General features: G+C 45.3%; 1 protein-coding gene across 1 annotated transcript; it reads left to right on the top strand.

Annotated features, from left to right (window-relative positions):
* The first annotated feature begins 21,970 nt into the window (after positions 1–21,970).
* LBH (LBH regulator of WNT signaling pathway) lies at positions 21,971–48,671 on the top strand. Its single transcript, XM_049904978.1, has 3 exons — positions 21,971–22,212; positions 24,722–24,824; positions 46,158–48,671. The coding sequence occupies exons 1-3, from the start codon at positions 22,187–22,189 to the stop codon at positions 46,344–46,346; spliced, it is 318 nt and encodes a 105-aa protein (XP_049760935.1). The 5' UTR covers positions 21,971–22,186; the 3' UTR covers positions 46,347–48,671.
* The last annotated feature ends 23,250 nt before the right edge of the window (positions 48,672–71,921 follow it).

The following is a 71,921-nucleotide window of genomic DNA, read 5'->3' on the forward strand; positions in this document are numbered from 1 at the left end:
TTTCATTTTTTTGCAGATGGATATCCAGCTATGCCAGCACGATTTGTTAAAAAGACTGTCTTTTCCCCATATAACTGTTTTGGCACTTTTGTCAAATATCAACTGCTCATATGTGGATGGATTTATGTCTGGATTCTCATTTCTGTTCAGCTGGTCTATGTGTCTGTTGTTATACCAGTACCAGGCTGTTTTGACTACTGTGGCAGTATAATAGGTTCTAAAATCAGGTAGAGTGAGGCCTCCTACTTTGTTCTTCTTTTTCAGTAATGCTTACTTATCCGGGGCCTCTTTCTCTTCCATATGAAGTTGGTGATTTGTTTCTCCATCTCATTAAAAAATGTCATTGGATTTTGAATCATAATTGCTTTAAATCTGTAGATTACTTTTGGTAGAACAGACATTTTTATAATGTTAAGCCTTCCTATCCATGAGCAAGGTATGTTTTTCCACTTATGTTGGTCGCTTTTGGTTTCTTGCAGAAGTGTTTTGTAATTTTCTTTGTATAAGTCTTTTACATCTCTGGTAAGATTTATTCCTAAGTATTTTGTCTTCTTGGGGCTACTGTAAATGGTATTGATTTGGTGTAGAGGAATCCAACTGATTTTTGTATGTTTATCTTGTATCCCGATACTCTGCTGAACTCTTCTATTAGTTTCAGTAGTTTTCTGGAGGATTCCTTAGGGTTTTCTGGGTATAAGATCATGTCATCTGCAAATAGAGATAACTTTACTTCTTCCTTGCTCTTTGTTTCTTTCTCTAGCCTAATTGCTCTGGCTAGGACCTCCAGCACAATGTTGAATAAGAGCAGTGATAAAGGGCATCCTTGTCTGGTTCCTGATCTCAAGGGGAATGCTTCCAGGCTCTCTCCATTTGGGATGATGAAGGCTATTGGCTTTGTATAAATGCCCTTTATTATGCTGAGGAATTTTCCTTCTATTCCTATTTTGCTGAGAGTTTTTATCATGAATGAGTGTTGAACTTTGTCAAATGCCTTTCCTGCATCAATTGATAAAATCATGTGATTCTTGTCTTTTGTTTTATTTATATGATAAACAAAAACCATACCAAACCCATTGCCGTCGCGTCAATTCTGACTCATAGCGACCCTATAGGACAGAGTAGAACTGCCCCATACGGCTTCCAAGGAGCACGTGGTGGATTCGAACTGGTGACCTTTTGGTTAGCAGCCGTAGCTCTTAACCAGTATGCTACCAGGGGTGGGGATTTATATGATGGATTACATTAATTGCTTTTCTAACGTTGAATCATCCCTGCATACCTGGTATGAATCCCACTTAGTCATGGTGAATTATTTTTTTGATATGTTGTTGAATTTTATTGACTAGAATTTTGTTGAGGATTTTTGCATTTAAGTTCATGAGGGAGATAGGTCTGTTTTTTGTGTGTGTGTGTGGTATCTTTACCTGGTTCTGGTATCAGGGATATGCTGGCTTCATACAATGAGTTTGGGAGTATTCCATCCTTTTCTATGCTCTGAAATACCTTCAGTAGTAATGGTATTAACTCTTCTCTGAAAGTTTGGTAGAACTCTGTAGTGAAGCCATACTGGCCAGGGCTTTTTTTTTGTTGGGAGTTTTTTGATTACCTTTTCAATCTCTCCTTTTGTTATGGGTCTATTTAGTTGTTCTACCTCTGTTTGTGTTAGTTTAGGTAGGTAGTATGTTTCTAGGAATTCATCCATTTCTTCTAGGTTTTCAAATTTGTTAGAGTACAATTTTCCACAGTAAGCTGATATGATTCTTTTAATTGCATTTGGGTCTGTTGTAATATCACTCATCTCATTTCTTAAGGCCCACGACTTTTTCATAGCAAATACTTTTTTTCACCAACATAAATGGCGACTATACACGTGGACTTTTCCAAATGGAATACATAGGAATCAAATCGACTACATCTGTGGAAAGAGATGATGGAAAAGCTCAATATCATCAGTCAGAACAAGGCCAAGGGCTGACAGAGAAACAGACCATCAACTGGTCGTATGCAAGTTCAAGTTGAAACTGAAGAAAATTAGAACAAGTCCACGAGAGCCAAAGTACGACATTGAGTATATCCCACCTAAATTTAGAGACCATCTCAAGAATAGATTTGACGTGTTGAACACTAATAACTGAAGACTAGACAAGTTGTGGAATGACATCAGGGACATCATACAAGAGGAAAGCAAGGGGTCATTAAAAAGACAGGAAAGAAAGAAAAGACCAAAATGGTTGTCAAAAGAGACTCTAAAACTTGCTGTTGAATGTCGAGTAGCTAAATCTAAAGGAAGAAATGAAGTCAAAGAGCTGAAGAGATGATTTCAAAGGTTAGCTCGAGAAGACAAAGTATTGTTAGGACATGTGCAGAGGCCTGGAAATAGAAAACCAAAATGGAAGAACACACATGGCATTTTTCAAGCTGAAAGAACTGAAGAAAAAAATCAAGCCTCAAGTTGCAATATTGAAGAATTCTATGGGTAAAATATTAAATGATACAGGAAGCATCAAAAGAAGATGGAAGGAATACACAGAGTCATTGTACCAAAAAGAATTGGTCGACGTTCAACCATTTCAGGAGGTAGTATATGATCAGGAATTGATGGTACTGAAGGAAGATGTCCAAGCTGCACTGAAGGCATTGACAAAAAACAAGACCCCGGGAACTGACGAAATACCAATTGAGATGCTTCAACAAATGGATGTAATGTTGGAAGTGCTCACTCATGTATGCCAAGAAATTTGGAAGACAGCTATCTGGCCAACCAGCTGGAAGAGATCCATATATATGCCTATTCCCAAGAAAGGTGATCCAACCAAATGTGGAAATTATAGAACAATATCATTAATATCACAAACAAGTGAAATTTTCCTGAATATCATTCAAAAGTGGGTGTAGCAGTATATTGACAGGGAACAGCCAGAAATTCAAGCCAGATTCAGAAGAGGACGTGGAACGAGGGATATCATTGCTGATGTCACATGGATCCTGGCTGAAAGCAGAGAATACCAGAAAGATGCTTACCTATGTTTTATTGAGTATGCAAAGGCGTTCAACTATGTGGATCATCGCAAATAATGGATAACATTGCAAAGAATAGGAATTCCAGAGCACTTAATTATGCTCATGAGGAACCTGTACATAGATCAAGGGGCAGTCATTCAAACAGAAAAAGGGGATACTGCATGGTTTAAAGTCAGGAAGGGTTTGTGTCAGGGTTGTGTCCTTTCACTGTACCTATTCAATCTATATGCTGAGCAAATAATCTGAGAAGCTGGACTATATGAAGGAGAACGGGGCATCAGGATTGGAGGAAGACTCATTAACAACCTGTGTTATGCAGATGACACAACCTTGCTTGCTGAAAGTGAAGAGGACTTGAAGCACTTACTAATAAAGATCAAAGACAACAGCCTTGAGTATGGATTACACCTCAAGATAAAGAAAACAAAAATCCTCACAACTGGACCAATAAGCAACATCATTATAAATGGGGAAAAGACTGAAGCTGTCAAGAATTTCATTTTACTTAGATCCACAATCAACATTCACGGAAGAAGCAGTCAGGAAATCAAAAGATGCATTGCATTGGCCAAATCTGATGCAAAAGACCTCTTTAAAGTGTTGAAAAGCAAAGATGTCACCTTGAAGACTAAGGTGCACCTGACCCAACCCATGGTGTTTTCCATTGCCTCATATGCATGTGAAAACTGGACAATGAATAAGGAATACTGAAGAACTGAAGACTGAATCATGGTGTTGGAAAAGAATATTGAATATACTGTGGACTGCCAAAAGAACGAACAAATCTGTCTTGGAATAAGTACTACTGGAATGCTCCTTAGAAGCAAGGATGGTGAGACTACGTCTCACATAACTTTGGACATGTTGTCAGGAAAGATCACTCCCTGGAGAAGAACATCATTCTTGGTAGAGGGTCAGTGAAAAAGAGGAAGACCCTTTGTAATGGTTAAGATTGTGTGTCAGCTTGTCTGGGCCGTGATTCTCAGTGTTTTGGTAGTTGTATAATGTTGCGATGACTTCCCTGTTGAGATCTGATACACAATCACCTCCATGATGGAATGTGCTGAGTAGTACCGGCGGGGGTGGCAGCTCACTGTCCCCTCAGCCTTTATCTCTCCACAGTTTGCCACTTACTTCCTTCCTGTTCACCTTGCCACCATTTTTTGGCTTGTTCTGGATCCAGCAGATGCCTCTTGTTGTTTGACCTCCAGCTCTTGGGACTTGAGCTAGCAGCTTTCCCTCTGATCTTGGGATCTGTAGATCTTCACAGCCTCTGAGCAAGAGTCCTGCTCCCCAAACTGCCAATCTTGTGTTCACCAGCTGCTGCAGCTGCATGAGTCAAGAGAAACCTTGCAATCTTGTCTGCCAATCTTGTGATCTGTGGACCTTCACAGTCTGTGAGCAGAAGTCCCCCTCTCCTACATGCTGATCGTGGGTTCACCAGCTTCTGTGGCTGCGTGAGTTGGGAGAGACCTCTATCCTGATCCACAGACTTGGGACTGGTTTTGCTTCTTTAGAGATCCCAGCCTAAGACACCCTCAATGAGATGTATTGACACAGTGGCTTCAACAATGGGCTTAAGCATAACAATAACGGTGACAATGGCGCAGGACCTGGAAGTGTTTCATTCTGTTTTACATAGGGTCGCTATGAGTTGGAATCAACTCGATGGCACCCAACAACAACAACATTTAAGTCAAAGTAAGAAGGGTTAGAGAGGGGAGAAGAAATAGGATAGAGGAAAAATGAGGGGTCTTATGAAGGACTTAGGAATGATAAGCACATGCTACATAAAGGAAAATGAAAAAATAGAAGAAGATTGAAAAGCATGAAGATGTCAATCCTTCCCAGGTTAATCTATACATTCAATAGAATTTTAATCAAGTCCAACAGGGTTGTTTACAGGTGTGCATGTGTGTGCATGTGTGCAAGATTAGTTATAAAAATATTTAGTAACTAAGACAATACAGTTTGTGCACAAGGATAGGCAAATAGGCCAATGGAGCAGAATGAGAGCCCAGCAACTAGCCAACACATGTTTGGAAACAATAAAAGGCAGAGATGGTGTTACAAATCAGTGTGGAAAGGGCGGTCTACTTGATAAAGGAATGCTAGGAACAACTTTTATCCACATGGAAAATGCAAAATTAGATTTCTAGCTTAGGTCAAACCTAGCCAGCTTAAAGAACTAAAAACAAAAGCAAAACTTTAAAACACAAGGTGAAAATATAGAAAAATTGTTCATGACCTTCTTAGACAAAACAGAATATAGAAACTATAAACATTTTAATTTTGATGACATTAAGACTCAAAACTTTTACAGAACAAAAGATGCCATAAATAAAGTCAAAAGCCAGTCACAGACCAACAGAACATATTTTCAATGAGTATAACATCTGAAGAACTCTCTAAAATCAACGAGAAAAAGACAACACATGGGGCGAGATGGGCAAAGAATTTGAGCTATCAATTCATAGAACAGGAACCACAAACGGTCACTAAAAACACAGATAGATTCTCACTCTCACTATTAATCAGAGAAATGCAAATCAAAACAACAAAGAGATACCATTCACACCCACTAGAATAGCAAAAATGTAGAAGTCAGTCAATGCCAAGTGTTGGCACAGAGCAGTTAATCATGAATTCTCATTCACTGCTAGTGGGGTTGTAAATTGATACAAGCATTTTGGAGACCAATTTGGCAATAACTAGTGAAGCTGAAGGCGGCCATGTCTAGAAATTCCACTCTTAAGCATTTAGTCTTGTATATGTGCACAAGGAGACATGTATTAAGATGTTCACTGCAGCACTGGAAATAACCTAAATGTCCATCAACAAGAGAATGGATAACTACATTGTATTAGAGTCATACAATGGAATACAATACAGCATGTGTCAGTGTAGATAAAAATCTCACAAACATAATGCTGAGTAAGAAAAGTACATTGCAGAAGATTATAATACTATCTATACATATATTTATATAAGTTTTAAAGCCTACATAACAATAAGTACCTTATAATATTTATGGACACATAAAAGTGTAAAAAAAAAAAAAAACCACGCATGAGAATGATTAGCGCTGAATTCAGAATATGCTTTCATCTAGGAAAGAAGGGAAGGTCATGGAATGGTGAAGAGTACAAAGGGGAACTCGATGTATCTCTGATGTTTATTTTCTTTGAAGTAAAAAGACCTGAAGAAAATAAGGCAATACAGGTAGTTCCCAATTTATAATATGGTTCCATTATGTCGACTCTGTCCTAAGGTGATTCTGATGTAAGTTGAATTACTTCATTTTTTTTTTTTTTTTTTAGTTTTCATTATTATTGCATTTTATTATCACTGGCTTTATAAACTCGATCTTTGTTTGCCTTTGGGGGTTGGAAAAATTACATATAAACTTACAGATATATTTTAATACATACATACATATTACTAATGATAAGATGTACAAAAAAAAAACAGTCATAAGTGTGGTTCCTTATAACTCAAATACGTTGTAAGTCAGGGACTACGTGTATGTTAATATTTGCTAAAGCTGATATGAGCATCATTAATGCTGTCCACCAAATATTTCTGGCTCTCCACCTTCCAGGCCCATGATAGGATTGCATTTCCCTACCCATTTTGTGATATGGCCTAGAAACTTGTTTTGGCCAATGAAATGTGATTGGAAGTGGCTTGTGTTACTGGCCTATTAGCCAGTGCACAGAAGTCTTGGCCAACATGGAAGCCCAGAAACAAAGCTTCTCTCCTCCCCATCACTGAGCAAGGGTGATATAGAACAGATGCCCCCAGGCACCCTGTGAAGGACAGGTGGATGAGGGAGAAACCAATAATCTTTGTTGCTTTCGGCCACTGAGATTTGGGAGTTTTTTGTTACCACAGCACAGCCAAGTCTACCTCGACTAATACAGTCAGAAATGGGTCCACAGGGATTTGCTGTATTTGTCTCAGATTGTTTCTATGTGTTGAAATATTATGAATAAATTTTTAAAACAGTTTTTAAATTGGACTGAGTTCATCCTATTTCTCAATTCATGGCTCATTTTCTTCGTTGGTCTCTGCAAGGCATTTCTCTCATTTTATTAGCTTTTTTTTTTTTTTTTTTTTCCTGCATGTGTGTCTCAGACTTGGGATGGAAGCAATGCTGAACTATAGGAACTACATAAGGGGAATGAATGATGGGACCACATGCCCAGCATGAGTCCAGATTTTCTCCAAAGTTGTCTGCCAGCCTACAGCACCTCCCATCAACTTGGGGCACAAGAACCTCAGTTAGAAATCTCAGCTTTTCTCCAGAACAAACATTTTGATGAACACAACAGCCCCAATTGTTACTAACTCTCCCTATGGCTTTTAGAAAGATCTTTTCACCGTTTGCTCCCAATTTTCTGATGTGTCTTAAAGCAGTAGCCATTGCCCCAGGGAGTCCCTTCCCTAATGCTTTAGCCAGCACCTGCCTTCCATCTCTACCAACCAGTAATTGTTTCCCCATCTGCGGCTCACCTCTAGGAATTCCGTGAAGAAAATTTTACCACACCTCTGGTTCCTTCTCAGGGCTGCCCGAAAGACCCTCAGGGAGTGAAAACCCCAGAAAGAGGTGAGGGGGGAGGCAGAATGTTGGAAAAAGGGAGGGAACCTCCTGCTCTTGGCCCATTCTGTTCCCAGCCAAGTAGTGAAACACAAGCAGTGCCTGGAAGTCACTGTGAAACGTGAAACTTGATGCCTTTGAGAAGTTCTGTGGAAAGAATGACATCATGGCCAACTACTCCCCTCCCCCCTTTTTCCAGTGGGAGTGAGAAATAAATAGACTGACATTTTCCAGTCAGGGATGGATTCTGGGGAGCTAGTTTACCTTGGTGCAGTGCTCAGGTGGGGCTGTGAGAAACCTTACCTGTGCTTACACAGTAAACAAGGTGCCCCAATCTCCCCAGAGCCTTGCCCATCACAAGGGTAACTGAAAGAGGCAGGTAAGCGTGGTGAACCACAGGCTGCTCAGAGCCACCACAGAGCCTGACTGTTAGGTAAACATTGCCTCAACTTGATTGACTGACTCGTCGAAGGATGGTCTGTTGGTGCCAAGAGAAATGCCACCAAACCTACCAGATTCAAAGGTAAAATTCATGTCATTTTAATTCGCTAATTCTCAAACTCCAATGTGCATATGGCCATCTGGGGATCTCATTAAAAGGCAGGTTCTTATTCAGCAGGTTTTGGGTGGAAACCAAGAATCTGCATTTCTAACAAGCTCTTAGGTGATGCTGATGCTGCTGATCTGCAAACCACTCTCTGAGTAGCAAAGTAACGTTCAGATAACTGCATGCATTTTAAACAGTCAAAATAGTTATCATTTAAGGAGCATTGACTCTATTACAAGTGCTATGCCAGGTCTAATTTCTTTCTCACACAAACTGAAAGATAGGTGTTACCCATCACTCCACCCCTCCCCCTTGGCAGGCAAGGAAATCGTGGCTAAGAGAGGTTAATTCATGCTATAGACACGTCATTTCAAAATGACTTCATTGCTGCCTTCTGTCCCCTTCCCAGTGATCAGAAATAACCCAAAGACAAAGGATGATAAACAACCCCTGGTAGAGACAGGATTTATCTGCTTGTGGCAACCGGTCCTCTTTACACCTGTGAATGAGGTCTTCCTTTTGAACGGAAACAGGGCCAAGCATAGGAATTCAGGAATTCAGGAATCCAGGACTCAATGCTGGGCCTAGTATGCCTGGTCTCAGCAGAGGTAGTTGCTTAGAAAAGTAGGCGGGTCTGGTTTTCAAATCCCTTTGGTCCTATGTATTTACCCCTAGGACTTGCAGTTTGAGAAAATTCCTAATACCAAGAGGAGATGCTTTGATGCGTCAGCTTGGAAAGAATGCCTCTTAAGAGCCATTCAGGACTACAGGAGGAAAACTGCCCCAGCTTGTGCAAACACCAAAGTGAAGACAATTTTAACCTGACTGACCCACATGGAAATATTTAAATACCTCGAAGGACTATGACATGCCCTTGCAAAACCCAGGCGGCTTTCCAGAGGCAAGCTCGCACCATGACTGGAAAGCAAAGAGCAAGGCAGGTGGCTGGCTGATCCCAGTCACGTGCTACACAGAGGGAACAGCGGGGAGCAAAGTGAGTCTCAAGCCCCAGACTGCCACAAGACCTGAACCTCAGGGGCCCATTGACATTCTAAACTCATTCACAGGGGTCCCAACATATAAGGATACCAAGACCCAGCCATGATTTGTATCACAGAGCTGGGGAGGCCGGGTTCAGGCCCTCCTAGGCCTCCATAACAACTTCATCCCTGAAGTTGTTAGACTAAGTAAAATACTCAGAGCATCAAGTCCCAGGACAAATTGAAGGCCCCCAAAGAAGTCATATTTAATTCTTGTTTATGTATTACATCATTCCAGAAATATTTGAAGTAGTTTACAAAAATCACATTAAATAGAGCAAAGTTTAAAACAAAATAAGAAGGGAGAAAATCTGGGAGAAAGGGGGGAAAAATGTGAAAGAGGACAAAGCCTGGGTACAGCAATACCTTATTGCATTCTGGAAGATTCTTCACATTTGGCTTAAACCAAACAACACCCACTGCCGTCTAGTCGATTCTGACTCATAGCGACCCCGTAGGGTTTCCAAGGCTGTAAATCTCTGCAGAAGCAGACTGCCACATCTTTCTCCTGCAGAGCAGCTGGTGGTTTCAAACTGCCAGACTTTCAGTTAACAGCTGATTGCTCTAACCAATAAGCCACCAGGGCTCCTTTACATTTGGCCTTAAGGTACCTGCAAATCAAGCTCTGAGTTCCTAACCTGCAAAGCATAAGTGCAATAAAATCAGTTACAGCATTCACTGTACCCATGATGCAAAAAACAAAGCAGCTGCTTCAGAGAAGCAGCTGTCTTCCTGATACTGAGGCTCCCCATGGGGTCTCATAAGGGAGACTCGGGAGACACACTGGAATGTCATGAACAGAGCATACAAAAACAGCCCTACAGGAAACTCCATAGGGAGTTTCACGGGGATGTTTCCTATAACACTCCCCACGCAGGCTAATGGCCGTGCCAATGCCCAGCCCAGTGAGAGCAGCTGTGGAGGACTCTAGAAGGACCTCAGCTGAGCTGGCTGAATCCCAGGATAAAAATTAGAGGAAATAAGTGCTTTGGAAACCTGATGGACCGATCTCTAGGTCCCCCTGAGCTTTGCCTCTCTGGGAACCTGAATTCTGTCTTCTCCCCAGGTCTTCTGCTGGCCTCACTCCCCAGCCATGATGGCTCTGGGGAGTGAGACCCTAGCACTCCCAGCAAACTTGCAGTTGTTAAAGGGCAAGGCAGGGAACACAGCATATAGCCTGGAAGCAATGATCTTCCTATCGCTTGGAGAAACCACAGGCCAAGAAGCCAGAAGGACCAAGTGCTGGCTGTTGGATCTTAGGAAAGGCCACCCCTCTCTGTGGGCCATAGGTCTGTTGCCTGCCAAATGGAGACTAGAACTAACCTACCCCTTCCCTGAGACTACCTGCAACTCTGGTGCTCTGCAATGCCTGGAAAACTGAAGAGAGGTACTGAAGCAGAGTTGCAAGCTTTGGGGTCTGTGGTAGACATGGAAATGTGCCCCTGGATCTCCCTGCAAGGAAGGGCCTGTTGCCCAGCTGTTGGGGTGCCGTCAGCTGTCAGCTCCTAGAAGTCAGCTTCAGGGCAGAGTTCCCTGACCCAAGATCCTGCCCTCACTAGGACAGCCCATGCAGGGTGACTAACAAGACAGGGGTTTAGGGACCCAGTCATTTTGTCCCAATGCAAGACAATATTTGCACCAAAGCTCTCCATGGAGTGAATGGAGACTTGTTGGGCCTGCATCTCAATTAGATTTCTTTCTCTGTCGAAGCCTGCTTCTCACTCCTTCCTTTCACGGGTGTTGACCTTAAACCCCCACCTTAGCATTTGCTTCTAAAGAACATAACCTGCAACAGGGTCCAAGCACCCATGATACAGAGTCTTGCCGGGCCCATGAACAGAAGCATCAGCCACCATGAACACAAGAGCTAGAGGAACAACCAGCAAGGGTGATTAACAGCAACAGGAGCCACAGCTGCAACTCAACAGAAAGACATTGCATGGAAGTGTGGACTCTCCACCTGCCTAAACCAGACATGACCCTCTTCTCCCCACATCAGCCTCCTCCAGACATTGCTTTTCCAGCTGATGATGCCAGCTTAATGGTCACTGAAGCTCAAGAACTCCAAGCCTTTTCCAGCCCCCTCTCCCTCTGTCCATATATCCAAACAGTTACTAAGTTCTGAAGCCTCTCTCTGCATTGCCTCCTACCATCACCATCACCTCCCATGAGCACTACTACCTCCCTCTTGGAGCACTGCGGCAGCCTCTGCTGACATCCCATTCTCAAGCTTGTTGCCCCCTCCTTACTATCAGCTGATTGTCCCCAGCACACAGCTCCCATCACTGGTTTGGCCCTAGCTGCTCCTCATCAGCAGAGTCATTGCTCCACTGACTGAGCAAAATGACATATTGGAGTCAAACCAGGCACTCACATTTGTTTCCCCTGAAGTCACTGGGAGGTATTGCTGCTTGTGAAAAATACCCAAACGCAAACAAAAGATGGTAAAACAATGTGAGCTGGAAGAGAAGGTTCTGTTTCTGTTTGGATTGAGGTCAGCCTTATTTCCCCAGCTTAGGCTCAGAAAACAGAGCGCTTGTTCAATTGCCCGCTTATTCAAGCTGGCGCGTAAGGGAATGGGCTCGTGTGGACATGCGGAGCTTCCAGAGACAAAAGGAGAGCTGGATGATTTGCTGGTGCTGGGTACCAGGGTATTTCTCAATGTTGCTGATCAACAAACAGCTTTAAGATGCCGAAGTCAATGTCTGTGTCCCTGTGCATAGAAGGTCAGGCTGTGAAGGTGGGGGACTGGAGACCTGCCATCAAGGACTAGTATGGCCTTCCCACCCGCCATGCTAACGCAACAGCTCCCAGGCCTGTGTGCTTCTAGCCAAAGCGTCAGCCAGCATGAGACACAGCTGCGAATACTCCAAAAAATGTACCACAAAGAAGGAGGGATGGGATATCAACCCAAGTATTTAGTATCATTCTTGTCTGAAAGAACTGGCCTGGCCTCTCCTTCTTAGAAACTAGTAAAGGGTTGCTGCCTTTGCTGTTTCCCCATAAATGAGCAACAAAGGTAAATAATCGATGTGGGCTTCACTTTCCCTTCTCTCTACTGTTCATCTTCAAGCAGGCCCAACAGAGGATAATTTAATACCGTACTTTTCTGCCAAGGAAGCCACATGCTTGTCACTACTGCATCCTGACTCCACAGTAAGCCCAGGCAGGGGGTATCAGGCACATTGTCCAGATGAGCAAACTGAGGCCAGACAAATGAAGAGGCAGCTTTATTCTCTTATTCAGAATGACAGGTGACCTCATATCTGGTGTCTAGCTCATTAGCCTTTCCTTTTTTTACTAGAGAAATAAACACGCATTTTGGAAGATCGGGGTCCTGGAGCTGACGAGAATGAGATGAGAACGACCTGGGCAGCACGTGTGAAACCGCTTTCTCTAGGTGCGGCCAGAGACCAGGGTTCAGGGCTTTCAGTGTGTACTCTCTAAAAACCAGACCACCGTCGTCGAGTCTATCTGACTCACTGTGACCCCGTGTGTGTCAGGATAACACTGTGCTCCACAGGGTTTCAGTGGCTGAGGTTTTTGGAAGTAGATTAGCAGGACTTTGTTTTGAGGTGCTTCTGGGGGGACTTGAGCCACCCACCTTTAAGTTAGTAGTTGAGTGTGTTAATTGTGTGTACCTCCAGGGACTCCGTACAGTCTCCAAACATCCCTAAAATAAAAAAGAACAGGTGCCTAGGAACAGAAAATGCCTCTCACCCCCCAGAAGACTCAATCACATAGAACGCTCTTGCATTTTTCAATAATCATCAGGGGCCTTAAAGAAGGTTAAAAACTGCCCGGGGAGAACCCCCTTCCACGGTTCAGGTTACTGCTTCCTAAGAGGAGGCCTGGGTGAAGAGGAACAAGAAAGCCAGCCATTTCCTCAGAGGGCAGTTGGACAGCGCAAGGCCGCGCCGCAGAAGTCACTATGGCAAATGCCCACTTAGCAACCCAGGCTCCACAAGTCAGTACGGCAAGTGTGGGCAGCCAGCCGCCTGCTGTCCTCAGGGGCTGGTGAGTAGCAGTGTCGCTCTGTCCGCCAGAGACCACAATGTGCCTTGTCATCCATCAGCTCAGTAGACTTTGAAACCCTCGGCCACAATCACGGCTACCCTGGGGGCTTCATTAAACACGTCAAAAGGCACTTGGCCTGGCCCGCTGCCATGACTTGTTACCAGCTTTGGCTCAGCTCGCACATGACTGCTGCAGTGAGGTCAGCACACCCTGGCAGGTGCACACCTGGGCTGTTCGGCCTGGCCTGCCCTGGCAGGGGCTCCGAGCACCCAGGGCCCACTTGGAAGTGTCCTTTTTGGTCTGAAGCTCCGTGCCTTCTTAGTAAGACTTGTTGCCATAGAGTCGATTCTGACTTATGAGACTCCACATGTTACAGAGTAGAACTGTGCTCCATAAGGTTTTCTTGGCTTAATCTTTAGAGAAGCAGATTGCCAGGCCTTTCTTTTGCAGTTCTGCTGCGTAGGTTTGATCTGCCAGCCTTCAGGCTAGTAGTCAAGGACAAACCACTTGCACCACCCAAGGATGCTTAGTAAGAAAAAAATAAACCAAGCCTACTGTCGTTGGGTCGATTCTGACTCATAGTGACCCCATAGGGTTTCCAAGGCTGTAAATCTCTATGGAAGCAGACTGCCACATCTTTCTCCCACACGGATTGCTTAGTAAGAAGGGAGGATGAAAATGGTCTGCTGAAACTGTTTTTTTTTTTTCCTCCTCCTATTGCATTTTTATTGACCATTGTGGTTAATCTACTAGAATGCTGTCATCAGATTAGGGCAATAGAATCCCTTCAGAAGGGCTGTGACCAACTAGGAAAGTCCTGTTGCACCTGTGCCCACTGGTCTCACCCATCCTGGCCCTTCTGGGTGGTTCGTTTCTTTCTCTGCCTCATCATGGTGTGCTTCTTCTCAGGCTTTCTACCATCAGCCATCATCAAGCCTCCTTGACTGGAGTCATCTTCCCTCTGACCCACTTACCCTGCCCGAAATGCCACCATTAGGCAGAGTCCTTTGAGGCATTGCAGGCATGTCATTCTCACAATAGTGTGAATTTATTTGTCAGATCAAATTATCTTGCCAGGCTGTTGCCTGAGATCAGGGAGCTGAAGGATGTAAGTTTCAATGGGAAAAGAAAAGGGCGGTGTTGGAGTGGGGAGGCTGGAATGAAAAGAGCATGGGGCTGAGATCAGTGGGTGCCTGGGGAAGGCTGAAGAGAGGCGTGAAAGGAGAGGGAATGGAAAGGGGAAGTATCAGAAGATAATTCACGTAAACAAAATCTGACCTACTTAACACTTCTGCTTAGGCCCAACCTGACTGGAAGAGAAATGTTGATATTAGCTCAGATAAAGTAGAGTGAGAGAAACCGTACTGATCTGGCTAATAGAAGTGACTTTTTTTTTTTTTTTTTTCTTCCCCATTATAAATGCCGTACACGGTCCCTTCTGCAGAGCACAAGCCCTTTACTAGCAAATAACCATTTCACTTCACACGCAGATTGGGGGTGATGAGGGGCTCAGTGGCCCCTCCCAAGATCTAGATACTTTCTCTGCACACCCCTAGTTCCCAGCATGCCCCTAGCGCTTTCTCGCCCCTTAGTCTTTGCTTATGCTGTTCTTGTTGGCAGGACTGCCTTTCTCTGGCTTCTACCCATCCTTGGAGACCAATTCAATTACTACCTCTAGGTTTTCCTGATAGCATTCATTCATTCCTTCAACAAGTGTTTCTTGAGTGCCTACTGTGTGCCAGGCACTCTCCCAGGTGTTGGAGTGCCCACAGTAAACAAAGCAGGCATAATCCGTGTCCTCACAGAGTTTATATTCTGGCAGTCAGCACTCCTCTCCCTGACCCCTTCCCCAAGACAAAATCAATCCCACCCATGGCACATGTCTCTGTTACAGCAGTTACTGTATGTACTTCAGGGAACTGCGGTCTTGGTCCTCTCAGTCTCCCCAGTGACTGACACCACGCCAAGCACTAGAGGCAGCCGCTTGTTTCTTTATAAGAGGAACTCAAGGGTAGTAAATCTGGAAGGAAGAGAGAGGACTTACCTGAACACCAAACTTGCACAGCATGCATGGTCTTTTTACCTAGGTTGGTGAGTAGTTGGGGGATCATTAATGCAATCTAGGGAATTTGTCTTAAAACTGTGTTGGCCCGGCAGGCACGCTGCCTTCACTTAGAGTGTGTGTTTATGTGGGATGGTTTGGGGAGAAATGGAAATGGGGAAGGACCGAAGTTCTCCTAATGTGATTCCTTAGAATCACCACCAACTGTTTGGCACACACACACACACACACACACAAAACCAGTGCTGTAGAGTCGATTCCGACTCATAGCAACCCTACAGGACAGAGTAGAACTGCCCCACAGAGTTTCCAAAGAGCACCTGGTGGATTCAAACTGCTGACCCTTTGGTTAGCAGCTGTAGCATTTAACCATTACACCACCAGGGTTTCCTGGCACATAATAGGTGCTAAATGCTTGTTGGTAGAATTGTTGAAAGAGCAGCAAGGTGGGCCCTGCTATCTGATCCCAAGGCTGGGCACCATATAGGTGTGAAGTACACCAGGAACTCCAGCAAGCTAGTGTTAGCTCAGGTTACAGAGCTGGCAGAGGCTGTCAGAGGGAGCTGCTCCCTGGCGCATAGCTCACAGTGGGTGTGAAACCAGCAGGGATGCAGTTGGCCCTGGAGAAAGCTAATTGGCATCCTGTATACTTGAAAAGAAAACTGAAAGTGCTTTTCTTCACAAGTAACTATTTTAAGTGTTTTCCTCTTTTTCATAACCCCATAGGTACCATGGAACGTCTCTGGTTTAGACTTATGGGTGACACAGGGAGAGGGGGGCAGGATGAAGGGAGTTTGGATTGTCCTGTGCTCTGTGCTCTTTGTCTAATTCAAGGAAGGCATCAGCCCACCCCAGGGAGCACTCTGCTATACGATACACTTCCTGGTGATAGTAACTTCTCCTTTCTGGCTGTTAAAGTGCATTCCTGTGTGTATGTGGAAAGAGAGCGAAAGCACGCTAGAGCCAGAGCTAGGGCGGGAGAGTATTTCCTTAATTGGACATAAGAGCCTTGAACCGGTTCCAGTTTTAGCGTTTTCTTTTAGGGCCTGGATCCTAAAGATTCCATAGAGTTTTCTTGTTCAGAAAAATCCCTTTGGTTCAAAGGCCCCTGGATAGATATAAAGCAAAAACCAGGGCTAAATCTCTTTGATATTTAGGAATGAAGAGTTCACAGGCTTCCAGATCCCAGGGTTCTGGATAGAAAGAGAAAGGACGCTCCTCTTGAGATGGCACATGGTAAGAGGGTCTGCAGAGTCCTGAAGATGAGGATGTAAAGCATTTTTCTCTTTAAGCATCTACAGAAGCAATTTCTCCCAGCCTTACGAGTGCCCTGGGAGCTAAAAAAAAAAAGGCTCCTATTGCCTGCTTCTATTGAGAAATCTAAGAACCAGAGAGGTCAATCAAGTTGCCTAAGACTTAGAGCAAAGCTAAGTTGAAAACTAAAGGATTTTGTCTGGTGGGTTTGGATTGCGTTTTGTCGTTTACTGATAGTTCCAGTGTGGCTGGAGTGAGAAGGCCTGCTTGCTCTCGCAGGGCCCATTCATTCATTGTGTGTTCAGTACCAAGCTGGGCACTTGATGGGAGGCTCAGAAGACTAGGGGAACTCTAGGGTGAGAGAGGAGGTGCTCGGAACACTGGGACCACAGCAACGCTCATCAGGCAGAGCTTTGCCACTTGCCTGACCTCTGCCTGAAAGAAACTCCAGTCAAGGAGCTCAGTGAGGCAAATGAGGCAGTCTGTGGTTGAAACATGGGGGCAGTGATGGTTCAGTGGTAGAATTCTCACCTTCCACATAAGGAGACTGGGTTTGATTGCCAGCCAATGCATCTCATGCGCAGCCATCATCCATCTGTCATTGGAGGTTTTCATGTCACTGTGATGCTGATCAGGCTTCAGCTGAGGTTCCAGATGAAGATGGACTAGGAGGAAAGGCCTGGTGATCTGCTTCTGAAAATCACCCAGTGAAAATCCTATGGATCACAATGGTCTGATCCCCAACCAATCATGAGGGTGGCCTGGGTTTCATTTGGTTGTGTGACGGCAGCTAACAACAACAACAAAAATCTTCAAAACTTGGTACTTGACACGCAATGAATGAATGGGTCCTGACAGTGTAAGCGTGCCTTCCCACTCTGGCTGCTACAGAACCCAACTCATCAGATCATGGGGATGGTGCAGGAGCGGTCAGGGTTTTGTTCCCTCGTGCAGGGGGTTGCCATGAGTCACCAATTTGATGGCAGGCAGTAAAGGGTTTAGTAAAAACAATGAGGTTGAAAATGAATACAGAACTGAAGGCCCTGCTAGCAGCTAGGCTTAACCCCCTCTCTCCCCAACACACCTTAAAAACAAGCCCTGTGTCTGCTCAGTGCTTTCCAAGTTACAATGTTTTCATCACATTATCTCATTTCATCTTCACATCAGCCCACACACATTCTTGCCTTTCAAATTTCTTATGTACTCAAATGAGTTTTACTGAAAAATTGGCTAGAAACTCCCCTTCTCCCACTCACTTTTTTTTTTTTTTTTTTAAACCCCAAGCCTTTGACTAATATCCTTTAAGAAGCTCTCAGATCGGATTGCCAGGGTGGGGAATTTGTTTCTTCTGCCTACCCTGCCCACTGGATAGACACCAGGATTCCTGGTCTTTACTGCAGGAACCAACACTTTTGTATTCAGTTTATAGTTTAGCCATTAAAACAAACAGACAAAACCACAGAGGTTACGGTAAATGTACTATTGTGGGGAAAACATAGACTTCGGAGCCAGTAAGCCCCAGAGTCAGATTTTGGTTCAGCAATTTAAGAACCATGTGGCCATGGCCAAGTTGCTTAACTTCTCAGAGCCTCTATTTCTTCGTTTGTAAAATGGGGGCAATAATACCTATGTCTTTAGGTTGTTGTGAGAAATAAATAGATACAAGTATACTTCAACAAATGTTGCCCTTTCCCTTGCCTATCTTTCTTCCCTAAGGTCAAACAGCTACTTCACTGAGGTTCCTTATTGCTAACCAAGAAGTCCTCCACTACTAACTTAAAGGTTCGCAATTTGAGCCCACCCAGAGACACCTCAGAAGAAAGGCCTGGTGATTTGTTTCTGAAAGGTCACAACCACAAAAACCCTATGGAGCACAGTTCTGCTCTGTGCACATGGAATCGCCATGAATTCAAATCGCCTCAAGGGCAACTTTTTTTTAAAATACTAACCAAAGTACCAGCTTCATGGCAACCCAGGCAAATTAAATGTAATACTTTTTTTTTTTTTAACAAGCAAAAGGAGAGGTAGAATGTTGGGAATATGTTGCTAAATGAATTTAGATGTAGACTTTTTTTACTAGATGAATAATTAGACACATATCCCTTGTACCGTGGCATGCTTGTGACCATGGTTAACTCTAACAGGACCTTAAGTTCATTATCTCTTTTTAAAAAGTTATTTTAGGTGGGAGAGAGAAGGAGCTTGAAAATTGGACATACCTAATGTTGGAAAGGAAGACAGTGGTTTTGGGAATGTTGGAAAGGAAGACAACTCTAATTACACTATTAAATTCCAGGATTTTTATCAAAGCAGGATCATAAATCAGCCCCTTAATTCCTGGGGACAAAGGTGAGAGAAGGGGGGGAGTGCAGAAGGCTCTGACTGGGTGTTTACTGCTCTGCACATAGTAGGTGGTCAATAAAAGCTGGTGATAGATTGAGGCTGTTTAGAGAGTCCAGGTCTAGTTTGACCTTTGCTGCTAACTTCTTGGCAAATGTGGTGCAAGACATCGTGTTGGAGGGAAAAGAACATTTGACTAGGCACTGAAGGCCTGTGTTCAAGTTCCATCTACACCACTTAACAGTCTGGCAGCCCTGGATGTGACACTTAATCTCTTAAGAGTCTTCTCACCTGTGAAATGAGGAGACTGAACTAGGTGATTTAGAAGGTCCTTTTCAGCTCTTGAGGTTCTGGGACTCTAAGTAACTTCATTCGCTTATGTTTACATTTCATTTACAGGGATAGAAACCTGTCTTACAGGGCATTGGTAAGAAACGGTCAGTCTGCATGTTGAAATGCCCTGCATCTCTAGAGAAAGGAAGAAAACGCAGTGGCCCAAAGCAGTGTAGCAGAGTGGAACATTCTGCTACAGAGCGGACTGGTGAGTCTGTCTCCAAGCTCTCGAGTTCCAGCCACTTAGTAGCTTTGTGATATATGTCAAGTTCCCTGATGTGTTTCAGTCTCAGTTTGCATATCTTTAAACTGGGGACTGTAAGTTGTGAAAATGCTTTGAAAATCTGCAATACACTATATAAACAAAGTATTATTGAGAAATGGCATGCAAATAATTTACTTGTTACAGTTTTATCTAAGTTTTGTACCATGTTTCCTAGTATTTTCAAATGAATGGTTGTATCACCTTAGTCCCAGAGGAGAGATTCACTTTCCACTCCAATTTACGGACAGAGGTGATGTTAAGTCACAACGGGCATTACTAAAAAGCCTACCAAAGCTACCGCCCAGTCAGCCTCGCAGCTTTTGAGGGCCTCAAACCTGGGTCTCCCAAGTGGAAGGTGAGACTTCTATCACTGAACCACCACTACTCTCCACCATAGACATCAAGTAGTTACCCCAATGTTCCACAGTCTAGGGATTTTTTTTTCCAGAGACCAGACACCAGCTGGTGGAAGCTTTAATTCTCCAAAAGATAGCATCTTGCCGCTTCGGGTGTGTATGTCAGGAGTAGGGAGGCTATGGAGTTAGTTTTCTGAGAGTTTTGAAAGTTCCAATATTCCAAGGCAATAATAACAAACGTGTAAAGTGTTGGAATGCAGAACCTGAGATGGCCTTTCATCCTCCCACCTGCCAGGGATTGCTACTCTGGGGAGAAATGGCCTTGCTCACCCAGGGCCTTCTTAGCTCGAAGTTCAAAGTAAGATCCCAGCCTGTAAACCGGATCTCCCAGCCTCAGCTTCCTCTTTGGCTACATGCATGGCAACATGCCATACCCAGTTGGTGACTGAAAAGTCTCCCCATTCTATGCAGAGGGCACAAACAGCCCCCACTGTTAGCTGTGACCCCACACCCAGGGCATCTCCCATCAGCTCCTACGAATAAAGCATTGCCCTCTGCCAGGCCACCACCACCACCAGAGGAGCAGAATGGAGTTGGGGCTATGCAGCAGAAATCAACTTCTGGTTTATCTTGTGGGGGCTGGGGAGACGATCTGGAATTTGTCTATAGAAGGAGCTTAGGGGTGCTGATCTGTTTGGAATGGGCAGCTAGGGGGCTTGTCTTGGAGCTGCATTTCATAAGGTGCACACTGTTTTTTAAGATGTATATGTGCATGGTTAAAAATAGCAAAGTTGTTTCAAATTTAATTATTCTTACAAATTCTTATAGATCATTTTTATTTGGGTTGATTTGGGGATGAAAGTTATGAGTTTTAAGGGTCAGCCCCCTCATGGCCCTGCCACTGTTAACCCTCACCATTAATCTCATCAACTTTTTATGATTTCCACTTTTTAAGCACACATATCCATTGATTCAATACATCCATTGCCTTTCTTCCAAAGAACTGACTGACTTTAGAGCAGGTTAATTTTGTTTAGTTTTTGATAGTCCCCTCCTTCCCCCATCCACTACACACACACGTCAGAGTTATAAAGTCATTTTACAGGAGAAATTGAAGGAGAGGCGTGAAGCGACGCGCTCCAGCCACAGAGGGGCAGCGCTGGGTACCGAGTCAGGCTTCCTTCCAGGCTCTGGCGGCTCGCAGCCTAATTGCCCGGACAGACTTACGGAGCTAAAATTCCTGGGCAGTGTGGGGGTTCAGCTGAATTGCCAGCTCTTTGTTTCTTCTGTCATAGGTCGACTCCTTGGGACGGATCTGAGAACCAAGGCTGGTGGCGTGTGCTCGCGCGCTGCCGACCCGCACCCCCTCACGCCTCTGCCAGCCCTGTGTGCACGTATGTGTCCAGTGAAAAAACCCTAGTACGACACTACATCCTTTCTCCCACAAATAAAGCCCTCCAAGGATGATCTCATGGCTGCAGACTAGCCCCTCGCAAGCCAACTCGACTCCCGCGGGCGCTCGGTTCTCCAGCTCCGCGTCTCCCCCTTCTCACCGCTTATTTTTCAGCCGTGCTCTCGCTTCTGCGCAGCTTGCTCTAGGTGATGGTTCCAGGGAGAGGCCTAGTTTGGGGAAGGAGTGCTGAAGAGGAGTCCCGAGGTTTGGGCTGAGTAGCGGGGTACCGAGGAGAACGCTGACGCCAGGGAGCCAGGTCACGTCCTAGCGGGTCCCAGCTTCCTCCCCACGCCCACCTCCTCAGCCCGGGAGTCCCCGGGGGCGTGCGCAGGGAGGGGGTGTGCAGACGCGGGCGTGTCTGTGAGCTGGAAGCGGCTTTGACATTGAACACTAGCTCCGGTGTGTGCGTGTGTGTGCGTGCGTGTGTACACGCGCGTATCTGCGTGTGTGAGAGTCGTGGGGAGGGGGCCGGGCTAGAAGCTGCAGCAAACCACAGCCCTTCTGGGTGCAGCGCAGAGCGCGCTCCCGAACCGCCACCCGCACGGGCTGTGAGCTCTGAAGCCATTCATGATTTTGGTGACGTTATTCCAGAAGTGGGCGAGGGAAGGCGGGGCTTCCAGGGGCCAAGCCCCGCCTCCACCACTATAAATACTGCTTCGCCGGCTCTTTGTGGGGCCGGGAGCTCGGTGGAGAGTTGTGTTCTGTGTCTGCTCTGCAGACGCCGCTGGCTGTGGGGTTGTCGCGTGAAGGCGGACTGGCGAACGTCCAGTGCCCGCACTCGGCCGCCTGCCTACCTCCCTGTCTGCCGTGCGTCTTTCTGCGCCCGTGTCATCCTTGCTTGGGACGCGGTGACCGTTTTTAAATCACAAAGGCGTGGGTCAGCCTCCCCTAGGACTTCATGTCTGTATATTTCCCCATTCACTGGTGAGTATCCTGCGCCCTTGGTGGATGTCCGTCTCGCGGCCGTGGGTGCCTGTCCCGGCGGGCGCCTACTCGAGCCGGCTCAGGGTGCGAGCGAAGCCGGCGGCGCCGACGCCCAACGCTAACCCGCAGCCCGAGCTGGTGCAGGAGTCAATGTCAAGGTTGCAACGGTGGGGGTGGGGGAAGTGGTGCTAAGAACATCCAGACAAAGGAAGTGAACTTGGAGCCCTCACCCGAGTGACGGCCGGAGGATGTGAATGTGGGGTGGGAGGGTGGATGGAGAACCAGAGGTCACGCCGGAAGCCCCGCCGTTAAGTCCCCTAATGCGGAGGGCTGCCAGAGGCGCGCGCCCTGCCTGCTTTGGGGGCCCTTGCTCTCCCCCGGCCCCTCCCCTTTTTCTTTTTGTTTGCAAGCAAGTCTCGACGTCCAGGCCGGTGGAGCTGGTGCAGCAGCGCCGTTTGCAGAGCTTCAGGGGGTGGGGAAAGAAGCGATCTCACACATAAAGCCACTAGCGGCAGGGTACACGCTGCCCTCTTTCGACCCCTTCCCTCTCCATAGTCCTAAAAAAAAAAAAAAAATCGAGTCGTCTTTGCAGGGGGCCTAAAGAGAAGTCGCCCTCGCAGTGCCGGGCTGGAAGGAGCCTGGGCCGGGCGGGGGGCGGCGGAGGCTTGTATCCCGCCTGGGGATCCGGACCGAGAGCGATGCGCCGCGGGCGCGGCTCTAGACGCGGAGCAAGGCCCCCGCGCCGGGGAAAAGAAGGAGCGGCCCGGGGCGAGCGCTGGCAGCCCCGGAGCGCGCTTCCAGGTGAGGGGGTGGACAACCCAGCCCCGGCGGGAGAGGCAGGCGCCGAGCGAGAGGCAAGCATCCGCGCGATCTTGCTCAGGCCCGCAACCGGGAAGTTCACTGTTTCTCACCTCAGCTCTTCGGGTCCGCACCACAGCCCGAAGCGAGGAGACAGCGCCCTTACACCAGGCGAGGAGCCTGGCGAGCGCCCCGTGGTGGCTCCTCTGGCCCATTTCTTTGGGAGCCGAAGGTAGATTTTGCATGACTCGGGAAGAAACTCCCGTTCCCGCCACCCCTGTGGTGTGTGAGAGGCCAGATGACCTGTGGGTGAGGTTTTGAAGACTGCTGGAGGTGTCTATGCCCCTGGCCACTCAAAGTCGGCCAAGGGTAGACAGATGCCCATCAGTGTATTATCCCCTGAGAAATTGAGGGTTAGGATTATTTTATAGCTGATTAATACTTCCTAGTTGTAACTTCCCCCCCCCCCCAGGTATTAACTATTATACATAATGGTGAGGTAAGCATCATCAGCATCATAGTAACAGAGGAACAGGACACCTGTGGCTCAGAGAGGTTCTATGACTTGTTCAAGATAACACAGTCGTTAGTGGCAGAGCCTAGACTAGAACACATTGCTTGTTTCCAGTCCAGTGACATTTCTACTCTATGTAGTAACAAAATGAAGAGGAGTCTGGTGCACCTGTTTCCCTCTAAAGCCTGGTCCTCATTTTTTTTTTTTTAATTCATGTGTAAAGGTATGATGGTGGAAATACTAGGTGTTGTGTAGAGGGTCCGTGGACTTTGGTGTGTACTATTTGGTATTATGCGTACAGGACCCTGTGTGGGCTCATGGCTTGTGTAAGGATGTGGGAGGATAATGGAACGTTTGTATCCTGCTTATAGAATACAAAGCACTTTCACATGTCAGCCATTGGTGGACCAGCTTGGCCCCTCTGGAAATTTCCTTTGCAATCGGAGCCCTGGTATCCCTAAGGGTTTTAATCCAGGGGATGTTTCTCAAGCTGTGAGTTTGCAGCTGCTGTAGCTGGAGCTGGAGAATGGGGTTGGATGGCACATGTGAAGCCTGCAGAGGTGACCCTTTGGGTTTAAGTGGGACATTTTTGCAAAGAAGAGCACCAGAGAAATAGGGAAAAATGTAGGAGGACAGCGTGATTGGACTTGATTCCCTGAGGTTGACCTGTTACTGTTATTATATAATAATAATATGTGTGTTATTATTTGATAATAATATGCAGTTCGTCTTTGGACAAAATTCATGTGAGGATAATTTTTTTTTTTTTATCTTTTATCCAGGAGGGATACAGGGAGACTTGGTTGAATTGGTTTCAATTTAGACAGATGGATTCAGCTACTTACTTTTTTTTTTTTCTAGTTCTGTCATTTATAAAGAAAATCCGGAGTTGCTTCTGTGCTTCTAGAAACAGAAGCAGTGGGTTCTAATCTGATGGATAAATAGGAGAGGAGAGGAGCAGAGGTTTGCTAGAGAGATTTTCAGACAATGGCCTTTGTTGGTTGAGGTTGAAAACCCGGACCTGTGGGCTTATGAGGCACTTTTTCAGGTTATGAGCTTGTTTTTCTGTGAGTTCTGTTTTGAACACTTCTCATCCTGTCTCCAGACAGTCCCCTGATCTAACAACAACGGATGTACTGAGAGTGGGAACGTGAAATTGCGTGTCTTTGTTGACATTTGGTCTGGGTTTCTTGGCAGCCCTGACTATCTGAGATCTGCTGAAATGACTGAGGTGATGATGAACACCCCATCCATGGAGGAGATTGGACTCAACCCCCGAAAGGGTGGCCTTTCCTATCAGGTGAGTTATGTTCTGAGTCCCCTCTGGCTCTTTAGAGGAGGTAGCTTTTGCTTGGGCTGGAGGCAGCAAAAATCCCATGCCACTTGTAAGAACTTTGTGACCTCAGGAAAGTCCCCTAATGCCAGTAAGCCTCAGTTTCCTCCTCTCTAAAATGAGGACAACAATAGTGTGTACCTCATGAGGCTGTGGTGAAGATTCAACATGATGAGATAAGTGCAAGGCATTCGTAGTGCCTGGGACACAGTAAATGTTCAACAAACATTAGCCTTTGTTGTTAACTAGCCATCCTGGCTGCTGTAAACTCTTCCATTCACGGTGGCAAAGAAGGAAATGATTTATGCAGTTAGTTCAGATCAGAGCTTCCCTTCCTAGCTATGCCTTGGGCAGTAAAAACATTGCTGTGAGGGGCAGCTTATGGGGAAGTTTGGTCTGTTAGGGAAATGGATGTGTCAAATGCTGCTTTCTTCTTCAGGTTAACAGTTGACAAACTGATACAGAGTTAATGTTCAAACTGCGTAGAGTTGAAGAGATGTGCCCCCAGCAGGGATGATAGTAGGCAATTACTGGAATCTAGTTAGAGATTATCCTGTCTGATGGGTGCAAAATGCATAATAACCAAAAAAAGCTACTTGTGGATTCAGTAACAACTTTGGATTCTATCCCAGTGTTCTTGCTACCTCTCCATGCTACTTTTCCACACCCCTGCTGGCCTATAGAGCAACTTAAGCTCTCTCTGGTACAGTGAACTGCGATTGAATTTGCTAGGAGAGTTTCTAGGTTATTATTAAATCTGGGAGAGTGTAGTGTTTTAGTAGAGAGATTGTGTAGGGTGGCTGGGTCCTGTGAAGACGAATAGCAGTGTGGTGGGTCCATTCACCAGACATTAATTGAACAACTACTGTGTGCAGGCACGTTGCAGGTGTTACCTCATGACCATAGCTCTGAGGTGGAAATTCCTGCCCCATTGCACACGTTAAGGTACAGGCTCAGGCTGAGTAGGCGACTTGGGTCTCCTTAACTCCAAAGCCTTGCTCTTTTGGTGTATCACAGGTCTGTACCTTGGGGCTGCTCTGGCTAGGCATTCCTTAGAACAATTTCAGGGGCATTTATTTTGTAAAGAAAAAAACAGGTAGAAAGCCTGGTGGGTAGAGTGAGGTGCGATGGAGGGATGCTGATCAAAGAGCAGAGATGAAAGTCAGGTATGGTAACATAAACTTGGTAGGGCAGGCAGACTCACCCTCAGACTCTTGGGAGGCTCAAGAAGGCCCTTTGTTTCGTGTCAATATAGATGGGTCCATTTTGCTTGTTGGAAGTAGTATTCAGTTCGCCTGAGGGGGATCTGAGGGTAGAGGAGAATCTCTTTCCTGGGTTGGTTTTATACCCTCAACCCCCAGAGTGGGTTTGAGGAAGATGACGAAGGGCCCCACAGCTGGTGGGAGGCGTAGAAGTTTCCTGGCCCACCGGCTGCAGTGTTTTTGGATACCAGTTTCCAAGGCACTGAGTCAGACTGAATCTTTTTGTGGTCACAGGTGAGGTTTTCTTTCAGTTCTGGGTTTAGATTTCCATCACAGAACCTTTCCAAACACAGTCATTGGCATGTCTTATGTGTGTGTTTTTTGTGTCCTCCTTTTAAACCTGCCCTAGGATAAAGGCCCAGGCCCTATCTGACAGATTTCTTTTCCTCTTGAGTCCTTCAGGCCATTCTGCTAGGTCTGAGGGTTAGGGCAGGTTACAAGGCAGGAAAGGGCTGAACCTGGGTGAGGAAGGCTGACCTGAGGCGGAATGGCTAGAGGAAACTAAAACCACCTCCGGGCTCCTGAGATGTCTCGAAGCTGCCTTAAAAAAACAAACCAAACCAAACCCGTTGCCGTTGAATAGGGTCCGACTCATAGCGACCCTATAGAACAGAGTAGTCCTGCCGCATAGAGTTTCCAAGGAGCGCCTGGTGGATTTGAACTGCCGACCTTTTGCTAGCAGCCGTAGCACTTAACCACTATGCCACCAGGAGCTGCCTTAGGGAAAAAAAAAATAATAATAAAATAACAATGAAAAACCCACTGCTGCCGAGTTGATTCCAACTCATAGGAACCATATAGGACAGAGTAGAATTGCCCCATAGGGTTTCCAAGGCTGAAAATCTTTGTGGAAGCAGACTGCCACATCTTTCTCCCACAAAGCAGAGAGGGCATTTGAACCACCGGTCTTTCAGTTAGCAGCCGAGTGCTTTAACCACTGCTTCACCAGGGTTCCTGCCTGAGGGAAGAACCCTCAGATTATCCTTTGTGGTGCTAGACTGTAGTCCTTTGCAGTTCTCACATCTCAGGAAATCTATCCCTGCTACCTGGGCAGGGGTTACTTCCTAGTTCTAAAATATCTTACTGAGAACTTCGAAGGACTCTTGTCAGATGATTTAAGAAAGATTTCCTGCTTGTCTGATGAAGAGAAAGGGAGAGGTTATAATATTTAACCAAGGAACATTTATCGGGCACTTGCTGTGTGCACAGTGCTTTGCTGGGTGCTGCAAAGCAAGTCCAGGGCTGCGGTGGGAAACCAGTGTGTATATAAACAACGGAAACCCAAGGTAGTCAGCTAGAGCGATACTGAAGCCACAGTCAGTCCAGGTATGGGATAGCAGCAGTGATGACATCTGACTGTTGGAATTTGAGAAGGCTTGGAAGAGGGAGGTTAGACTGGGCTGGGCCTTGAAAGAAAATTAGGCCTTTGAGAGGGTGCCTCCCTCTCATGTCTAATTCTTACACCTTCAGATACTCTTTATCGCCTCCTGTTTATGCCAGATACAGGGCCCTGCATGGAACTGTCTGGTAGTTGTATGACTGACGTTCTCTGGACACACTCAAAGTGAGTGCCATCCAGTTAAACAGAGTCCCACCAGAGCTGTTGGGATTGTCTGGGACTGGCACTGGGCTGCAGCCCACCTGCCCTACATGCTTGGGCTCCAGCTCAGAGCTGGGGGCGGGGGATTGCCAGCTCTGTTCTTGGCATTCCTTCTGAGGATAATAATAGTAGGTGGCTTTTACTGAGACCTGCTTCTCCAAGGAACTGGAAATGGGAAGGAGACATCCATCTCAACTTGGCAGATGAAACAGAATCTCAAGCTTGTAATTTGACCTTGAAACAAGGTCATAAAATAAATAGGTATGTTGGGCTTTGTCAATTATCCCCCACCTTGCAGATCTACCAAGAATAAAGTACCCCAGATTTCTCTGCACCAGATGTGACCTCTTTCTTCTTTCAACACCTGTATCATTTTGTACTTTCAAGTGACACTACATTGGGCTTGGAGGATACCAGTCCTATTTACCTTCTACCCACTGAGATCTGTGAGGCCAGGGGATGATCTAATCTCTGCACCCATCAGTCATTGCCCTCCCCTACCCCGCACCCTCCCAATGTGCCTGCGAGCTCAGTGACCTCACAGATCAGGTCCTAAGTTGCTTTAGAATCTTCGAAGGCCTCTTCAGGCTTGTGCCTATAAAGGTTTCAGATAGATGCCTTTTTTACCTCCAGAAAGACTCAGGGAAGCATTATTGTCCTTGGGAAGTTAGTGCCATTTTGTACATATGAAAATCGGCAGAGCCAGTGCCTTGCTGTGTCTTAACGTTAGTTTAGAGAGTAAATTCAGTCAGTGAAATCCCTGTCTGTACATTCACTTGGCATGAATGACTACATCTGGCAGGGTGGGCGAGTAAACTGTTACTAGAAAGTCTGAATGTTTTGCGAGCTGGCTGTGGGAGGCCGCCAGCTTGCCAGTGAACGGGAGGGTCTCCATGAAGATGTTTGTGTCCTTGATGGCTGTGGCTCCCTCATCGCACTGCGTCTGTGGGCCTTGGGCTGTCTGGCCATTGTGACAAGAATAGCTACTGCCTACTGGCATCCTCCTTTCCCTAATTCAGTGAAGCGGGTCAGCTGCTGCCTTGTGGAGCCTGCTCCCTTGTTGGCTGAGGGACTCTAAGAAGCTGGTATTGTGGAGTGCGTTTCTGACTGCCTCTCCTTTGTGCTGTGTCCAAGTTGGCTGAGCTCTGTATGAACAGGGGTCCTGGGCCTTTGCCTGTGGGCACTTATACTGCCACAGTCAGGGGTGGAGTAACCAGTAAGCATGGTATGCGAAGGCTTACATTAAGAAAGGTACACATGGGCTTAACTGTGCTTACTTACTATAGTGCAAAATTTCACCTGGTTACATGTTGAAAACCAGGTGATATTGTACACTACAGATTAGTAAGTAAGCACAATTAAGCCTGTGGGTACTTTGCTTATTGGGTAATCCATCCCTGGCCACAACCCAAAGCACACTGGGATTCTGGGCTGGATCCCTAACTCCCCCAGCACAGCACACGGAGGATTCTACAGCATTATTGTCCTTGCTAAAGTTTAGATATATAGGTGCTTCCTTGGTTTTCCTTTAAAACTATCTCTTCTAAAGCCCCTGGACCCTGCCTGATAGCTTTATCCTCTTCTAGGTTCTTTAAGTTTCGCTCACATCACCACATGTGTTCCTGACTGGCTGCCATTTGAATTTCTTCTGCCATTATTCTGGGTCATGTACTCCTGCTGTCTAGTGTTCATCCATCAGGCAGGCAAGCCTCGGACTCTCCTTCTCAGGGAAGCTAAAGGAGGGTGCTTAGACAGCGGAAGGAGCATTTCTTCACTCCCCACAGTGCTCCTGTTCCTCATGCTTTCTCTTTGATCTGTAGAACTAAGAGCGTCCTGCATCTTCCTCCTCATTTCCCGAGACAGGAAGGCGTGATATGGTAGTGCTTTGTATTGTGGAGAGGTGGGACAGTGTTGGGTTCACCTTTTCTTGTCACAGCCCTGTCGTTTGCTTCTTGTAGTTTGAGTGCCTCTGTGTTAAGGAGCAGTTTAAAGGACTAATTCTGGCTGAGAACTCACCTCTCACTGGATGGGACCTCTTGTCTCTTCTTTCTGAGAGGTCCGACAATAGCCAACTCCTTCCTCTCCCCCTCCTCACTCTTTATCAGCAATAGCAATGCCTCCCTCGGAGAACAACTGCAGCCTAATCACTAGTCAGGCTGCAGTTCAGAGACGCTCGCTTTCTCTTCCCTCACGTCTGTGCTGAGTGTCTGGATGAAGAAGTCCTGAGCCAGCTTTGACGATGCCGTTTCCACCTGTATAAGATATGGGCATTGAAATAAGTGATGGGTTAAGCTTCCTTCCGGAAAGCCCTCAGAAAGGTTCCTGCTCAGTGTCCCTTCCCGCCCACACCAGCCCTTGCTCAGAAGGCCATTCTGGGCATAGCTTCTCAACTAAGTGGGTCTTAATGGTGTGGCAGCACCTCCTCGCTCCCCTTGTCTCGTTGACTCCCCCCAGCCGTCATACCCTACATACTCTTGAGTGTTTTGGAGGCCTTCAGAGTGGCCACACAGAGAAGTCCCGTGGTCACCAGCAGCCTTTAAAAAAGCTCCTGAGGTCCCTGGAGAGACATAAAGCTAAAATTCCAGCAGTGGGCACGAATGTTACTGGAATTGCAGCAAGTTTTCTTTCTCCTGTCCCTTCCCCCTTCATCCTCTCCCTCCTTGGTAGAAGTCACAATAAGGTGATATAAACAGGCAGTTAGGGCCACATGCTTCAGAGGAACAAGGAGCCATTTCTTTGGCAGCTTTAGGGCTGCATCTGCACATACTGCCTCTTTCTGAGTTTGGACCCACCTTGTTCAGACCAAGACTACCTTGTGTGAGGTACTCAGCATCTTCCTTCCTATGCTCAAGGCCTTAACACAAATGTCGCATTCATGGTTTTGTAAAGCCCCTGGGTAGGAGCCTGCAGAGGGCTGGGATTATTCCCAGGGGGATTTCCCGCTCCCCCACCCCCCACACACACCTGATGGTCACAGCAGTGAGTTTGTAGCTCAGCCAGGGAGAGAACAAGCTTTCTTCACTTTCCCAGCCAGTGTGTTGCGCACTAGATCCATATAGCCCAGCCTTCCCTCAAAGGGCCTGTGTTGGGCCTGATGCCTCTCAAAGTGGTTGTGGTGTGTTCCTTACTCCCCAGAGCCAGCCACTGTGTCTTAGACAGCTCTTTGTCCCTACAATGCCAGGCACAGTATCCTACAAATAAGTTGCTTAATGAGCATGGGATGATTGATTGGGCCCTCCCTTTCCTGCTTGGAGAATTATCCTTCTACCTTGGCAGTCCCATGGCATAGTTTTTTTTGTTTTTTTTTAATAATGTAATCAGCATTTTCTCTAAGTCAACTCAGTCTCCCAAACTGGATAGAGGAGAGGATTGCTCTGTTAGGGAAAGGGATGAGTTTGGGTGGAGAATGTTGTGACTGTAGCCAAGAGCTATTCCTGGGTGTCTGGGGAATATCCTGAAATGCTCTTTCAGGCCTGAGTCCGGAAATAATCCTCAGAGGATATGAAGGCAGGCTCATTCTCCTCAGAGGATATGAAAACAGGCTCATTCAGATCAGCTCAGGGTTGCCAGGACTTTTCTCCTTTCTAGGCTAACAGCTGCCGCACTGCCTCCGTCTGGCTGTCACCTCACCACCTGGCCTTCCCTTACCCCAGCCTACCTCAGGAGGGGTTCTTTATCTGTAAATCAAGTCCTGTCTCTGCTGGTATAGACCCATCCTGAGAAAAATAAAATTTGCCAAAAGTTTCTCCAAAATGTTGTCAAGCTAGCACTTTGACCTGGAGGGGAGCTCTGGGACTCACGGCCCCTCCCCGTTGGACTTAATCGCCTTGCATTGGCGGAAGCTCATTTTAGGAAAACTACACCCAAGAGGCATCAAGCGTTTAGCTGAAGCAGCATCAGCTACTCACTTCAAGGGCAGGGATTTTATTTTTTGGAGCCAATGGGAAGGTAGATTCTGGACCTCTCACACAAAGTAGAATTGACCTGAGCAAGGAGGGCGTCCACATACCTCAGCCAAGAGCGGCTGGTCTGACCTTCCCTTAACTTGACTTAGGTGAATTCTGTTCCCAGATAGAATTAATAGTACACCTTGAATTCACCTTCTGCCTTCTCTTTGAAGAGGCTAAAGCATTTGTCCACCCTAAACTTGAAAGGAATCCTTGGCTTTCCCAAATTCTTAAATGTTTTCTCCAGACACACCCTGTATAGAAGCTCTGATTTAGTATGGGGCCATTAGCCCGAGATGTTTTGGTAGCACTGAGGTCAGCTGCTGACCTTTGTGAGCAGAGTTGAGGTGCCTGCCAAGATTCACACATGCTCACATGCACACACCCTCACAACCTACAGGGCAGACTATGGAATGTTAATAGTGGTTGTTTTAGGTTAGCGTTGTAATTATAGGCAAATTTTCTTTTTCTTTTCCTCCTTTTTTAGTAATTCCGTGTTTTCATTGATATATTCTAGTATGTATTTTATTATTGTTATGCTTTTTTCCCAAATCATAAAATTAATACAAGCCCATTAGGGAAATTTTATTCTTTAAACTTTTTGTTTTCCAGTCATTATAATTTAACCATGTATAAATTACAACCATTCACATTTTAGCATGTTTTGTGTTCTTTTCACATGCACTTTTATTTTTATGTAGCCGGAATCACATGTAGTTGTGTTCTGCATTTTTACCTATTGGCATGTAAGTCATCAGCATCACATCATTATAACTTATCTTAAAAATTCTTCAAAATCATCTTTTTTAATAACTGTACAATATTATATCATAATGGTAAAGCATGATTTATTTTACTCTTCTCCAATTGTTGGAATTTTTTAATGTTGTATACAATTTTTTCTCTTACACGGATGCCATAATTTTGTATGTAAATCTTTATACATAATTTATACTATTTCCTTAACAGAGTCTTAGGAGTAGAATTTCTGAGTAAGAACGTAGAAATGTGTGCCTTTGTGTGTGTATTATCACTAAAGAGATAATACCTATTCCTCATAGAAATTTAGGCGAATACAATACAAAGAGAAGCACAAAAAGTAAAAATAAAAGCTGCCCGTGTTCTTGCTACCAAAATATTTTGGTATGTTTGCTTCCAATATTTTCTATGCATTTATATTTAAAAACATAAAATTCAGGTCATATGTGTACTGTAGTGAATCCTTTTTTCAGTTAATGTGCTATTGTGACTTGTTCTTTTCGTTTGGTTTTCTTTATAAAATAATATTTTGTTACGCACCGTTTTTTATTGCTGGATATCTCGGCTGTGGCATATTTTGCTCTTAGAAAGAACACTGCTGTGAACAGCATTTTACATAAATCTCTGCACAGGTCTGATTGTTTCCTGGGAATAAATTCCTGGAAGTAGAATTATTGGCTCCAAGAGATTCAATATCATTAAGCTTCTTGAATATATATTACGTTGAAAACAGAAAACATAAACAAGAGAGTTTTTCAAAATAAATGCTCCCAGTATTGAAAGCTCTAGCAGTAGAAACTCAGGAATATATTTTGCTTATATTCTTTGGGTAAAATCTCTAGAGATGGGGTGATGGGGAAGCTTGGTAGATAGAGTCAGAGAACTGTTTGGTTATTAATAAACCAAACCAAATCTGTTGCCGTTGAGTCAATTCCAACTCATAGCAACCCTATAGAAAACAGTAGAACTGTCCCATAGGGTTTCCAAGGGGTGGCTGGTAGATTTGAACTGCCAACCTTTCAGTTAGCAACCTGAGCTCTTATCCACTGCTCCACCAGGGCTCCAATTTATTAATACTTATTATTATTAGTTTACTAATTATGTCTTTCAAGCAGAGATGATGGTATTTCATATGTTTAAGCAACATTTAGCCTAGCTGGTGATCACATTCTTGTCTGGTGGTGGGTATATTGACATGTGCTCTGGATTGCAAGTGTATATGGTCATCGATTGCACTACTTGTCTGCTTTACTCTGTTAATAACATTGAGCACTGTGAGACTTTGAGGAAGACCAGTGAAATCACCTGGGCCTGGAGACTCATGAAGATTGTCCGACACAGGCTCAGGCCCCTGACCCGTCTTGGTTTCCCTGGGATTCCAGGTCTGGCTCATGGAATGCTCATAGTTTAGAAATATTGCTTCCCTGGAATCAAGCATGGACTGGGCTCTTAGCAGTAGATCTAAGCATTATGGAGGCCTTGGGCCCTGTGGCAAGGGGCCTTCTACCTGACAACTCTCAATCCCTAGGCTCCAGGTATTTTATAACCAGTAAATAGTGTGGGCCAGTGTTCAAGTATGGTTCACCTACCTTGTTGGTTTACAAAGTTAATTTAAGTGTTACACAGACAGACACACTTTAAAACTGTTTATTTACTCTTATGGGTGGCAAGTAATACTAGTTTTCCATTTCTGTAGTGATAGAGTTTCATTTAAAAACAAAAGCTTTCAACAAGTGAGTATTTAAAAAAATTATGTGAGCTGTAATGCATATGTGAATGTGACAGGAATGATGAAGGTAAGGTGGTCCCTGACTTCCTGAGGTTGGCAAACACTGGCTCATGCCAGTGTGTAAAGGACAAGATGGGTTCTTTTTGGGGATGTCAGTGTTGATCCAAACCAAAAAACCAAACCCACTGCCGTCGAGTCAATCCTAACTCATAGCGACCCTACAGTGTTGATAGCATGAAGGATTTTTTTTCAAAAATTGAACATATCCTCTTAGGTGGAAGCATCCTTAAAGACCAGCTAATCCTAAATTCTGGTTACTGTTTCTTTGGTTATTTGCTTCCTCTGATATGGCAATTGAAGCATCAGGATCCTTCCTGGATCTTTTTCTTGGCATCTTAGTATTGGAGATTTCCATGCCAAATTATTTAATAATGCCTCTGTATAGATAATATTTTAACAAAGTGTTAAAACTGGAGGATAGCTACCCCTGGGGTTCACAGAAACTTTCCAAGAGGTATGACAACAGGGAGTGTTTTCAGGGAATCTGTTTCCACGTCTTCAGCTTCCTTCTGTTGCTTCTCTAAAATTGAATTTCCTAACAACAGGCTTCACCCATTTTCTGTTCCTACCTTTCCTGTCAAGATTTCCCTTCTCTCACTTTATAAGAGAAGGGCCTGCCTCTCACCTTCTCATTCTATTAAGGTGTCTTTCCCTAGCCTGTAGAAACACCAGGAGCATCAAACAAATGGACCATTCAAGATGTCTCTGTTAGGAAGCCCCGTAAGTCCCAAACATCTGCCACATTAAGAGATACCAGTCCAATAAAAATTTACCTTTGTGTTTAGCAATTATTCGAATTGTATGCTAACAACCACAATAAGTCAATCCAGAATTTTTTTTTTTTAATTAACAAGGTCTTAAGGTCACAGGAAATAAAAATTAAATATCAGTGTATTTATATGTTTTATTGCAAAGAAGAATTACAAAATACTAATAAAAACTTTCAAGCATAAAAATACATTAGGTTAAAATTCTATGGAAGAAATAGAACGGAAATATGGCTAATGAATAGGAACTGCCAACATTTTGGTTAGTGCCGATCTCTTAACCATGCCACCACCAGGGCTCCATGGTTTCAAGTAGGGAAAAGAGTAATATAAGATTTGACTTAAGAACTTGTTCATGAGTTTTTTTATGGGTAATGGTTAGTATCAAATTACTGTGATATTTATAATCCATTGAATTTATTTAAAAGAGCAGTGTAAAAGTTTTTCTTTGAACTGTTAAGACTTATGTCAGAAGTTTTAGGTGTCAATTTAAAAATGTCCAAAAGGATACAAAATTTTAAAAAATTCTTTTAGGGGGTGCATAAACAAAAAGTGTGTATACCACGGACATACAGTCTCCTTAAAATCAAAACTATAACACAAAAGCATCTCAAATTGAGAAGGCACCTTTGGGATTGTTCCCATTGCCTGGTTCAGTCTCATATCAGATATGAGAATGCACTCTACACTAGCATATGACTTGGTCGCCTAGATGGTCTTTGAACCCCAACAGCAACAGAGAGCTCAGAGCCTCTCAGCACAGCAGGACTGTGGACTAGGAAATGGGACAACTGATCTCTGATCTTGGCTTTCTACCATCTCTGTCATTTAGGCAACTCACGTCACCTCTTTGGGCCTTGATTTCCCTATCTTTAAGTGAGAGAGTTGAGTCTATCATTTCTGTTATACAACCAGGTGAAATCCTCCATCCTAAACCTACATCTGTCAACCTGGAGTTAAAAAATTTCTCTCTTTCTCACAGCAGCCTTTCAGATATTTGATGGTACCTATTGTCTCCCCCTCCCCCCAAATCTTCTCCATTGTTAAAATATGCATTGTCCTTCAGCCTTGACTTATATAGTCACCTTCCTCAGGGTGTTTGTTCTCTAGGGCAGCTGTTCTCAACCATTTTGGTCTCAATCCCTTTCACACTCCTAAAAATTATTTAGGATCCCCAAAGAGCTTTTGTTTATGTGAATTATATCTATTGATATTTACTATTTCAGAAATTAAAACTGAAAAATTTTTGATTTATATTTGCTTATTTAGAAACAACAATAATAGAACTATTGTGTTCTAACATAAATAATAAGTTTTAATAAAAAAAAGTGTATTTTCCACAACCAAAAGTTTAGTGAAAAGAGAGGCATTGTTTTACATTTTTGCAAATCTCCTTATGTCTCCTTTAATAGGAGACAGCTGCATTCTCATAGCTGTTTCTGAATTCGGTCTGTTGCAATATGTTTTGGTTGTAGTAAATGAAGAGAATCTGGCCTTAGGCAGATAAGTAGGTGGAAAAGGAAGAAATATTTTTTAATTAACTTTTTACTGTGGTAAATATCTAGGAAGCAAAACATTTGCTATTTCAGTAATCTTCACATGTACAGCTCAGCGAGCTTAAATTACATTCATCATGTTGTTCAGTCATCAGCATTAACTGTCACTTAATTTTTCCACCACCCTTAACAGAAACTCAGTGTCCCCTAAGCGTTGTGAGGAAGAAATATTATAATAGCCTTTTGGATGTTTTTCATTGATATTCCACCAAAACTTGACAAGTGGTTTCTTAAAGGTTAGTGGCAGAATGGAATCTGAAACCTTATCAGTGAACTTTTTGTACTCTTACATTAAAATTCATTAGTCTTTCTTGCACTTTTACCCATGCTTGGTTTTGTAATGTCAGAGAGTCATCATTTGGGAAAATGTAGGCTCACTGGAATTATGCAGACCTCCCAAATTTTCACATATTTCATACGATATCAAAAATTACGTTTGTTAATATTTCAACCCCTCTCATCAAAAGTCTTCAAGAAGTGGGAAGTTGTCAAATTCACAGCGGCTAAGTTTTTGTTTTTTTAATAAATGTTTTCCAAAATTCTAATATTTCCTTCAAAACTCAATTTTTATCATTGTTAACAAATATCATCAGTTGCTTTCCTTGAGTGACAGGTTCACTATGTTCCTGTTTGAGAAAACGTTTGCCAAATGACAAGTCTGCATAACCATAGTTTGTTGGTCAGTTGTTCTTTCAAGTCAAAATGACGTTCCATGGAAAAAGTGGTTAGTTCAGCTTGCAACTCACTCACGCAAGTGCTTTTCCGTGCACTTGGGTATGCAGCAGGAAGTGCTGTGCTTCCTTTGCATCTCACTGCACAGAATATTAAAACCATATGCATTTAAGTATCAAGATGCAATTAAAAAAAATTGACTGCTTCATCAAGGGCGTAAGTTATTGTTTTGTTGGGTTTTTTCGTTGTATGTGGGAGTGAAGAATACAATGACTACTAGTACAGTTTGCTGCCACAGCCTTAGTTCTTGCTCAGGTGCTAGCAGTTTTATCCACCATTGCTTTTTACACCATTAGTGAAAAAGGCAAAAAAAATCTTAGTATCATTATGAAAATATTTTGACTCCATCGACAAAAAAACCATTTTTTATCCATGGAGTCAAAATATTTTTGGGCTCAAATAAGGATCTTGGGATTTGGGCTTTGAGAGCCCCTGCTCTAGCCTGAACGGAGTATGTTCTGATCTAAGGAGAGCAGGACCATTACCTGTTGGTGGCTTCGGTGAGTATACCTCTAGGAATATGACCCTATTTGCTTCGGGATTTTAGCATCAATATTGCAGTTGTGATTGACTAAAATCTCTAAGCCTCTTTTGCAGGACCTACCATCAAGCAGGGGTTCCATTTGAAAAGAAAAAAAATGTTTTTAATTTAAAGAAAAATGGGTAATTAGCTGATGACCTCACTTTGGGACAAAGTGAGTTGGAAGTGACAGATGTCATCAAAGTGGAGACATAGTGGATGGGAAGGTGGAAGTGCAGCTGTAGATTCAGGAGTCCTCACCCTTGCGGGACAGGCAAAGCCAGGGAGCTGACTGAGCTCTCCGGGCCAAGTCTGGAGAAAGCCACCCGGGGCCTAAACCTAGGATGACACCCGAGTCCAGGAGGGCACAGAGAAAATGTGGCTCAACAGGTCAGGTGAACTTGAGCAGGACCATGAAATCAGGTGAAGAGAGTATAAAGCCCAAAGCAGGTTGACCTTTCCAGTAGTATGCTGCAGAGAGACAAGGGTGACTGAAAGCCAAGCAAAGGCCATGGGGCAGGTCTGCAAGAAAGTCTTTAGGCACTTGGAAAAGTAGTTTCAGTACAGCCATGGGTTTGGAAGCCACATGGTAGAGATTAAGAAGGAAACCCCAGACAAGGATGGGAAAGCTGAGGGACCAGACCAAACATTCAAGGGTTTTGTCTGCGAAACAAAGAATTAGGGAATGATAGGTATAGGGTCACTATGAGTCATAATCGAGTCGAAGGCAGTGGGTTTCAGTGGGTTAGGAAGCGACCATGGGGTCGTGCTAGGCTTTCTGAGAGAGAAGAAGTGTGGAAATGGGACATTTGGGTCATACCAATGGAGGAGGTTAGAGAGAGGAATCTGTCATCCCCAGAGACCTGGAGGTGAGTATCTTCTTTCAAGAGGGCAGTGATGATACAGTAGATAAGATGCTGGCATTTGAAATCATCCCGGCCGGATAAGCATACTCTCTTTTCTCACAGCCTTGGAAAACTTTGAAAAAAAATTCTCTAACATTCCAAAAGCCCCATTAGTTCACTGGGCCCAGAGTTATCAGTAACAATTAATGCTAATTAATTGGAATTTGGAACTCTTGACTTGCAGGATGGGTGTGTGTTTGAAAGATGTTTATGAAAGATGGTGTATATCCAGAGGATTTCCTTTTCTCTTAAGTTTCAAGGCTGGAGGCTTAAGCATCTTTGATCCAAAGGAAGGAGGCCCAGCAGTTGTTATAAAGCCCCAAATCTCTTCTCAAGCCTCCTACAGGATTAGAGGCACCAGAGAAGGGTGGGAGAAGGTGAGGTCGATATTCCACATCCCCAGTCCAGGGGGGATTTGAGCCAGAGTCTTAAGGATGGAATATGAGGTGACCAGCATCCAAGTGGAGATGGGAAAATATTCTTCCTTCCCTGAATTCAGATAGTAGCCCCTGTGCCCCTTTAATATAACCTCTTCTATTTTTACTAGCCACATTTCACTTTGTAAAGCCAGTAAAATGCAAATAAATAAGTTAATAAAATAGCAGGAGGCAGGTATTTCACAGAGCATACTTCTTGCCTTCACATATTGTTAGGGGGAAAAAAAGCAAGGCGCACTTTTCATTTGAATGAGTTGCTCCTCACTCCTTCAGCCCTTGGCAGAGCAGGGTGCTAGTAGAGATTTGTCCATTGTTATAAACCAACCCCTCCTAGGAAAGAATAAACACACAATGCCAATCCATTGTTGTTCTCCAGGAAAAATAAGAAATCTAGACTTTGGGAAGCTGGGAGTGGGGGCTGACTTAGTTGAGCAGGCCAGGATGGCAGGCCCCTGGAGCAGGCTGAGAGGGGGGTGCACGCTGGGAAGACCTCTGGCTGCAGGGGCTTCCACTTAGAGAGACCAGGATCTGGACCACCCAACTGTTTCCCTTCCAACCGGCCTCACATGTACCCTGGGGAAACAGAGGCACTGGGAGAGAAGGGGTGAAGTCACAACCATTTTTCCGAAGAACGTGGCCCAGAATTTGTGAGCAGCAGCCCAGGAGTGCTGCTAGCTTGCTTCTGTCCCAAGCTACAGCTGTTGACGTTCCAGTCCCTCATTCTAAATGCTCCCTGGGGTCCCAGTTTTGCCTAATAAGAACCATCATTAGGAATTTAGAGTTTACAGAGCCATCCACGAATATCTGCATTTGATTCTCTCCAAAGCCTTTTAAGATGAGGATTAGCACTATTCCCAATGAGGGAGAGGGGGCTAGAGGTGGGTGGCCCTAACATCTTTGAGAGCTGCCAGGCCCTGTGCTGTGTGCTTATGGGCAGCACTGCGTGGTAATTCCAGCAATCCTGTAAAGTAGAAATCCCTCATCTTACTCAAGGGGCAACTGAGGCTAAAAAAAAAAAAAAAAATCCGTTACTGTCAAGTCAATGCCAGCTCACGGCTCAGAGAAGTTAAACTGCCTTGACCAAGGTCATAAAGCCAACAAGAGGTAGGGGCAAGGTAAAAGCCTAATCTTGCAGATTCCTGGTCTGCCTGTGGGAGGGCCAATTCCTGTAGCAGTTTTGGGTGTGATTCTTTTACCCCTCTGGAACTAGAGAGGGGAGAAGCTTGCTGTGTGCTTTTGTACACTGGGAGCAGATCCCAGTCCGGGCCTCAGGGAGCCAGTCTGGCATTTATCTCTGGCCCTTTGCTCTCCCTCCCCTTCCTCTGATCCACCCCAGCAAAGAGGGGCAGGATGTCCAAGCTCCTGAGGCTCAGCTTGCAGAACTGGTAATTAGCCCTTTGTGTCCACTTAACCACCTTTCATCTCCTCCACCTGCTGGTGTCCACTTTCCCTATTAGCATCTCTCAGCTCTCAGCCAAGCCCTCTGCTCCCTGCGGCCAGCTCGGGTTGTTTGTCAGGGATGATGGCCAGGGATGCTCGCACACGGGGCTGGGCGGCTCCAGCCAGAGTCACTCACATTTTCCATCCAAGGTGCCAAACTCTGTCTCCTCTCCCCACCCCAGGGGCAGCCAGGTTTAGGTCACCTTGCTTAGAGGCAGGCAGTAGATAGCTAGATCTCCAAATTTGGGGCCTTTGGGGCCCTAGTATTGCCTTTCAGTTCCTCTCCGTGAGTGAAGTGAGAGCTGGCTGACAATCAGCTTTTACGCTAGAGCAAAAAGTCTGCTGACTGATTCCTCATCTCCGGATGCTCAACCTCAACCCCAGAATTCTCTGCTCTGAGGCCTCCTGTGTTGGACGGTCAACCGAACATCCTGCATTCACCTGGACAGTCCTGCTTTCATTGTCCTTATGTGGACCATCTATACCTGTGATGTCCAGTGACACCACACGTAGTTATGTAAAGTTATGGTAAATTCATATTTATTTATATTATCTATATTTTTATTAACAAAAATTAAATGAAATGTAAAAGTTTAGCCACATTTCAACTGCTCAATAGCTACATGTGGCTAGTGGCTGCTGCATTGGACAGCGTGAATGAAGAACATTTCCATCATTGCAGAAAGTTCTATTGAACAGTGCTGATCTGTATAGCCAATAATTTCAGGGTTTCGGCAGCAACCTACATCTTACAGATGTTTCTGTCACCTAGAAGGTCCTAAAGGTTTTCTTAACCTTTCAAGGGAATCCATTGGAGGTCCCGAAACATTGGAACCTGTTGGGATTAGAGGCTACTTGGCAAAGGATGCCTCTGAGGAAGTGTCCCCTGTAAAACTCACCGTTACCAAGTTCGAATGTCTACTATCCCTAAACAGTGGGACCTGGGCTGTTCTTAATTGTGTGATCTCTGACTTCATTTTGTTTGTGAAGGAGGGAACTTGGTGTCCTTTTCAGAGGCAGCCACAGTTTCACCCAGGCCATCAGCCCTGACACCTGGGTCTGAGAGCTGGCTGTGGAGTACAGTGTTGGCAGCAAGAGGGAAGGTGCAGGGCTGAGAGAATCCCAGCTAGAAAAGGATGCTTCTAGATATGCCCGTCCCTGGGGCTGAGGGTGGGAAATGCCTCTCAGAGCTTCCCCATCTTCTTTTCCGGTCCTCTCTTACTTGGAGAGGAACCTTTATTGCAGAGGGAAGGGAAAGGGTTATTGACTTGCCTCAGTCCAGAGAGAAGGGGCACTTTGGGGTAAGAAGTTTAACCAGAAGCAGTTTCTTTTTGGAACAGGGGCAGCTCTTTATTCCCTGCCGGTTCCTGCAGGCAAACAGCACTGCAGGCTGGCCTGCCACTTCAGCTCTACCTGTCATGTGCTTGGCGAGTCCAACCTGAGGCCTTTTTTCCACTGCCTTCTCCACCCTGTCAATTGCAGTTTGCAACCTCTCATTTTTCTGCTGCCTAGATGATTAAACAGCACTGAGTACTGAGTTAGATGATTAAAAAGCATGACTTAGTGGAAAAATCTTGACCTCCCTAGGGTCAGCCTCTTAAGCAGCTGTTGGAGATAAGATTGTGTTGGCAAAATACTCAACACTTAGCAAAGCTTTCTGTCTGTAAGGAAATGAGACGCTGTTTGGTTCTGGGTGCTTTTTTGTTTTTTGGAGGGAGCTGCAGTTTTCAGAAGCATAAATTGGTATAATCTGATAATAAGATAAAATCTCTGATGGAAGGGTTAGGTGAATTATTATAGTGATTTTTAAAAATACAATTAATAGGCTTTGTAGTTTTTGTTTTCGTTTTTTTAATGGTACCTGCTTTGAGCAACTCAGGGAGCAAAGTTCTCTGGCAACTAAGCAGTATCAATGCTCAGACTTCCCCAAGGACTTGAAAGACTTAATTGCGCAGCTCCTGATATAAAAGGCCTTGTTTGCAGTTTTTTTTTTGCAGTTTTTTTAATTACTGTGTTGGTATTATTGCCTCTTCCTTGGAGATTGGATACTTACTGTAGCCCTGTTGAAATTGCTCCAAAGAAGACTTTACAATTTGAATTTAGCATATGTCATCAAAGCACTTTACCATCTTTGTGTTTGCCAAGAGTTGTACCCATCTAGTGAGACAAGAAAGTTTTACTTCACTTCTCAAAAGGAGAACCTAAGGCATGGGGGCGCTGAGGGGACTTGATTGGGGATATATAAATGATATAAAGGACATAATCAGAATCTGGGCTCTGTGGCTTCGCCCAGTATGTTACCAATGGAACACCTCATTTGAATTCCTTCAGGGCTGTGTTTGAATCCTAGTTCAGCCAATTCCTAGCTGTGTGGCCTTGAGCAAGTCACTTGCCCTTTCTGTGCTTCAGTTTCCTCATCTTTAAAATAGGGGTAATACTGCTAGATACTTCATAGGATTATTGGGAAGATTAATGGAGATTCTGCTCAGGAAATGTGCCTGGCATATCATCATTATGTTAATTTTCCCCCTAATTTTAGTTATAGAACTATTTCCAACTTGAAGCAAAATCAGGTGCTCTCTACCCACTCCCTCTTCTGCTGGCTTTGCCCGCCTTCTGTCCCCTTTGCTCTTCCTTGGCTTGGGTGATCATAATTAGAGCCCGGTGGCCACCTCTCCCAGCTGAGGAGACATGGCCATGTCTTAGGGGATGCCTAGCCCTGGGATTGACTTATGAGGTCAGGAGGTAGAGGATTAGGGCTCAGGGTCTGAGCTTGGCCAGGTATCCATCCCTCTTGATATTTCACAGCAGTCTCAGGTCCTAAAGGTTTAGAACAACTGTCCAGACTGGGAAGTCCATTTTATGGACCTGGCTGTCCAGACGATCATCCCAGAGCCTGACCTGGGGCCTCCAGCACCTGAATGGGCAGTCAAGGCCGAGTCCTGCTTGCTTTCCCTGATCAGTTTTTCCATCTGTGAAGTGGGGGTGTTGGCATAGTGACACCGTAGTTAATTTTCCAAAAGGCACAGGTGCTGGAAACAGTAGGTCCAAGTTCAAATCCTGGAGTCACAGTGTCTTACTGCTCCTTGGAAGTTGGAAGCCTAAACAAGGTGTCTGAAAGGTCTTTGTACACAGTAGCATACCCTCCATTCTTTGGGGTTCCCCTGGCTCCCTCCCAAAGCTCATGCTAGTCATACATTTGTGCCCTCACCACCAGGGAGGGGCTCCAAGCTCCACATGAGGAACAGTGAGGAAGGGCCAAAAGGAGTTACCTGACTCCCTCCACCTTAGCACACACAGGCCTATGTGCGCAGGAGAGTCAGAGGGCAACATTTCAGGGTTGGCGGGTCATGAAGAGTGCCTTGAGTTCGGGTCAGCTGCCCATAGCCCCTTTGACTCACTCTAGTACAGCTCCTCCCTGTTTTGTTTTTCTCCTGGCTGCCATTACGATACCTTTTATGGGACTTACTAAGTCTTTAATTATGCCTAGTTGTGCAGATGGCTTAAGACTTAATCCCCAGCAATAGATCTTTATTGGATAAGTGGGTAATAATCACTTGTCTGGAGGGATTGGGAAGGCTTCATTGAGGTTCATGATACGCAGAAGCACCACATGGTCGTGACGTGATCAGAGCATGACTTGGCTGGGGCAATACTGGTTGAGGTTGGGAAGGCCGGAGTTCATAGGAGAGCTTTCTTCTACCTCCTGGGCACAGGATACCTAGCTGCCGCCATGTGCCTGACTGGACCCAGGCCAGGAACAGGCAGCCCCCAGTATCTCTGCAAATGTAAATCTCTGTCCGGTGTAGTTTTTGCTTTCCTTTTTTTTTTTTTTTTCTTTTGCTATTATCAAGGCCCATTGGGCCTTGATTCCTCATCTATCAAGCGGAGAGGTTGGAAGAGGTAGCCTTGAAGGCAGATGGCCCAAGGTGCTGTGTGAGCTCCTCTCACAGCTCTCCAGCATGTTACCTAGTGCTGTGAATGGCAAGGGACCAACAGCCACTGGATTAAGTACTTAAGCTAGTGAAGAATTGGGTCAGCTGTAGTCACAGGATGGTGTGTGCAAAGGGAATCCACAGACTTGACCCTTGATTTTATGGCCTGGCCGAGGCTTCTGCCAGCTCTGGGCAAGGCATACAGTAGGCATAGAAAATGAAGCCTGTTAATGGGACTCTGGAAAGAGAAGTAGACTTGGATACAGATTCATCAAGGTAGTCAGGGGTTGTTCACATATAATAAAGGAGCCTTGGATTTAGTTTCCAGCTTGCCAGAGACTGGGGCCATGCCCTCAATCCCAGTTTGGCTTTTAGAGTTGCTTTGGGATCAGGACTACTTGAGGGGCAGGGTGGTATTGGGGCATGGGCTTAGGAATCACACAGACCTGGGTTTGAATCTCATTCCACCCTCACTCATTTATAGGTTGTATGATCTTGGACAGAGCCCTGGTGGCATAGTGGTTAAGAGCTACACCTCATAACCAAAAGGTCAGCAGTTCGAATCCACCAGCTGCTCCTTGGAAACCCTATCGGGCAGTTATACTTTGTCCTACAGGGTCGCTATGAGTTGGAATTGACTTGATGGCAGTGGATATGGTCTTACAACCTAATTCTCCAACCTTGCAATTCTTTAAGATGATGTTGGCAGTACCTATTTTTCAGCATGGCTGCCTTGGTTCAAAATTATATTTGTAGAGCACCTGGTGCCCTGCTCACACTAGGTGCCAGTGATTATTCTGGGAGGAATTTAATACCTTGGTGCCTATTGTATACTTTGGACCATTGGAGTAAAATGCTGGCTGCAAATAAACTAAGAAACCAAACCCACTGCCATTATTGATGCTGTTGATTTCAACTCATAGCAACCTTATAAGTCAGAGCAGAACTGCCCCATCAGGTTTCCAAGGCTCTAATCTTTATGGAAGCAGACTGCCACACCTTTCTCCCGCAGAGCAGCTGGTGGGTTCAAACTGCTGACCTTTCAGTCGGCAGCAGAGTCGTTTAACCATTGTGCCACCAGGGCTCCTCCTTGCTGCAAATAGACATGACTAACTGTGGAGGACATGATTTGGAATTCTTTTATCTGAAAATAAAGCAAAAAGGATAAAAACAGAGCTATACCACTTTTTAGTCTCAGTGGCACTGGCCCTGGAACTTTCAGCTTCGGGATTAGAATCAAAGTCTGGCCCAGAATTTGCTCATGAACGTTAGACAGAAGGCCACTGCTTCATGCCCCACAGAATCCTGAGGACTGAGCACAGCTCCTGACACATGACAGGCGCTCAGTACTCCACGTTTATGTGAAACAAAAGAACTGAATTTGTCTTTCCAAATGTGTGAGTCCCTGGGTGATGCAAACAGTTAATGCACTTGACCGCTAACCAAAAGGTTGGTGGTTTGAGTCCACCCAGAGAAGCCTTGGAAGAAAGGCCTGGCGATCTACTTCTGAAAAATCAGCCATTGAAAACCCTGTGGAGCACAGTTCTACTCTGGTACACAAGGGGTCGCCATGAGTAGGAGTTGACTCCCCAGCAACTGGCTTTTTTTCTAAATGTTTACTTGACCAGGGCTCCCTGTGCTTTTATTCCAGATCTTCCCTGACCCGTCAGACTGTGAGCGCTGCTGCAAATTGAAGGACCGCCTGCCCTCCATAGTGGTGGAGCCCACAGAGGGGGAGGTGGAGAGTGGGGAGCTCCGGTGGCCCCCTGAAGAGTTTTTGGTCCAGGAGGATGAGCAAGAAAACTGTGAAGAAACAGCGAAAGAAAACAAGGAGCAGTAGAGTCACTGCAGACCGCAGACTCCCATGGGCGACACCAGACAGCATCTGGATCTGAACTGTGTTTTTTCCCACCGTGATGGAAGAAGAGCATGAGCCACAGTGGTTCTGAAAATGTCAACTGATGGCTTCCGTTTGGCACCTGCAAATCACTGAGTTGGTTTTTTTTTTTTTTTTTTCTTCTCTTTTCTTTTCTTCTTTTGAAATTTGCCAAGCAGTGGAGCCCTCTGTGACACTTTGCAAGGCCTTCTGAGAAAGGAAGCTGCTTCGAGAAGGGGGTGGGGTGTGGGGAAGCGGGTTCTGTTTTGAAGATCACTATCTGAGCTCAAGCAGACAAGATGCAATGGCGGGATTCCAGTGGGCCTGGGACGGGGTGGGTGTGTGCAAAGTGAGCAAGGAACACTGCGGTAAGAAAGCAAACATGAGAAAATACATGTTTTAAGAACACGTTGAGCAGAGATGTGCAGCCAGGAAATACTCCAGGAGCATTCACTGTGGTTGCTGGGGCACCAGAAAATGAAGTCTTCATCTCTCTCCAGTCTCACCCCCCGGCACCCTTTGCTTTGACTTCAGATGTGTCTGTCTGTCTGTCTCTCTGTCTGTTACGGGAGGAGGGAAGGAGAGCAGGAGTAGCTGGCTACTTGCAGACCAGCTAGAGGTGATGGGGGTAGGGGGAAGGAGCACCCTGTTCCTACTTCATCCTTTTTTCTGTACCCAACTGTGGTCAAGGCCACTGCCCTGAGGTAGCTTATTGCTTCCCAGCCCTCTTGGGAGCGGCATGAGCAGATCCTGCCCTCATTGGAGGCCCCAATGTGGACACTTGGGTACAAAGCCCTCTCCTTCGATTGCTCCCTGCAAATTGTTGTTTTCAGAGTCTGGAGACATCCAGTGGACAGGGAGGCTCTCCCAGGCTTGCCCTTCCCTCTCCTTACCGGCCGCCGCCTCAGCCCTGCTCCTCTTTCCACTAGCCTGACCAGTCTGAGTGGGAGCTGGAGTGGGGGGCAGGGAAGTATCTTTCGGTGTCTTGTTGGCGGGGGAGGGGGGAGGTTTAATGCTGGTTGCTGGAGCTGGCAGAGCCTCGCAGGTATTGGAAAGTGTGACAAGATCTTACAGGAGCCTTCGGATTAAGTGTGAGATGAACAGGTGTCAGTAGATACTTGACTTCCCCCCAGGTAGTTCCTGGATGCAGATGGGAGGGAGGCGTGGTGAGGGGCACTCTGGTTACCCATACTGAATTGTGGTCCTCATTCTTCCCCACCTCCTACCTGTCCCCAACATGGGTGCCACAGTTAGGAACCACCGTCTCAGAAGCAGCAGGTTGCAGGACAGACCCTCAGACCATCTTGATCTCAGAGCAGGACTGCATAGCCAAGAGAGAGACTGCAGAAGCAAACGAGGCCTTCACCATGCCCCATCAAGCTTCAGTCAGGCCAGGCTGAACCTCAGTTGAAACTTGTGTGTATAGTTGCATTTAAGACCTCAAGGCTAGTGTGGCTTTGGAGAATGTTGAGGCAGGGAGGACTAGGGTGTGCTTTGGCCTGTCACAGTATTTGGCTCTGGGAGCCGACCCCCACTTCCTCTTACCTCCCTGCCTCCTCCTTCTCTGTTGTCTGCTTGTGCTACAAGTACTGATGGCAATAAATTCTTTCAGCTCCTTGCTGAAGTGGGAGAGGCCTGCAGCTGCCCTGTGACGGCAGGCCTCTTTCTGGCTCTCCTCATTCTCTTTTGGCAGCAAAGAGCCTTTCACCCTTACTCTCCTTCCCCCCTAGCATTCCACATCCCTCACCTCCCTTTGTGGTGCAGTCTTGCCTTCTCAAATCCTGTGTTTCGGTGTCTCCTTCTCATCTGCTGCCCCATCTCATTTGTCCCAGTCTTGCCGTGTGATGGGAATGTGCTTGTAAACTGCATACCAAACCTTCGTGTATGTGTATGTTTAGGGGACTGGTTTATGATTTTTTGCTGATCCCTACTAGACCACTTTGTACAACCATTTAGAGTCTGAGCAGGCCAGGGGCTGACAGCTGAAGTCAGGCCCCTCAGCGATTTAGCCTGTTGGGGGGCACCCAGATCCTCTTGGACAAGTGGCTGAGCTCCTATCTGGCCTCCTTGTATTTTTGTTTTTTTAAGTAATCTGTGTGTATTTCTACCTGTTCGTATTGGAAAAAGCCTAGTATTTCAGTAAAAATGCCTGTTGTAAGATGAACCTCCTGTAACTTCTTGTAACTTCTATCTGTTCTTTTTGAGGCTCAGGGAGAAACTAGCATTTCCCCCCCCCCCCCAAACTACTTTTTGTCACTGTGACTGTTGTAAATAAAGTTTGAAAATGCTTTCCACTCTGGCCTGGCATCATTTCTTTCCTCATGACCAGAGCTGAGTGAGTACAGGAGGAAGGATTAACTTGCAGAAGGCTGAGCCGGGGTGAGTCCCAAAAGAGGTTCCTTACGTATCTCACCCGCCAGCCCTTTGGGGTGAGCTCCTGCATGGTTTTAATCACCTGACTGAATAAAAGGGGCCTTTCATTGGTTTTAGCCCTGAACGCACATCAGAATCACCTGTAAAGCTTTAAAAAAATACAAGTACCTGAGCCCTGCCACTACCGGTTGCCATAGGGTCAGTTCCAACCCATGGTGACCCCATGTGTGTCAGAGCAGAACTCTGCTCCCTGGGGTTTTCAACAGCTGATTTTTCGGAATTAGATTGCCAGATCTTTCTTCTGAGGCACCTCTGGGTGGACTTGAATCTCCAACCTTTCAGTTAGCAGCCAAGCACATTAACCATTTGCACCACCCAGGGCCCTACCTCCAGAGATGGGGGTTTAAGTCTGGGTTGGGGTTCAGGGATTGTTGCTTTTTAAAATCTCCCCAGACAATACCTCCCTTGCCATGAGACCAGAAGAAATGGATGGTGCCCTGCTACCATTGCTGAACATTTTCATCAGGGACCCGATAGATGGATCTTGATCAAAAGGAGAAAAATTGTGGAATGGAACTTCAAATTCTTACTGAAAGCCAGACTTAATGGACACATTGAGACTGAAGAGACCCCCAAAGCTACTGCCTGGAAACAGCTTTTGAACCTGGAACCAAAGCTGTCCCATGAAGTAACCTTTAAACTAACCAATTGACCTCATTAAATAACATCTGCCTTGAGCTTTGTGTCCTTTTAAAGAATTACCCATATGAGAGTGCAACAACAACAACTCTAAAGCTCCGAAGAGAATTTTAAGGGGCAGAGAGTCTAAGTTAATGGTGGTGAAACAAAACCGGCAGAGACAGTGAGAATGGTGGCAACGTGAGAGTACGTAACCACTGTCAGTGAACTGTACATGTAAACATTGTTGAATGGGTGTACGTTTAGTTGGGCATATTTTCACCCCCCCCCAAAAAAAACTCCAGGTGATTCTAATGTGCAGCCAAGCAGTCGAGGTGTCCAGCACCTTTCTAAGGGAGGATAAACACCCCAGATACATTGTAACATAGTTCACAAAGGCACTATATTTTTGTGTAAAGGTTGGAGGTAGGGAGTTGGGAGTGCATCTAAAAAGAGCTGAAGCAGTCATTCAAATCAGTATTGAGTGCCTACTCCTTGTCAGACCTTGGTAAAAGGTTAGGGTAAACAAAATAGCAGTGGTCTCTGCCCTCATGGGCCTGCTCAGTGTACAATTAAGTGACAGGTACGGTGAGTACAATGCAGAACACAGAAACCAGGATGCTATGAGAGCAAGTATCATAGGGGGTTGGGAAGGGCTTTGAAGAAGTGACAAGTAGGAGTTGAGCAGGTGATGAGTGGTGTGGTGCGTGGAAGGGTGCTCCAGGCACAGACAACAGCTGGGAATGAGCTGGGCTGGTGAGGGAGGGCAAGTAGTGCCAGGGGGGCCCTTAGGCCTGGGTGGGGAGTGGGGTTCTGTCCTGAGTGCAGGGCCTAGCAGGCTATGGTTCGCATATTCAAACAGTCTGGGTCTCTATGGAGATGGGATTGTGTGAGGCCAGGAGGCGAGGAAGGAGGCTTTGTGGTGGTTGTGACAAGAGGAGGTGGTGGTTTCTGGTAGGGATTTTTGGACAATTTTCTAACCCAAGGCTGGATGTTTTTGTATTTACCCATTCTGCATTTGGGCTCCTAGCCATGGTGACTGTAGATAATCAAGGACTCTGTGCTGAGGTGTCACCCAGTATCACTAGACTATCAGTTCACTTCAACAGCCCCACCACTACCAGTGCTGTACAGTCGACTCTGACTCATGGCGACCCCATGTGTGTCAGAGTAGAACTGTGCTCCACAGGGTTTTCAGTGGCTGATTTTCTGGAAGTAGATCCTCAGGCTTTTCTTCTGAGGTGCCTCTGGGTTGACTCGAACCTCCAACCTTTCAGTTAGCAGCCGAGGGTGTTAGCTGTTTGCACCACCCAGGGTTTGCCTGAGTGAAATCATTAGACACACCAAATGTGCTGTGTACGGCAGCTGGGATCCATTCTGAGGATAACTTGGCAAACCTCTGCAATCTCCATTTTGGAATATCCCTCTGTTTCCCTCCAACGGCATGAGAAGGAATTTCATTAGAAGCCAGCCTCCTTAAAAATAACCCCTCAGAAAACTCTCTTTATTTGGAGATAACATCAATTATGTCAAAAAGCCTATGAAATCTATGAAAAGATACTAGAACTAATACGTGAGTTTCAAGGTTGCAAGATGCAAGATCGATATGCAAAAATCAGTTGTATTTCTATATACTAGCAATGAACAATTGGAAACTGAAATTTAAAATGCCATGTATATTAGCATCAAAAAAATATAAACTGCATAGGAATAAATCTGACAAAAGATACACAAAACATGTTCAATGAACACTGCAAAATACTGCTGAGAGAAATTAAAGAAGATCTAAGTGAATCAAGAGAGATACTGTGTTCACAGGCCTGAAGACTGGATGTTGTTAAGATGTCAGTACTCTCCAAATTGATCCATAGATTTAGCACAATTCCAATATAAAGCCCAGCAAGCTTTCTTTGTAAAAATCAACAATTCTGATTCTAAAATTCATATACAAATGTAAACCACTTAGAATAGCCAAAAAAACTTTGAGAAAGAGCAAACTTGGAGGACTCACACTTCCCAATTTCAAAACTTATTACACAGCTATGGTAATCAAAACAGTGGTATTAGTATCACGATAGCCTTATAGGTCAGTGGAACAGAATACCATGTCCAGAAATAGACCCACACATGTCAACTGATTTCTCACAAAGGTGCCAAAGCAATTCAGGGGAGAAAGGATAGTCTTTTCAACAAATGGTGTTGGAACAATTGGATATTCTCAAGCCCCAGCCCCTGGGGAGAGAAACCTGAGTTTTCACTTTTGCCTGCCATTTTCTCCATATGGCTTTCTAATAGAACAATTTTTTGCTCGGAAAAATTAAAGACCTTCAGTTAACTCCATCCTTTTTCACCATTGGCTAATAGTTTCCATACTGCCCACCCCATCCCAGTTCACCTTCACTCTCCCTGATCAAGGATGTGACCTGGGTAAGGGTGGTGTTACAATCCTCACACTAATCCTTTTAAACATAAAATTACAATCACAAAATGGAGGATAACTACAGAATACTGGGAATTCTGGCCTAACCAGATTGATACACACATTTCTGGGGGAACAGAATTCAATCTATGACATTCCGCACTTTGGACCCCCCAAAAATCACATCCTTGCAACATCCAAAGTATATTTATCCAATCATATCATTGCAAATGTCTTAACTCCAAGTCCAAAATCTGTGAAATCTAGAATACAAGTTATCTGCTTCCAAAGGTACAACAGCAGAACAGGCATAAGCTAGACATTTCCATTACAAATTACAATTGGGAGAAACTGAAAAAAAAAAAAAGAAGGGAAAGAAAGCATAACAGGCACCAAGCACGTCAGCATCATAGCATACATTAGCCATTAAAGCTTTGAAAATAATCCTCTGTTCTCTGAGACAATTTACCCAATAACCCTGCCCTCCAGACTCTAGGTATTGGCCACACTCTCCAGATTCTGAGTGGAGGCCCCTGGGCCCTGGGCTTTGGCTCTGCCTTCCAGGCCCACTGGGATAGCAACTCTCGTCCCTCAGCTTTCGGCACACCATTCTCCTAGTCCACCTGAGTGGCAACTCCACTCTTAGAAACACCAGAGGCCATGGCTTCACCCTTTGAAACCCCTGAGGTCATGGCCATACCTTTTGAGACTGAGGCAACTCAGCTTCTTGTGTTCCTTGTCTCTTCAGCTTCTGTTCCCTGGTTTCTTGGCCTCTCAGCTCCTCAGGCCTCACACCCACATCTGTCCTGCTGGGGCAAGTGTTCCAAAGCTCTGTAGCTCCACCGATAAGTGCCCAGAGGTACCCCACTCTGCCAGGAAGCCTCCTATGCACAGGCACTCAGCTGTCTTGCTCCATGAGTCAGCAAGCCTAGCTCCACTGATAAGTAAGTGTCAGGAGGCACCCCACTCCCCTGGGAAGCCTCCTGCGCACAGGCACTCAGCTCTCTCGCTCTGTGGGTCGGCTCCAGCACCATTTCGCACTGGTTTCCCGGTTCTGCTGTCGCTGGTTCTCTGCTGTTGCTGCTTCTCTGCTGCAGCAAGTTCTCTGCTGGGCTGGTCCTCTGCCTCTGTCGAAACTCTATCCACAGTTTCAAAGCTGCTTCCACATTTTAGGTATCTGTTAGAGCAGCACCCCACTCTCTCAGTACCAAATTCTGTCTTGGTTATCTAGGGCTGCTATAACAGAAATACCACAAGTGGATGGCTTTAACAAAGAGAAGTTAATTTTCTCACAATAAAATAAGCTAAAAGTCCAAATTCAGGGTGTCAGCTCCAGGGGAAGGCTTCATTTCTCTTTCGGCTCTGAAGGAAGTTCTTTCTCATCAACCTTTCACTGGACTAGGAGCTTCTCTGAGGAACCCCAGGTCTAAAGGATGCATTCTGCTCCTGGTACTGCTTTCTTGGTGGTATGAGGTCCCGAACTCTCTGCTTGCTTCCCTTTCCTTTTTATCTCTTGAGAGATAAAAGGTGGTACAGGCCATACCCCAGGGAAACCCCCTTTACGTTGGATCAGGGATGTGACCGGGGTAAGAGTGGTGTTACAATCCCACCCTAATCCTTTTAAACATAAAGTTACAATCACAAAATGGAGGACAACCACAGAATACCGGGGATCCTGGCCTAACCAAACTGATAAACATTTTTGGGGGGCGACATAATTCAATCCATGACAGATGGTAACTCATGAACTTTGCTGTGTTAGTCAGGCAGACTTGCACTCATGTCCTGGCTTGGCCTTTCCTTCAAGGATCTTCAGTGTTCTTGTCTACGAGATGGAGATAAGTCTATAAACTCCACCAAAGGCCTCTAAGGATTGAGCACTCAGCAGGTGTTCCACAAGTTAGCATTTTTTTCTATCTTCATCTTGAAGATCTGGTGACTAAGGATCTAGCCCCTGCCTTCTCTCCCCTGCTTTTTGGCCTGAGTCCTTTATGCACACTGAAGTCAAAGGTAGGTTCCAGCCGAAGACACCAGCCCACCCCCAAATGCAACTCCCTTAGCCTGCCTTCTCTTATTCTTCATCCTGAGAAAGCAACATCAAAGAGAATAAGAGAATGCTACTGCCTTCAGGCCCACCAAGAGATTGAAGAGGGAGGAAAGACACTGGGTCTCTCACTATTTTTGAAGAGGTGATGGGGCAGAAACCTGTTTGCTGTGATGGTCAAGCTTTGTGTATATTGGGGAGAGGTTCCAGGTGGAGGAGACAGCAAGTACAAAGGCCCTGTAGTAGCAATTGCCTTGGCCCTTTTAAGGAATGTCTGTGAAGCCAGCATGGCTGGAGTAGAAAAAACAAAGAAGTAGCTGAGGCCAGATATTATGGGATGGTGGCTTGTGGTCTCTAGTAAGGATGGGTTTTAGAGTCACTTTTGCCAAGAGTTGTATTGTTTCACCTTATTTATTCAATCTGTGTGCTGAACAAACAATTTGAGAAGCTGGGCTATATGAAGATTGGAGAAAGACCTTGCTTGTATTACATTGGGTGAATCTGCAAAAGATCTTTTTAAAATGTTAAAAAACAAAGATGTCACTTTGATGACTAAGGTGCACCTATCCCAAGCCATGGTATTTTCAATTGCCTCAAATGCATGTGAAAGCTGGACAATGAAGAAGGAAGACCAAAAAAGAAATGATGCATTCAAATTGTGGTGTTGGTGAAGAATATTGAGTATACCATGGACTGCCAGAAGAACGACCAAATCTGTCTTGGAGGCAGTGCACTTCATTTTACTTTCTTTGGACATGTTATCAGGAGGAACAAATCACTAAAGAAAAACACCATGCTTGGTAGAGGGTAAGTGAAAAAGAGGAAGACCCTCCATAAGATGGGTTGACGCAGTGGCTGCAACAATGGACTCAAACATAGTAATGACTGTGAGGATGGCACAGGACCAGGAAATGTTTCATTCTATTGTACATAGGGTTGCTATGAATTGGAGCCTACTTGATGGCACCTAACAATAAACATTGACCTTTCGAGAAGCTCTTGGGAAAGAAAGCAAGCTTATCAGGCATCCCAGGCTCTAGAGATCTACTAGTCAGCACATCCAAAGTTGTCTGGCCAGTGGCAACTGGCAATCAGTGCTGATGGACCTGAGGAACTGTCACATCCTGAAGGGGCTTCTGGATGATCAAAGGGGGGTTAACTCAGGATTAGGTAGAATTCTGTTTATACACCTATCTTCAAATTACTCAAGGATGGTTGGGCTCTGAGGTCATTCTCCTGCATCTGTAGCTCAGGCCTGCCCCTTAGTAGCTGTGTGACCTTAAGCAAGTTAATTTTCTTCTCTGTGCCTCACTTTCCTTGTCTGTAAAATGGGTATAAAAATAATACCTACCTTGTAGGGTTGTGTTGACGTTTAGATGCATTATTGTAAGCAACATGCTTGGAACTACACTAGGCACATATGAAGAACTCAGGAAATATCAGCCAGTGTGATAAGCAGAATAATGTTCCCCTACCTTCAAAGATGTTCACATCCTAATCCCAGGAACCTGTGAATGTGTTATATTATATGGCAGGGGGGAAATTAGGGATGCAGTTGGAATTAAGATTGCTAATCAATTGACCTTGAGATGGAGAGATTATCCTGGATTATTCAGGTGGCCCCAATCTAAACATAAGGGTCTTTATAAGTAAAGGAGAGAGGCAGAAGGGAAAGTGAGTGTCAGAGAGAGATGTGAAGATGCTACACTCCTGACTTTGAAAATGGAAGAAGGGGCCACGAGCCTAGGAATGCAGGCACCTCTAGAAGCTGGAAAAGGCAAGGAAATGGATTCTCCCTAGAGTCTCCAGAAGAAACAGTGCCCTGCTGACCCATTTTAGAACTTATTACCTCCAGAACTGTAAGATAATAACTTTGCCATTGTTTTGAGTCAGTAAATTTGTAGTAATCTGCTATAGGAGCAATAGAATATGAATACATCCATTATTATTGTGATGATGATGGTGATGGTGATAACAATGGAGATAAGGTAGACTTTTCCTGTGTGGCTCCAGACCGCAGAGTGGCAATGAGTGGGAGGGGTTTGGGACAGGTGAGCTCACTCTCCCTCCTAAGAGCCCACATCTTCCTAAGGCGCACAGTCCTCTCTTGTGTCACTAGGTAGAGGAATTTTTCAGATGGAGGGGGCACCACTGCACAGGGAAGGGTGTAAATCCCTTATTCCAGAATTGTGAAGATGTGTGGTTCATGAGTGCTATGTTAATCAGTATAGTCCATGAATCAGAATACTCATTAGGATTTTCCCTTCTCTCTGTTTACCTAGAGAAATGCAGCTCATTTGCAATATTTCCTTTGACATTTTCCGTCAGAAAAACGTAAATTCAGTCTTTCTTTATATTCGCTGTACAGAGCTATGGGTTTACCCTCATTTTTTCTAATTCTCCCGACAGTTTTACACAATCTAATCTTCCATACACATATACACACACATATATAAACTAATCATATTTTTGTTTTTCACACAAAGTACATCTGGCAATAATGGAAATTATAAAGGACAGTGGAATTTGGGGGCTCCATCTGTCAAATCCCATCACAGTAGCATATCAATGGTTTGCATTTTTATTTCCTTTCAGTCATTGTCTGTCATATTTAGCAGAATGTACTCAATGAATATAATTATTTCCCATGAAGTAGGCATTTTCTGTGTGATTTTACAGATGAGGAAGATGAGGTCAGAGGGCTCTGAAATAGGCTGACTTGGAACCCGAAAGAGGGAGTTAGGATCGATGGTGTGCTGGAAAATGTGGAGCTGCCAGCTCTCTGAGAAAAAAACAATCCTTATTTGTAGTGTCTGCCAATTGCCCTGGCATAAATGTTCCCACTGTGGCTGGTTTCATGGAATCTTGACAAGACACAAGACAGGGCCAGCGTGAGACTGCCCCAGCCTACCTCTAGAGGCCCTGCTCCACCACTTCCAAGCTAGGAGAAGGTGAGCAAGCTACTGGGTCTGTATGAGCCTCAGCTTTCTTTCCTGTAACACAGATGCAGCCCAGAAACCAGGGCAGTGCCTTGTTCAGAGGGCCTCCATAAACCCCAGTGCCCTTCCTTCATTTGGGAAACAGAAATAGCTCCAGAAAGAATTATCTGGTACAGTATTTTTCAAACTGAATCATGACTCATTATTGGGTTGTGAAATCAATTTATTTGTGGGTTGCAACCAGCACTTAAGGGGGAAAAAAGGAATAGAAAAGACTAGAACAGGAAAAGTCAGAGTGCAGTGTTCATGATAAGAGTAAGCGTTATTCCCTCAAACTTTAGTTTTGCCTCTATGCATGTATGAATGCATACACTAGGTCATGAAAAAATTATTTTTCTTGCCAGGAGGCACAGTCAGACAGGTTTGAAAGCCAATAATCTGGTGAGCCTGGCTTTCTAGAAAGCAGTGCTTTCATCTTACAGAGTTGTAGAGTGGGAGAGTGGCTGGAAAGTAGCTTTATACCCCTCTCGGCAGAGGAAATGGGGCTGGGGCCCCCCAAGGATGAAGTCTGGGTGGCTGGTGTGTAGGGGGCAAGTTAGGGAAGGCCACTATGCCCTTGGCCTCCTCCAAGGCCAGGCTTAGGCTCTGGGTAGCCCTCACATTGCACTGGAGGAGGGCCGGAACATGTTTGAGGAAGAAGGAGGAAGCTGCACAGGAAACCCTTGCTGCTTGCTCGCAGCTGCGGGAACCCACCGCAGCAGCTACCAGACAGGCAACAATAGTGCCATCAGATAAAAATAACCCATAGGGTCTGCAGCCCTGCCATGCAGGGGCAAGGGCATGCTGTCGGGAAGGCTAAAATGCCACCAGGCTAGGGCTGGGGTCATGCAGCTGGGCTCTGTGTGTGTCTTGATTTCCTCGTTGCTATTTTTTTTTTTTTTTTTTTTTAATTAGAGGGCAGTTTTCCAGCCCCAGGTCATTTGAGCCAGCGCCAGAATGGGGCCACTTACCTCCAGGGTCTCTGCTCCCCTACACTCTTAGGTTGGGTGATATAAAAAAAAAAAAATCACTCATGCTAAGACCTTAGGGTCCAAATATACCACCTCTGCCTGGAGGCCTTTCATCTTAAAAGAGGGCCCCAGGAGGTTTACCCAAAGGGATGTCTCAGGGTACTCAGCCCTCAAAGCCCTGCCTATAGCTGGGTCTGACCCTGTGCTGACCCCAGCACACCTCCTGCTGGTCCCCAAATACTTCTCTCCAGACTGAAGAGACCTGCCTGGATCCTATTAGAGCAGAGCTGTGCCAGCCCCAGCTGCCCTGTCCTCCTCCATGCTGGTGGATGCAGGGAGGAGACAAGGGCCACGCCACACGCTATTTTACTCAACAAAGCCTGCTGACGATCAGTAGCTCGTTCTGAAACAGAGGGACTAGGATCCCCTCCTTGCTCTGGCCTCACCGTTTGCTGGACGAGAACCCAGTTTTAGCCTGGTTCTCAATCTCCCTTGCCTATCCCAGGAGCACACACATCCGCCGAGAACTAAAAATATTCACAAGGAGACTGCACTTGATAGAAAATACATGGGAGACCTTTCATTCACTAACACAGGTAGGATTCAAGGGTGCATGTGAACCTGAATGGGGCAAAAATTACATATTTACTTTCTTTAACTATGAAGGTCCGTGGGTGGCACAGTTTGTGCTCAACTACTAACCTAAAGGTTGATGGTTCAAACCTACTTATTGGTGCCATGGAAGAAAGCCCTGGAGATCTGCTTCTGTAAACAGTACAGCCAAGAAAATCCTGTGGAGTTCAGTGCTACTTGGTAACACATGGGGCTGCTATGAGTCTAAACTGACTAGATGGCAATGGGTTTGGTTTGGCTTTCATTCACTACAAAGTGAACATCAGCATTTCCTGCGACTATGCATGTCGGCAACAAACTTCAGTAGTATCAGCAGCACCTGGGATTTGGCACCATGGGAATCACAAGTGTTTTCATTTTTACAGCACACTGGCTCCAGGTATCATGAAATACCATCTGGAGTCACGGCCTCCTCAAAATCACACCTATAGCTGGACCTTGTTGTGTAACATTAATAAAGAAGGCCATTGATGACTTTATCAAAAATTGTTTTCATAAACATTTCAATAGCTGTAACTCAAGAGAATTGATTTTCTTTGCAACCGTGTGTGTTTTATTTTATGCATTTAAACTTTCTTCTGAGAAGGGTGTTAAAACTTCAAGCCGACAAAGGGACCCATGGCACAAAAAGATTAACCCCCTCTCTGCTGAGGAACAGAGCTAGAGTCCTGGTGCACAAAGGCAAAGGAAGCCTCACCTATACCCCCAGGGGGCTCAAAGCCTATAGAAATACTCATAAGCAAATAAACAGTTGCAAATTAACTTGATGCCTGCCTTGAGGACCTTTGGATGGAAAACCTAGCTGGGGAAAGCCTCAGAGGGTTGAGTGGGATTTCAAGGGCTGAGAGGTAGGGTGCAATTGCCTCACTGCATCCTCTCTGGATGCAAGGCCCACCTCTGGTGAGAGAGGAGATCCCACCACTTGGGCTCCTCTGGAACAGCATGGTAGCTCCAGATGGGAGCAGTTTCTACCAGGACCTCTCCACTTCCTGTCCAGCAGCCCACGCGCCCACCCCCAGCCCAGGGCCTAGGAGTAGGGCAACGAACTGTCTCCCTTTGTCTTGGTGTGGGGGGTTTCCTGCAATATGGAAATTTCAGTGCTAAAACCAGGGCATTCCCAGGCAGTTGGCCCCCTTCCTTGCAAACCAAACAGTACCACTTTCCCTAGGACTAATTCAACTGCCTGGAATTTGTGGCCAAATTATTCCCATAAGCAGGGAGCCCTGGTGGTGCAGTGGTTAAGTGCTCAGCTGCTAACTGAAAGGTCAGGCTTCAGTTAGCTTCCCCAAGCCAAAACCAAACCAGTTGCCATGGAGTTGATTCCAACTTATGGCAACCCCATATTATTTCAGGGTAGAACTGTGCTCTATAGGGTTTTCAAGGCTGTGACCTTTCTGAACCAGATCACCAGGCTTTTCTTTCAAGGTGCCTCTGTTGGGCTTGAACTGCCAACCTTCCTAGCACTTAACCGTTTGTGCCACCCAGGGACCACACAAGCTTCCTACCCCTTCACTATTGCTATCCTTCCCAGAGAGCTTTTTCTGACCATCTGCAGCCTACACATTTGCTAAACTTCCTGAGCTCAAGAAACCTCTGACCTCAGACTTGGGGCCATTATCTTGGGTGTTGGGGGTGAGGGAATAAAAAGTTGGCACGTGGACTAGTTTGAGATGGCCCCAGCTCACAAGCTGCCATGGGTAATCACCGTTTATCAACTCGTTGGAAAAAATGACTACAATTCCATTCACACATCAACAAAAAGGACAATAAAAGCCCCACTGGAATGTCTGAGTCACTCTTAGAGCCTTTAAATTACCCATTCCTTATGACCCTTCTCCTTCTGCCTCTCCTCTCTGCCCAGGAAAAGTGCAGGGCCAAGAAAGCTGCCATTTTCTTGCCCAAAGGACCCTGCAGACTGCCTAAGACTCTGCTTGGAGCTAAAAATAACCCCCAAGGGATAATTAAAGGGACTCAGGAGACTTAGAAAGAGGTTTTTTTTTTACAGGCAGTTGCTCAGAGCTTTGGGCTGGCCTGGTGACTTGGGCGTGTCCTTTCACACATGTACAAAAGCCCAGAATGAGGACTGAGGAGAAATCACAGTCAACGTGGAGATGTTCCTGTCACCCAGAGACATTCCAGTCACAGAGTGCCATTATTTGTGGGCAGATAGGAAATAACAGCTCCACAGTCACAGTTTGCTCATTTAAGCATGAATGGCTTCCCTTAGGAGAAGGAGGGGACAGTTTAGCAGTGACCTCCGACTGAAGCTTTGCTCCTCTTCTGCCACAGATGCGTAAGGTATAACTCACAGCACACTTCACCAATACAATCTGCACACTCCTGAAAGCTGGGTGTAAGTTAGATGCTGATCTCCAAGGTCATGTTTTAAATTCCCAGGACCTGCGGTTATAAATCAGTTTTTGAGTCACGCGCCTCTTCGAGAATCTAATGGAAGTTATCAACTTTCTCCCCACAAATTCCAACATGTTACTTATGGATTCCAGAGAATTCACAGATTCCCCTAGGAGGTAAATTGTAGAAACCCTGGGGAATCATTTGTAAAGTATTCTTCTGTCACCTCCCCCCTTTTGCATGTCCCATGAGACTTCATCTTCACACATAGGGTCACTCTGTGTAAAGACAGGCTGTTCCTACACTGAGGCCAGTGACTCTCTGCCGCAGGACCTAATGGCCCCAGGAGCTCTCCTTTCAGCCCTGTCAGAAATCAGGACATTCTTTCCAAGCCAGGAAGTCAAAAGCAGCCATTCCCAGCACAAAGTGCTCACTGTCAGGGTCAGTGTTAACCTGGCATCTTGAAGGTCACCCTTCACACAGTGCCTTAGATCTCATGGCTAAACCTATCGTCCCTGTGCCCCAAAGAGAAGGCTGTTAGAGAGAAAGGAATGACAGGCTTCCAGGAGAAAAGTGCATGCTCTATGATGCCCGCTCAGGACTTCAAGAATCCTGGCTATTGTCCACTCATTCTTTGACTTGGTCATCAAATCTGCAGGCTGTTGTAGTGGGCAATGAGCAACAGGTCTGGGCTGGAGAAGGCTGTGTTTATGCAGCACTTTTATGCCTGCCTGTCTGTCTGTGAACTTTGGAACACTCATCCGTCAGAGTAATACAGTAATTGTCTATGATGATAATGATAATGTCTTACATTCATATGACATTTTACCCTGTGTAGAGTGCTTTTTTTTTTTTAGAGTGCTTATGCACAAATTCTCTTATTTTTATTACAATGGAAAAAACTCTTACTTTACCATACCCACTTTAAAGATGAAGACACTGAAGCTCAGAGAAGTGAACTAAGTGAATTTGGTAAAAGACCTGTTAACCCATTGTGGTCGAGTTGATTCCAACTTATAGCGACACTATAGGACAGAGTAGAATTGCCCCATAGGGCTTCCAAGGAGCGGCTGGTGGCTTTGAACTGCCAAACCTTTCGTTAGCAGCCAAACGCTTAACCACTGTGCCACCAAGGCCCCTTAGTAAAAGAAGGTTGCTAATTTAGGGATTGTAAATATTCCTGTGCCCAGGGCTGGGACTAGGGTGAGGCCTCTCAGGACAAAATTTAAGAAGGACTCACTCTCAGGCTTGTGCGACCCCGGCCAGGGCTGATTTCTCCATTGGGTACAGCAGTCACAGTATCGAGGCCCCACAAAGCTTTTAGGGGCCTATGAAAATGCTTTAGCTTATTTTAAATCAGAAGGAAAAGACATGAACATAACCCATACTGTCTTTATACCAACTCAATTGTAAAATATAATTCCTAATAGTTTTTTTTTTTTTTTTTAATGGGCAAAGAGGTCCACAAAAGTAAAGTGCCTATGGCCTGCCCAAGTCAGAATGGTCCCTGCCCTGTGAGGGAGCGGCCTTTTCAAAGCGCCTGTAGCCACAATTTAAGGATGAACTCATTTTGAGGTCCCTGCAAGTGTCGACTTACTGTCTTATTTTGCTAGAGCTGTTGTAACAGTCATACCACAGTGGGTATTTACTGTTTTGCAGTTTAGGAGGCTAGAAGTCTGAATTCAGAGCACCAGCTCTAAAGGAATTCTTGCTCTCTGTTGGCACTGGGGAAAATCCTTGTTTCATCTTCTCTAGCCCTGGTGTTCCTTGGTTCCTTGGAGATCTTCACATGACATCTCACCCCCCTTTCTGCTTGTCTCTGTGCCTAATCTGCTCTTTTTATATCTCAAGTGATTAAAACATACCCTGTACTGATATGGTCCATTAACATAACAAAGAAAACCCTATTCCCCAATAGGATTACATCCACAGGTATAGAGGTTAGGATTCTAACACATTTTGGGGAGACACAAGTCAATCCATAACATTTACCCTGCACTGCCACAAATCTAAGAGTGAGTGTCTCCTTAAATTTTGCACCCCAAGTCCCTGGCCTGTGTCCCTGTAGGCTGATTCCTCCTTACAGCATGGACTTTAACTGGAGGATCTTTTAAAAATTGATCTACTACCCTCCTGCCATAAAAATTACCTGTGACTCCAAATATCTATGGGATAAAACATTAATTCCTTAATTTGGCACACATAACCCTTCACAGGAAACCCTGGTGGCGTAGTGGTTAAGTGTTACGGCTGCTAACCAAAGGGTCAGCAGTTTTAATCTGCCAGACGCTCCTTGGAAACTCTATGGGGCAGTTTTACTCTGTCCTATAGGGTCACTATGAGTCGGAATTGACTCGATGGCACTGGGTCTGGGTTTGAACCCTTCACAACCTAACCAAAACCCTTCTCCAGCCTTATCTCCTATAATGCACTCACTAACCATGCAGTGTAGTAGGCAGCCTCTAGGATGGTCCCCAGTGATCCCCACCTCCTGCTGTTCACTTCCCTCCCGCCTTGGAAGTCAACTGGTGATTTGCTTCTACCACATGGATACAGGAAAAACAATGGGATGTCAATTCTGAGATTCGTTTACAAAGAGACTGTGTGGCTTCCATCTTGAGTGCCCGCCCTCACTCTCTTACTTGCTCTGAGGGAAGCCCGTTGCCATGTTCTGAGCTGCTGTGTGGGGATAACTATGTGGCAAGGAACTGAAGGAGGTCTCAGGCCAAAAGCCAGTGAGGAATGGAGGCTTTCGGTCCTATACCCTGTGAGAAACTGAATCCTGGCAACAACTACATGAGTGAGCTTGGAAGCAGACCCCCCCTCAATTGAGCTTTCAGATGAGACCCCAGCCCCAGACAACACTTTATTGCAGCCTTGTGAGAGATGCTGAGGCACCCAGCTAAACTGTGCCCAAATTCCTGACTCAAAACAGATAAAAATGTTTGTTGCTTTAACAAGTTTTGGCATAGCAGCAGGCTCACTAAGTCCCAGAAAATCACTCCAGGGTTTAGCACTACTATAAACTCTCAATCGGCATTTTCCACAGGCCTGTCATACAGCCTTACATTCTACTGTGCTTCTCTGGCTATCTCACTGATTTCTCCACAACAAACAGTGCCAATCATCCCTACTCTCTTCAAATTTCCAACCTTCTTACCACTCACCCCCAGCACACACTTCCCTAACCCCCAGGAAATGACCTCACCCAGAATATGAAAGCTACCAGATAAGAAGTACCTTAGCTTCCCACTTCTAAAGGGACAAAGTTATCCACTCCAGCAACTTATCAATCATCCCTCCCTCCTGTTCCCATAGATGATGAGTCCTCAAGACTGATTCCAATCCCTTTTCCAGGGCTTTGGATCCCATCCCACCCCCCTACATTCCCAATTATCCCATTTTCCTCCTGTATCTTCAGCCCCTCCCCGCTCCTTTCTAGTTACTCAGTTCTCTCCCATTCCTAACAAACATTTCCTTGATCCCACAATTCCACCGGTAGCCACCACTCTCTCTCTTTTTTCCTCTATAACCAAACTTCTGAATATATCCTCTGCACTTTCTCCCTTCCCATGCACTCCAATCTGGCTTTTGCCCCATCCACTCCACCAATGCATCTCTCTCTAAAGTCATCAATAATCTAAAGGTTGCTAAACCAAACAAACATTTTTTAGACCCTATCTTTCTTAACTGTCAGGAACATTTGAAACTGTTGACTGCTCTGGGTTTCTGGTTCACACTTAAAAAAAAAAAAAAAAAACTCCCTAGCTTCTCCTTTCTAGACTCTGTTGCCAACTCCCTCTGCTGTGCTCATCCTCTAATGCTGGAGTACTTCAGGCTAGGTCCTAGGTCCTCTTCTCTCCCATTCTCCACACTTTGCTCTCTTGCTACACAATCCCTTACACATCTCAAATACTATCTCTACATCTGTGGTTCTCAAATTTATACCCCTACCCAGGCTTCTGTGGGCTCTAAATCTATATATGCGATGGCCTTCTATCCCCTTAGATGGCTCACTATCCACTTAGATGGCTCAACATGTCCAAATTTGGACTCATGTCATGAAGCCCACAATTGGTCTTTCTCCAACATTACATTTCTAGTGAATTGTCCAAACCCATAATATGGCAATACTTCTCATTTCCTACTACCTATTCTACCTCTTAAGGAGCCCATCATTTGTACTCTTCTCTGCCAACATTACCCTAGGCCAAGCTTTTCTCACCTGGAGTAGACCAGTATCTTTCTAACTCATGGTTTCTCAATGCTGGCTTCACATTAGAATCACCTACTGAACTTGGAAACCTTACTAACCCTCAAACCTCATACCAACCAAAGAAAAAAAAAAAAAAAGCCAAACCCACTGCCCTCAAGTCGATTCCTCCTCATAGTGACCCTACGGGACGGAGTGGAACTGTCCCATAGGATTTCCAAGGCTGCAAATCTTTATGGAAGCAGACTGCCACATCTTTCTCCTGGGGAGCGGCTGGCGGATTCGAACAGCCAAACTTTTACTTAGCAGCTAACAGCTTTAACCACTGTGCCACCAAAACTCCTAAACCTCATCCCAGACCAATAAAATAGAATCTCTGAGGTTGGGCTCCAATCATCCTTATTTAAAAAGTCCCCAGGTAATTCTAACTTGCAGTTAGTGTTGAGAATCACTGGTCTAACTGGTCTGTCCATGTCCCTTATTGCTCCACTCCATGTTCCACACAACAGCTGGAGGGTCTTTTCCATAATGCAAATCTCATTCTGCAGCTCCCCTTGCTCTTAGGATGAAGATCACAGCCTTCATACCCTGCATCCCTTCACTCTGCCTGCCTCCTGCAAGCCTGGGTGCTTTGTTCATTCTGAACGACTCAGATTTCCTAGATCCTGACAGCAACTAACAACAACAACGAGCTCCTTCCACTGAAGGCTGTCACACGTGTTCCCTCTTCCAGGAATGACTTGTCTGACAAATTCCACTCATTCAGGAGTCAGCTTAACTGTGTCTTCCTCAGACAGCCCTCGCCAGACCTCCCCCATTCATGCTCCCATAACACGTGCTCTTTCCCTTCACAGACTTGGCACAATTGTAAATATATAGTTTTCTGTGTACTTTTTGTTTGGTTAATTTATGCTTTTCTACTAGACAGAGAGAAGGATCATGTCTGCTTTGTTCTTTTCAGCACTCCTGGCACCAAATCCAAGACATGGCACCTAGTAGACATTCAATAAAATTTTACTGAAGGTAAATAGACATACACATGTTCCTTCATACCCTATATCTTGGCACGTTTTTCCTTCTGCCTGAAATGTACTAACCCTTTCATAACCTCTCCCTTTTCTCCCTGGCAAGATCCTACTTATCCTTCACAGCTTAGTTAAAGAGAATTTTCCCTACAATTCCTTCCTGGTTCTCTCAGGCAGAGTTAGTCTCTCCTTGTCTGTAAGCCTATTTTTTTGTCTGTAAGCCTATAGCCTTTTCCCACATGTGGTACTTCAGTTACTTGCTTATGGACCTCCTTCCAGCTGCAGCTGAACTTCGTGGATGTCTCTCTTCCTTCCAGTGCTGTTAACTTAGTTGCTGGATGAATGAACGAATAAATACATGTGCTAATGGGAATTGAATTACTTTATTGAAGCAAACATACATATGGATTGCCCCATAACATACATGCTAAACTCTTGGGTCACATGTCAGGTTCTGGTACTGCACCCTGTCTGACCAGAGCTTTTGGAATTTTCCTCTTGGACCTTTCCAGAAAGGTCTGGAGCAGTCCTTTGACTCAGGCTACTGGGTGGGGAGTGGAGAAGGCCATGGGACCCTCTGCTCCTGGGGGAAGGTGTAGTCCCCAGATCGGCTCCCGTGGTTACTGGTGAGCTGTTCCCCTAGGGGAGCGTTTCTTGCTTTTAGTTCTAAACTTGGAACCACTAAATTGATCAAAGCCGGCAGGCATTAGTTCCAGACCCCTCTAAGGACAGTGGGTAGAGACAAAGGCCAGCTTGGCATGAGGAGAATGGTCTTCATCAAGGATGAACAAATGAGGAAGGGATGTTTCATAGCCAGGCTCCAATTGCCCTAAAATGGGTGTTCCTGGTGATTTTCCACACTGGATTTAGACTGACCGCTAACCTAGCCAGCAGTCTTCGCAATGTGCTTCTGCAGGCTCAGAACTGCCTCTGTAAGTCAGTGGATTGTGGCCCTGGGCGGCTTGGCAAGAGGCCTGCTGCAGCAGTTCACGTCTGCTGACCAAGTGGAGAGAAACAGAAGAAGGGCCGGGCAGGATGGAGGAAGTCATCTAGAGAAACACAGCTGAGGGCACCCTCTACACAGCCCCACCCTGCCAGCCCTCAGGCTCACTTTCTCTTCCCTTGAACAACTTCATTGCCTTCATGACATGGGCAATGTAGGGTTGGGGGTGGGGAATGGGTTTTGGATAAGGACCACCTGCCGTGTCAGGAAGAGTGCCTAGGGGTTGAGCAAGATACCAACTTTGCCAGGCTAGAGAGGTGGAGAGAGGCTGACATCGTGGACAATAATAAGGGTAGTTTGTTGTTGTTGTTAGCTGTCTTCAAGTCAGCCCTCAACTCATGGCAACTGCATGTGCACCGAACAAAACCTTTCTTGGTCCCACACCATTCCCAAGATCGGCTGAGGATCAGACTATTGTGATTCACAGGGTTTTCACTGGCTGATTTTCAGAAGTAGATCATCAGGCCTTTCTTCCTAGTTCATCTTAGTGTGGAAGAGCTGCTAAAATCTGTTCAGCATCAGAGCAACATGCAAACCTCCACTGACAGAGAGGTGTTGGCTGTGCGTGAGGTGCATTGGCCGGGAATCGAACCCAGGTCTCTTACATGGAAGGCAGGAATTCCACCACTAAACTACCAATGTCCTCCATAATAATAAATAGCAGCTATTTTTTTTTTTAACATTAACCTACCATTTCCTAAGTACCAGGCCAAACACTTCACAGAAATTGTCCTATGTGAGAACTAGCTCTACGTTCTTTTCAATTCCTTTGACAGCTCCACAGCTGTTTTCTGAGAACCCTCCACATGTGGTAGATATATGACTAAAGTGTGTGGGAGACACCGCCTATGACCTACCTGAGACCCTCTCAGCCTCACTATTTCTGGGGCCCTCCACCACTTATTCTCCTTCTTCTACTGCAGCGGTATCTGAGGTGACCAGCCCAGCAGCAGCTCTGGCCAATTTATACCTCTCACCTTTACCCTCCCCTCTACCCACTCTTTTTTTTTTCTACCCACTCACACCTCTTTCAACCTTGAGGCTTCCCTGTTGCCTCTGAGGTATGAAATGCTGCCGAACTCACTATAGGCCTTACACGCGCACCCCAGCAGGTAAAGTGGGGCAGACCTTTGACCAACGCAGGCAGAAGACTGAGGACACGTTCTTCCTCCTCACTGTCTCCCAGATGGGCTATCCTGAAACTCAAAGATTCATGCAGACACTTGGAAGGTGGTACCACAGTATCCAGCAATCAGTGTCAATATGTATCAATAGTGGTGGCCAGTTCAGTAGCACACCCAAGTGTTGGCTGTCCTGCCATCCTTCCCTTTTTCATCTATTTTTACTTCTCATGGATTATGAACTCTAATACAACAGTCATATCAGCATGTGCCTTGGGCTCTGCTTTCTGGGGTACCCAGGCATGCAGTCTAGTGGGAAAACATATATGAATGCACATCATTTATGCTAAGTGGAAAAGTAAAGACTGATAGAGAATTCAAGCTAATGGACATGGATTTTGTTCTGTAATCAGAAGGAGCTGTGATTTGTAAGAAGATAGCTCTAACAATTGGGTGGTGAGTAGAAGTGAGAAGTGGAGGGTCAAGACAGAGGGTCTGGCTGGCAGCTGTGGCACTTGTCTATGTAGAGGTGGGCTACTCAGGCAACTTTGGAGCACTTGTCAGATGAGCTGTGGGGACTTGTCTGGTGGGGTGTGGGGTAATTACTCTTTTCTGGAAGAAACAGTGGGAGAGGGAGAGGAACATGCATCCAGCTGTGTAGCCTCACCCATCTTTGACCTCTATACATCTACCCCTGTGTAAATGGTTAATATGCTCAGATAGTAACTGAAAGGTTGGTGGTTTGAGTCCACCCAGAGGCACCTTGGAAGAAAGGCCTGACAATCTACTTCTAAAAAATCAGCCATTGAAAACCCTGTGGAGCACAGTTCTACTCAGGTATTTTGGGGTTGCCATGAGTCAGAATTGACGTGATGGCAGCTGATTTTGAACATCTGGCTACAGCTGGAAGAGTATCTCCCTGGTCCTCTGGGACTCCATCATCATTCACCTGTGTGGCAATTTCCATGCTTTGTTAAGTGGAGGGGGTTTAGGGAAGTTCTCTGGCGTAGGACTCTGAAATCCTATTCTGAAGAACCATTGCCTGGAATGACTAAACATTATAGAAATGTTCCTCTGAGTCCTGAGTTCTTTAATTCCCAGGACAGGGTAGTCTTAGCTCTTTCAATCTTCCCCAAAGGAAAGATTTTACTCTGTGACTACCTGTTAGCCTGGCCCCAGTAGAGCTTCTTTGGGCCAACCCTGCCCCATTTGCCTTGGCCTCATGCCTCACATGTTTGACTGTTCTGTTTCCCCATCTGTCTGACTCCACTCATCTGTCCACCAGCAAACACCATAGAGGCTCCCCTTACAATAATGATGGCTCCTATTGACACAGAGGAGCCAGCAGCCATGTCAGAAGCCCCAGGAAGTGGATTTTGGCTTTGCATGCACAGCTAAGCTTTGGTGGGGGAAGGACTGATTGAGTTTGAACAAAGTAGGCGTAATTTCACTCCACTAGGCCTGAGCGCACACCCAAAACCTAAGGAAAATCTATACCTTCTGGAGGGCCCAGCATTCCCAATGTGCTAGCATTCTTCATCCAACAGCATAGAAACAGGTTGGATTAATAGGAAACAATGCCAATGTACTAGTCACTCACAGGGGCCCTCAGGGTCCCACAGGGTCACTCAGCTCCCACATTTCCCTCTGACTTGGGAACCATGCTCAGCTGGCATCTTTTGCAGTCATTTCACCCACAGCTCACCCTGTGGGCACTTCTCTAGAAGCATGCTCTGCCTTGACATGAAGACAAAACCAGGATTTCACCCAGATGCCTTCTCTCCTCCACTTTCCCCATTGTTTGCCCTTACAAGCCTGGGTCAGCATGAGTGTTGGGAGGACAGCTCATGCCCACCCTTTAGCAGTTCATGGAAGGAGGACACTCAGCCTCCACTGGAAGGAAAGGTGTGGGAGGAGTACTTCTGATCTCTCTCTGTTCATCCCTCTTCCCAGCCACCTGTCTTCTTACTATTCTGTTCCTGTGGTAGGAGGAGAGGATTTTCTGAATCATGTGACCATGACATAGCTTTTTCCACCCTTTTTCTTTAAGCTGTTTGTGTCTTCATACTTAAATTTGGTTTCTAGTAGAGAGCATATAGTTAGAACTTGTTTTTTAAAAATCCCATCTGACAGTCTCTGCCTTTTAAATGGGGTGTTTAAGCAATTTTATGTGATTATCGATTTACTTAGTTTTAGATCTACCACCTTGCTGTTTTCCATTTGCCCCATCTGTTTTCATTCCTCATTTTCTCTTTCCATCATCTTTTGGATTTAATTTGAAATTCTATTATATTCGATTTGAAATTCTATTTTAGCTCCTATATTGGTTTGTTGTGAGGATGGCTTATTGTGAGGATGGCTTATTGTGAGGATGCTGTATTACAGCAATGATTGTGAGGCTGGTGCAGAACCAGGCAGTGTTTCCCCATGTTGTGAATGGGGTTGCTATGAGTTGGAATCTACTCAACAACAACAACATATTGGCTTATTAATCATATTTTTTTGTTTTGTTTTTGGCATTGCTTTAGGAATTATAGTATACATATTTAAATTACCACTTTACATATAACATAAGAACATTACAGTATTCTTCCATTCATCCTACCTCCTGGGTTCACTGTGCTACTCTTGTCAAGCATTTTGCTTGTACATACAATATAATATAAACCCCATAATACATTGTTATTATTTTTGGTTTAAACATTTAAGTATCTTCTAATAAAAATTTAAAAACAAATTTTAAAAGCTTTTTTTATATTTATATATTGTATATTATCCACATATTTACCAGTTACTATCTCTTCATTCCTTTGCATTTTCCTTCTGCCTAAAGTTCTTCCCTCAACTTTCTTGTAGGACTGGGTTTACTAAAGGTTTACTAGCAACCAATTATTTCAGTTTTTGTGTGTCTGAAACAAAAAAATCTGTATTTCACCTTCATTTTTGAAAGACATTTTTGCTATGCATAAAATTCTATTTTTTTTAATTTTTTAAAAATTCTACCACCACTAATCTGTCAGTTTGTGGTACTGTGGTGGCTTGCACGCTGCTGTGATACTGGAAGCTATGCCCCCAGTATTTCAAATACCAGCAGGGTAACCCATGGTGAACAGGTTTCAGCAGAGCTTCCAGACTAAGACAGACTATGAAGAAGGACCTGGAAATCTACTTCTAAAAAAAAAAAACTGGCCAGAGAAAATCTTATGAATAGCAGTGGAATGTTGTCTGATATAGTGCCAGAAGATGACCCCTTAGGTTGGAAGGCGTTCAAAATACGACTGGGAAAGAGCTGCCTCCTCAAAGTAGAGTGGGCCTTGATGTGGAGTAAAGCTTTTGGGACTTTCATTTGCTGATGTGGCACAACTACAAACATCCATTAATCGTCAGGATGTGAAATGTACAAAGTATGAATCCAGGACAATGGGAAGGTGTCAAAAATGAAATGGAATGGTTGAAGATTGATGTCCTAGGCATTAGGGAGCTGAGATGGACACTAGTGGCCATTTTGAATCAGATAATCCTATGGTCTACTATGCCAGGAGTGACAAATTGAAGAGGAATGGCTTCACATTAATTGCCAAAAAGAACATTTCAAGACCGATCCTGAAGTACAACACTGTCAGTGACAGGAAAATATCCAACTATTACAACTATTATTCAAATTTACACACCAATCGCTGATGCCAAAGATGAAGGAATTGAAGATTTTTACCAAATTCTGCAGTCTGA

This window comes from Elephas maximus, chromosome 12, assembly GCF_024166365.1.
Source record: "Elephas maximus indicus isolate mEleMax1 chromosome 12, mEleMax1 primary haplotype, whole genome shotgun sequence".
Lineage (NCBI taxonomy): Eukaryota > Metazoa > Chordata > Mammalia > Proboscidea > Elephantidae > Elephas > Elephas maximus.

Excerpts from the sequence above, each read along its gene's own strand:
- LBH (XM_049904978.1), top strand. The coding sequence starts at position 22,187 with ATGTCTGTATATTTCCCCATTCACTG. Across the intron at positions 22,213-24,721 it reads GTATATTTCCCCATTCACTG|CCCTGACTATCTGAGATCTG; the intron begins GTGAGTATCCTG and ends GTTTCTTGGCAG. Across the intron at positions 24,825-46,157 it reads AGGGTGGCCTTTCCTATCAG|ATCTTCCCTGACCCGTCAGA; the intron begins GTGAGTTATGTT and ends CTTTTATTCCAG.